Source organism: Malus sylvestris, chromosome 15 (genome assembly GCF_916048215.2).
Source record: "Malus sylvestris chromosome 15, drMalSylv7.2, whole genome shotgun sequence".
NCBI classification, from domain to species: Eukaryota; Viridiplantae; Streptophyta; class Magnoliopsida; order Rosales; family Rosaceae; genus Malus; species Malus sylvestris.
The window spans coordinates 12,839,602-12,904,696 of NC_062274.1; the positions used below are offsets into that span (position 1 = coordinate 12,839,602).

General features: G+C 39.0%; 8 protein-coding genes and 1 long non-coding RNA gene across 14 annotated transcripts; 4 read left to right on the plus strand and 5 right to left on the minus strand.

The window, feature by feature from the left end:
* The first annotated feature begins 5,659 nt into the window (after positions 1-5,659).
* Positions 5,660-14,485, plus strand: LOC126603509 (topless-related protein 4-like). Of its 3 annotated transcripts, none has more exons than XM_050270384.1 (26): positions 5,660-5,803; positions 5,969-6,101; positions 6,258-6,437; positions 6,567-6,680; positions 6,783-6,941; positions 7,045-7,222; positions 7,309-7,432; positions 7,662-7,774; positions 8,239-8,407; positions 8,539-8,648; positions 8,732-8,801; positions 8,917-8,990; positions 9,300-9,395; positions 9,475-9,570; positions 10,115-10,242; positions 10,355-10,589; positions 10,664-10,828; positions 10,893-10,985; positions 11,205-11,351; positions 11,668-11,772; positions 11,878-12,057; positions 12,350-12,478; positions 12,572-12,667; positions 13,089-13,277; positions 13,562-13,728; positions 13,838-14,485. In XM_050270384.1, the coding sequence occupies exons 2-26, from the start codon at positions 6,022-6,024 to the stop codon at positions 14,034-14,036; spliced, it is 3,396 nt and encodes a 1,131-aa protein (XP_050126341.1). In that variant the 5' UTR covers positions 5,660-5,803; positions 5,969-6,021; the 3' UTR covers positions 14,037-14,485. The 3 variants fall into 3 exon arrangements, with proteins under 3 accessions (XP_050126341.1, XP_050126342.1, XP_050126343.1); XM_050270385.1 differs by having other exon boundaries at positions 6,006-6,101; XM_050270386.1 differs by having other exon boundaries at positions 5,678-5,803; positions 5,996-6,101.
* Positions 14,486-14,714: 229 nt separating this feature from the next.
* On the minus strand, positions 14,715-18,221 carry LOC126603511 (BRAP2 RING ZnF UBP domain-containing protein 1-like). Its single transcript, XM_050270387.1, has 11 exons — positions 17,806-18,221; positions 17,370-17,478; positions 17,153-17,267; positions 16,950-17,047; positions 16,338-16,444; positions 15,941-16,193; positions 15,809-15,862; positions 15,512-15,655; positions 15,303-15,367; positions 15,165-15,219; positions 14,715-15,078 (listed from the first exon to the last, which is right to left on the minus strand). Exons 1-11 carry the CDS (start codon positions 18,114-18,116, stop codon positions 14,920-14,922), a joined length of 1,470 nt encoding a protein of 489 aa, XP_050126344.1. The 5' UTR covers positions 18,117-18,221; the 3' UTR covers positions 14,715-14,919.
* Positions 18,222-19,297: 1,076 nt separating this feature from the next.
* LOC126604411 (putative clathrin assembly protein At2g25430) lies at positions 19,298-21,651 on the plus strand. Its single transcript, XM_050271663.1, has one exon. The coding sequence runs from the start codon at positions 19,581-19,583 to the stop codon at positions 21,417-21,419; it is 1,839 nt and encodes a 612-aa protein (XP_050127620.1). The 5' UTR covers positions 19,298-19,580; the 3' UTR covers positions 21,420-21,651.
* A 1,165-nt stretch (positions 21,652-22,816) lies between these two features.
* LOC126603216 (actin-related protein 6-like) lies at positions 22,817-25,556 on the plus strand. Of its 2 annotated transcripts, XM_050269988.1 has the most exons (8): positions 22,817-22,897; positions 22,930-23,623; positions 23,915-24,131; positions 24,221-24,284; positions 24,583-24,667; positions 24,745-24,795; positions 24,894-24,956; positions 25,035-25,556. In XM_050269988.1, exons 2-8 carry the CDS (start codon positions 22,947-22,949, stop codon positions 25,159-25,161), a joined length of 1,284 nt encoding a protein of 427 aa, XP_050125945.1. In that variant the 5' UTR covers positions 22,817-22,897; positions 22,930-22,946; the 3' UTR covers positions 25,162-25,556. The 2 variants fall into 2 exon arrangements, with proteins under 2 accessions (XP_050125945.1, XP_050125944.1); XM_050269987.1 differs by having other exon boundaries at positions 22,854-23,623.
* A 228-nt stretch (positions 25,557-25,784) lies between these two features.
* LOC126603215 (uncharacterized) lies at positions 25,785-33,675 on the minus strand. Of its 3 annotated transcripts, none has more exons than XM_050269985.1 (19): positions 32,567-33,674; positions 31,896-32,370; positions 31,281-31,368; positions 30,982-31,163; positions 30,675-30,811; positions 30,281-30,347; positions 29,890-30,061; positions 29,681-29,789; positions 29,497-29,572; positions 29,220-29,402; positions 28,968-29,128; positions 28,760-28,865; positions 28,208-28,412; positions 27,814-28,100; positions 27,400-27,521; positions 26,969-27,113; positions 26,784-26,876; positions 26,573-26,646; positions 25,785-26,389 (listed from the first exon to the last, which is right to left on the minus strand). In XM_050269985.1, the coding sequence occupies exons 1-19, from the start codon at positions 33,565-33,567 to the stop codon at positions 26,035-26,037; spliced, it is 4,038 nt and encodes a 1,345-aa protein (XP_050125942.1). In that variant the 5' UTR covers positions 33,568-33,674; the 3' UTR covers positions 25,785-26,034. The 3 variants fall into 3 exon arrangements, with proteins under 3 accessions (XP_050125942.1, XP_050125941.1, XP_050125943.1); XM_050269984.1 differs by having other exon boundaries at positions 27,400-27,524; XM_050269986.1 differs by lacking the exons at positions 25,785-26,389; positions 26,573-26,646; positions 26,784-26,876; positions 26,969-27,113; positions 27,400-27,521 and adding an exon at positions 27,579-27,632 and having other exon boundaries at positions 32,567-33,675.
* Positions 33,676-37,389: 3,714 nt separating this feature from the next.
* On the plus strand, positions 37,390-39,986 carry LOC126605331 (uncharacterized). The gene is made up of 4 exons (XM_050272699.1): positions 37,390-37,924; positions 38,014-38,128; positions 38,209-38,323; positions 38,528-39,986. The coding sequence occupies exons 1-4, from the start codon at positions 37,824-37,826 to the stop codon at positions 39,457-39,459; spliced, it is 1,263 nt and encodes a 420-aa protein (XP_050128656.1). The 5' UTR covers positions 37,390-37,823; the 3' UTR covers positions 39,460-39,986.
* Positions 39,987-41,001: 1,015 nt separating this feature from the next.
* LOC126605332 (cucumber peeling cupredoxin-like) lies at positions 41,002-42,078 on the minus strand. The gene is made up of 2 exons (XM_050272701.1): positions 41,751-42,078; positions 41,002-41,520 (listed from the first exon to the last, which is right to left on the minus strand). The coding sequence occupies exons 1-2, from the start codon at positions 41,950-41,952 to the stop codon at positions 41,189-41,191; spliced, it is 534 nt and encodes a 177-aa protein (XP_050128658.1). The 5' UTR covers positions 41,953-42,078; the 3' UTR covers positions 41,002-41,188.
* Positions 42,079-53,089: 11,011 nt separating this feature from the next.
* LOC126604953 (umecyanin-like) lies at positions 53,090-54,020 on the minus strand. Its single transcript, XM_050272283.1, has 2 exons — positions 53,724-54,020; positions 53,090-53,501 (listed from the first exon to the last, which is right to left on the minus strand). Exons 1-2 carry the CDS (start codon positions 53,902-53,904, stop codon positions 53,191-53,193), a joined length of 492 nt encoding a protein of 163 aa, XP_050128240.1. The 5' UTR covers positions 53,905-54,020; the 3' UTR covers positions 53,090-53,190.
* Positions 54,021-57,087: 3,067 nt separating this feature from the next.
* Positions 57,088-58,191, minus strand: LOC126604954 (uncharacterized). Its single transcript, XR_007616792.1, has 2 exons — positions 57,910-58,191; positions 57,088-57,762 (listed from the first exon to the last, which is right to left on the minus strand). It is a non-coding gene; the product is annotated as an uncharacterized LOC126604954 (long non-coding RNA).
* Positions 58,192-65,095: the final 6,904 nt, after the last annotated feature.

The window sequence follows — 65,095 nt, forward strand, 5'->3', positions numbered from 1 at the left end:
AATAGGCCCACAAATATCCCCTTGAATTCTTTGCAGAAATGATGGGGATTCAGCATCAACCTTTAGTTATGATGGTCTAATTACCAACTTCCCTTGAGAACAAGCCTGGCAAGGGTTATCATTTGAGATAACAATGTATCTGCTCAATAATGGATGTCCATTAGAGTTGGTAATGATTCTACGCATCATGGTAGATCCTGGGTGACCCAGACGGTCATGCCAAAACATGTAAACTTTTGAATCAATGAACTTCTGGTTCATGACAGTATGTGATTCAACTGTCTTTATGTATGTATAATACAATCCACTTGTCAAACCATGCAACTTCTCTAAGATACACTTTTGGGTATCATTGGAGGTAATGCATATATACTACATATTTTCTGCACTTTTTGTTTCAATGTGGTATCCATTTAAACGTATGTCTTTAAAACTCAACAAATTTCGAGTAGATCGAGTATCGTATAATGCAATATGTATGGACAATATTGTTCCATTTGGTAACATAATCTGGGCTTTCCCTGAGCCTTCAATTACACCTGATTAGCCTAATATTGTTGTTACCCTTACTTTTGTAAGCATCAATCTTGAGAAATACTTTCGATCTCGAAGTATTGTATGTGTAGTTGCGCTGTCTGCAAGACAAATATCTCTGCCATTTCTCATATTTTGAGAATGACCATAGTTTTTATCCATGTTCTCTGAATAAAGGGAGTCATGGTTAAAAGTAATTTATAACAGGAAATTTAAATGCCACTTTTATTGAATTTGAAATGCTAGTTTTAAACTTCAAGTTCAGTACATCAAACATAAATGATTCAGTCAGACCGGTATACTTCATTCCCTTTTTTCACAATGAAGTCTGAGACATCTAGATAGGTTGTGTTCAACTGCTATGATAAGTCGCACACTGGATCAGATATATCTATTGGTTTAGCTTGGTCGAGAAAATTTGTCTCGACACCCTTCTCCTTGATGGAGGCTTGATATATATCCACCAGATGTTTTGGGGTACGACAAGTACGCGGCCAGTGCCCATCGCCACCACACCTATGGCAGGTTCTTTCAGTGTTTTTGGGAGCATTGTTCATATGAGCTTTGCCTTTGTGGTGATTCACATTTTTGAAGCTCGGGCCTGAATTATGCCTTAGAACCTGGTTGTGAAACTGGACAACATGATTCTTACCTTTCCCGTTCCATCGTCCTCATTTGTGACCACGTCCTCGTTTATGATTATTGCCACTAGAGGATGTGGCGTTCACTTCGAGGGTATCAACATTCACTTTTGAGAATGGTGCATATCCAATAGGTCGAGACTGATGATTTTTCAGCAGGAGCACATATATCAGCTGGTTGTATTCAGTGAAACCTTGCTCTCTATCCTGCTACTACAGGAGCACGTTTGAGGCATGAAATGTGTTGAAAGTCTTTTTTAGTATATCTTCCTCAGTGATGGTTTCCTCACAGAGTTTCATCTAGGAGCTAATTCTGAACATCGCATAATTGTACTCAGCCACTAACTTGAAATCCTAGATCCTTAGGTGAGTCCACTCATAACGAGTTTTTGGAAGAATCACTGTTTTCTGGTGATTGTATCTGTTTCTCAATGCCTTCCAAAGAGTTAACGGATCTTCAACCGTTAGGTACTCGATCTTTAGTCCTTTATCAAGGTGGCGATGGATAAAGATCATGGATTTCGCTCGATCTTGAGAAGATGCATTGTTCTTCTCCTTGATTGTTTCTCCAAGATTCCCTGCCTCCAAATTGATCTTGGCATCCACTACCCAGGTAAGGTAGTTTTTCCCAGTAATGTCTAGGGTAACAAAATCAAGCTTTGCCAAGTTCACCATTTTTTTTTCCTGAAAGAAAACTGAGATGTGTAAGAACTTGCAATAATATGTATGCTGGAGGTATATAGTGTTAGAATTTTTTGTTCTTACAAATTTTTCATTTTGATCTTCATGCCAAAATGATAAACACTTGAAACTTCAGGCTCGAGATTTTCAAGATGAATGAGGAGGGCGATTATACTGCACCATTCTCATAACATAGGATGAGCAATTATTCCGCACCACTCAAGTAGCAGGAAAATTTAAATACGTAGAGCAAGGTGGGCGATTATACCGCACCACCTAAAATTGCAATAAAATTAAACAGCAGGCAAATTTAAATATGCAGGGCAGGGTGGACGATTATACTGTTCCACCTAAAATTTGCAGTAAAATTAGATCTGCAATCCAAGATAGGCAATAATACCGCACCATCTTGGATTGCGGTAAGATTAAATTTGCAGTTCAAGATAGGCGATTGTACCATACCATCTTGTATTGCAATAAAATTAACATAAATAAACACTGGGTTAGTAGTCAGGAGTTACACCAAACAAGAAATCAAAGATATAAGTAGCTGTTAGGTTGAGAACTAGAAGCAGGCATGGCGCAAACAGTTCTTCGCGAGGCTATATCCAGCAGTTGAGGCAGAGGAAAAATAAGAACTGTAAAATCCTTAGAGGAGACATTTTTTTTTTCTTTCGGCAAAGAGAAATGAGATAATGATTAGAGAATCGTGCTGATAACATGTTATAAATAAGTAAAAGTTAGAGAGATAACCTTTACTAGTGATAGGAGCGAAGCATGTGTAAAATGTCACACTGTAACTATAACACAAGGGGATGACAAATAAAAGATAGGCGATAATACTGTACCATCTTGGATTGCGGTAAGATTAAATTTGCAGTTCAAGATAGGCAATTGTACCGTACCATCTTGTATTGCAGTAAAATTTACATAAATAAACACTGGATTAGTAGTCAGGAGTTACACCAAACAAGAAATCAAAGATATAAGTAACTGTTAGGTTGAGAACTAGAAGCAGGCATGGTGCAAACAGTTCTTCGCGAGGGTATATCCAGCAGTTGAGGCAGAGGAAAAAGAAGAACTGTAAAATCCTTAGAGGAGACTTTTTTTTTTCTTTCGGCAAGGAGAAATGAGATAATGATTAGAGAATCGTGCTGATAACATGTTATAAATAAGTAAAAGTTAGAGAGATAACCTTTACTAGTGATAGGAGCGAAGCAGGTGTAAAATGTCACACTGTAACTATAACACAAGAGGATGACAAATAAAAGAGGGAGGGATAGATAATGATGTTATTGATCTTTCTTGTTCTTTTTGTATATCTTGATAGTAATCGGAGCGCTATGTTTATAGAGAAAGTCCAGACAAATGTATTATTACATTTTGAAATTTACAAGACACACATTTTGAATATATGATCTCCTTCATTTCTAAAGTCCACATTACTGTGTGGGTATTGAAAATCTGTGTGGGCATTCATTAATCTGCCAAATATTTTCAACACTACCAATGTTTTCAACAGAAAGTATCACACACCAACCACACATTTATTATTTGACAAAAAAAAACCTCTCTTATTCGTGGTAATCGATACATAAAACGGAGTAATTGGTATTTCATTAAGATAATAATTAATAAAAAATAGGGAATATTTGTCAGATTGTGAACCAATTCACAAAATACAGGATCTATATTTCTTTAGGAAAAAAAAAAATATATATATATATATATATATATATATATAAATTAAAAACATTAACAGATAATATACTTCCTTGGAACGAATCATCAAGAAATATCCCTTTGGGACATATTTATATTTTTTTATTCGGTAAATAGTATTGTTCTACCTCTTTTGCTTTTTTTTTTTTTGGATAATTCTTATTGCTACATATGAAAATAACAAAAATTGCGAATAGCGAACAATGTATTCATATGGCTACGTATGTCCCTTCTTGTATCAAATGTATTCATATGGCTACATCTTCTTTTCTTTTTTGTCGAAAGATGAATATTGTTAAATACGAATCAAAATGTTTACATCAGACGTTAGAGTATTAAACAACCACTCTAACTCAAAACCATCTCATGAATGAACAAGGACACGTGTGACATAAGATGCCACAAGATGCGCAGCCTCACAAGGAGTATAAATAAACTCAATAGAACATAATTGTTGCTTAATAAAGTTAATATCCCATAGAATACCATCCATGCTTGCCTCTGGTTGCAAGCTTCCATGAAGCATGTCGACAAGGACCTTTGAATTAGTTTCCAATTGAACAGATCTGAAGCCCATTTCCACACAAGCAAGCAAAGCCAACCTTGTTGCTTCCACTTTTGCCATGATGCTCGAACCACATGGTACTTTACCCGCACCTCCACCTCCAACATCTTTGAAAATGCCCACAAAATCCCTCGCAACCTACCCAAAACCTCCCACACCAGTACGATTACACCAGGCTCCATCACAATTAATTTGTATTGTTCCAAATGGCGACTTTATCCACCCTTCAGGACTCTCCCTTCTCCCTTGCTGCCCACGGTTTGGGTGCTGCACCAATTCCCCATCACATCCCGCTACTTGCTTATTTCTTTTACCTGTAACGAGAATTTCATCTTATATACATGATTACAATTCAACACGTGTACTAAAATGATATAGAAATGGCTATTTACATGCAAGGAATCAAATAATGATGCTAAGGTTACTCTGAAAAGTGACGCTTATTTTTTTTAGGACTTTCATCAAATTTGAAGGTTTTTATACTCAACTCTTAATACAGACAATCATCCATTTAGTACTACGGTATGTTGGTATTCCTCTTCACTTGTAAGTGAGAGGTCTTAGGTTCGAATATCATGGATGACAAATTCGATACCAAATTAAGTTCTGTGGCTTACCCGAACAAATACAGACAATCAAAAAACAGGTATAGATTTTGTGGCATATTTGTGGCATATCCCCATTATGTGACTAATTATGTTTTTAGAAAAGTCAACGTGGCTGCTATAACTGTTTTTTTTTTTTTTAATTGGGCACATCACTAGTTCTCGATCTTGTTTTTATTTTGATCATTTTCTTGATGTAATAGTTTAAGTTACTTTTTGACAAGTTTGGTAATATGATCCTAGAGGATTTTCTCTATAAATTTTGTTCATCTATCAAGAACGAAAAAATAGTCTCTCTTATCATTTAAGTTACAATAAATTCGATATCTCGACAGTGGCAAGACTATAACATTATTTCCAAATATCATACATGCATGCACCTGCACCAAATTTGGAACGCTCTATCGCCATATAACAGTTTCATCATACACAGTAACATAATATGTTTGAAAGTTGAAACACCTCAAGTTACCATAATACATAGTATTAGTAAGCAGTGTGCCCCCTAAACGAACGATAGGGTCTAAATAACTCGTAAATCAACTATGATTCTATTTCATTCGACAAATGTATATTTCAAAACATGTAATCTTTTACGTTTATTTTTAAAAAAATTATGGTTAAAGAGAAAACTCTCTCCATAAACTATAACAAAAATTTTATTAATAACAATAATAATAATTATTGACAATTTTTTTTGGTAATAATGATTTAGAAATTTTACAACTAAAGGCCGCGCAAATCCAGCCGAATATAATTCCAAATCTAGCGTTGTACATGAATTGCATAAGTCAGAGTACTTATCAGCCATATAAGGTGATACTCCCTCATATTATAAGCGCACTGACTTATCACTCTGCTTATCAGTCTAAATACATCTCATCTCGTTCTCGCAATTTGTCTGCTACCGTTTCTCTCTCCTCCAAATCCCTAATCCTCCTTTCTTCTTCTTCTTCTTCTGCGTATAAATACCTGAGCTCCAAAGCACCAAAACAAAGAAAGTTCGAGAGAGAAAGCTTTCAAACCCTCCGATCTGAGCCATCAATATCATTAAGGTACCTCCTTTTCCTTCTCATTTTTCTCTCTGATTTCGTTATTTTTCCAAATTTTCCAACTTTTATCTTTTGTTGATTGATTTTTCGAAACTGAAAATTATATGTTGAATTATTTGAATTTTGCGCGAGGAAATTTTGAGTTTATGAATTGTTGAATTGGAGCAGGAGGTTTTAGATTTTTTACTAAATTAGGGTTTGGCAGGAGGTCAGGGACGACGATGTCCTCGCTTAGCAGAGAGCTTGTTTTTCTCATACTTCAGTTTCTGGATGAAGAGAAATTCAAAGACAGTGTTCACAAGTATGCTCAAATTATCCACTTCATTAATTTTTTTTATTAATTTTACAGATACTTGTATATAACTGTATGTATCTGCTAATTTGTTAGGTGGTTGTAATTCAGTTTAATTTGTTTCAATTTTCGATTAATTTTGTTGTGATTGTTGTGGGTGTGGAGGTTGGAGCAAGAGTCAGGGTTTTTCTTTAACATGAGGTACTTTGAGGACATGGTGACAACTGGGGAGTGGGAGGAGGTGGAAAAGTATTTGTCCGGTTTCACCAAGGTTGACGATAATCGATACTCTATGAAGATTTTCTTCGAGATTCGCAAGCAGAAGTACCTTGAAGCTTTGGACAAGTAGGTGTTTTGAATTGCTTTTTTTAAATCAATTTGGTATTATGGTTTAATCCTTGTCGATTAATTTATTCCATTTGAAGTTTTTTTCTTTCCCCATATGATTCAAAAGTTAACAAATGATTGTTGTAGGAGGGATCGAGCAAAAGCTGTGGACATTTTAGTTAAGGACTTGAAAGTTTTTGCAGCATTTAATGAGGAACTTTTCAAGGAAATTACACAGCTGTTGACTTTGGAAAACTTTAGGTGAGAACAAATTGTCTTGTGCTGTTGTTGTTATAGGTGGCTGGTTCATGTTTCTGTTATCTGTATGACGTGACGTGTTTTTGGGTATGCATTACTTTTCAGGGATAATGAACAGTTATCTAAATATGGTGATACTAAGTCTGCAAGGGGTATAATGCTTGCTGAATTGAAAAAGTTAATAGAGGCTAACCCATTGTTTCGTGACAAACTTCAATTTCCTACCCTGAAGAACTCGAGACTGCGTACTCTTATTAATCAGAGGTCCTTGAGAAGCTTCTGCCTCGTGTGTCTGAGACACTACATTTTTTCTTACTTTAGCTTTAAGATATCTGGTTTGCTAACTTTTATGTCCTGAAAACTGCAGTTTAAACTGGCAGCATCAGCTTTGTAAGAACCCAAAGCCTAATCCAGACATAAAGACCCTGTTTGTAGACCACAGTTGTGGACAACCAAATGGTACCAGGGCTCCATCCCCCGTCACTAATCACTTAATGGGGGCAGTCCCTAAGACAGGGGGTTTCCCTCCATTGGGTGCTCATGGGGTAAGTAGAACAGAAAATATATTGTTTTCGTAGAAGGTCAGACTGTCTCTAAGTTGAAGATTGACTCTGGGTGTATACATATGTAGCCCTTTCAGCCCACACCAGCTGCTCTTCCAACATCTCTTGCTGGATGGATGGCAAATCCATCACCTGTACCTCATCCCTCAGCTTCTGCTGGGCCTCTTGGGTTGGCTGCAGCTAACAATGCAGGTATTATATCAATATTGAATGTTTCTGGAGCATTTAGCATGGAAGTTTGACATTGTCTTATGGTTAGCTTGTATTGTTCTTTTGTCTGAAATTTTTATATGACATGCTGACTGTATTCTTTTTGTTCTCTTATTTAACATGTGTTCTCTATTGTGGTTATTTTCTTAAATTTGTGCCCAGTTTTTTTTCCCTGTTTTTCTCTTTATGTATATATTTACCATCATGGCAGCCATCTTAAAGCGCCCTAGGACTCCTCCAACCAGTAACCCAACTATGGACTATCAAACAGCTGATTCTGAGCACGTTCTGAAGAGATCAAGACCTTTCGGGATAACAGATGAGGTATAAATCTATCTGTTAATTTTTGCATATTCTGATTTATCTGATGGAAGTCTGAGTTCAATTGCTAAATTTGAAGTTTTCCTTTCTTATGACATATATTCTTTTGACCGTGTAAATATTAAATTATTTCATTTTTACAGAAATAAATTTATTTCATCCTTAATGTATTGTTCCATAAAAGGTAGGTAGCGAAATTGTTCCCTAAAAGGCCAGTAACAAAAGGGTAAGTTTAGATTATGCAAAATACTAGAACATGGCTGATGAGGAAGGATGTTTAACAGAATTAAAAGAATTTTTTTTTTTCTTATAAACATGATGCAAATGGTCCTGCAGTTCCCTTTTTATTTATGAGCAGTGTGCAACTTTGATGCCAAAAGTTTGTATAGCTTTATTTTACAGAAAAATTTCAATTTTCAACTTCTTAGTATATGTAATTGATTCTATATTAACTCAATTTCAAACAGGCCAATAATCTGCCGGTAAATATGCTGCCTGTTGTGTATCCTAATCAGAGCCATGGTCAGAGTTCCTACTCTTCTGATGACTTGCCCAGGTCTGTTGTTATGACTTTATGTCCAGGTTCAACTGTCAAGAGTATGGATTTCCACCCAGTGCTACAAATTTTACTTCTTGGTAAGCTCTAGAGAGCTGACCTCCAATTCCACTCATTGTGAATTATTGTATATGTATGTCTTTTTTATGTCATTGTTTCAAATGTTGGATTATAGCTTCTCTTTTAGTAATAAGCGATTTTATGATTTCAGTTGGAACAAACATGGGCGATGTCATGGTATATGAGCTACCAAGCCTTGAAAAGATTGCTATTAAGAACTTCAAAGTTTGGGACCTTGGAGCATGTTCAGCGGCTCTGCAGGTTTGGCTCTTGGTATTCTGTAGTATCATATGGATTTTTTTTTTATAATCGTCCTTATAATGAAATAACATTGCGTCCTGTAGGCATCTTTGGCCAGTGATTATACAGCATCAATTAACCGTGTGATGTGGAGCCCTGATGGGACATTTTTTGGTAAGTGTCGGTGTCCTTGATTTTGTGAAGTAGACTTATGCTAGTTCATCAAACATTGTCAAGAATTAAGAAATGAATCTTAAACTGGTTATGATGACTCAAAATTCTACTGCAGGTGTTGCATACTCTAAGCACATTGTACACATATATTCCTACCATGGTGGTGATGATTTACGAAATCAACTAGAGGTTTATTCCATCAACCTTTCGCTTCGAAGATAGTCTTCTGTCATTTGCTCGTGTTATTTTATTTTATTTTGTTTTTATTTTGAAAATTGTTATTGGTACCCCAAAATCTAATTGTGCACTCCAAACTTTCTATATTTAGAAAGTATTTTTACTCTTACGAGGAGAATACAATTAGATTTATGGAGTGACAATAATAGTTCCCTTTATTTTTATCTCTTATATGTTTTCCTATTCCTGTTGGACTTCTCAATTTCCTTTCTGGGGGTAACATTGACTTAAGCATTACTGTTCATGTCTTCTTGTTTTCAGATCGAGGCTCATGTTGGCAGCGTTAATGATCTTGCTTTCTCATATCCAAACAAACAGCTGTGCGTTATCACTTGCGGAGAGGATAGGGTCATTAAGGTTTGATCTGTGACTTGACTAATTCTAATTTGATTTTGCAGGTTCAAGTTCATAGTTATGATTGTCCAATATTCTGCAGGTTTGGGATGCAGCCACTGGGACTAAGCAGTATACTTTTGAGGGCCATGAAGCACCTGTATATTCAGTGTGTCCACATCACAAAGAGAAAATCCAGGTACCATCTACTTATTTGATCATGTTGATAACATGGGATGTAAAGTAAAGCTTTTGGTTCTTTTGTTCTTAAACACCTTCCCCCCTCCCGAAAAAGGGTATTATTTTATAAAAACAAAGAGGAAATTAAAACTACAATTTTTTTTCCTATGCACAAATTAAATGGAGAATCTGAACCAGTTCTTACTTTAACTGTATGTAATTCAGTCAAAGATATTAGGACACTACTTTCCCATATTTATTTTTTGGGATGTCACTACATTGCAAAAGGTGCTCAAGACATTTAGAAGTGTGGATAGTTAAGTTCGATTAAAACCTTACTACAGATAGGTGAACTAATCCATATTAGTCTCACTTTCACTAAATGGGGGAATAAAAGACTAACTCATAAAGTAAAAATAGAAAAAAAGAATTGAGGGGCCTACAACAAAATCCTGTTTAGTTTTCGACTTAGTCATTAGTAACTTGATTTGATGTCGCATAGATTGCACAAGTATATAGTACTTTCTGTTGAAGTTCTGATTTCCTATTGTTTCTTGTTCCAGTTTATTTTCTCGACAGCTACTGATGGGAAAATAAAGGCATGGTTGTATGATAATATGGGCTCAAGGGTTGACTATGATGCACCAGGCTATTCATCTACCACTATGGCATATAGTGCAGATGGAGCAAGGTTATTTTATTCACCCTTTACAAAGTCATTGTCTTTTGGTGATGTTGATATTAATATTTCTTTTATCTGTTATATGTCACGGACATCTTCGTATCTTCTCTGAACAACATAGGTTGTTCTCATGTGGGACAAATAAAGAAGGGGATTCATATTTGGTGGAGTGGAATGAAAGTGAAGGAGCTGTAAAGCGGACCTTTCATGGTCTTGCAAAGCATACTGTTGGGGTTGTGCAGTTTGATACCACAAAAAATCGGTTCTTGGCTGCTGGTGATGAGTTCACAGTCAAATTTTGGGACATGGACAATGTTAACCTTTTGATGAGTACTGATGCAGATGGTGGATTGCCGGTAGGCTCACAACTTATTTTTCTGAATAAAACAATTCCTTCCAGATAACTCACCATGATCTTAAAAACCTGCAGGCTTCTCCCGTAATCAGATTTAACAAGGAAGGAATATTGTTAGCTGCCTCAACGAATGACAATGGTATTAAAATTCTGGCAAATTCAGATGGAATTAGGTTGCTAAGAACTGTGGAAAGCCGCACATTTGATGCTTCAAGAGCTGCTTCTGCAGCTGCTGTGAAGGTAAAGTTTCAACTTGGCGTACCATGTTAAAATCTGTTAGCTAAATGCATTGTTTAATATGCAGGCACCCCCGACAGGAACATTTGGGCCTTCCAACATTCCTATTGGAACAAGCATTGGAGATCGAGCTGCTCCTGTGGCAGCCATGGCTGGACTGGTGAGTTCATGATCTCTCTAAAATATTGGAAGCATTGCTATATTGTACGATGTTACTATCATCAATATAACTTATGCTTAATATTATGTCTGATCAAAATGTATGTATTATGCATAGCATATGTGTTTGAAACTAAAAGTTCAATCTTTTCGATGGTAAAAGAAAGGGTGTTTTTGTACAATGGTTTAACCTTGTCCTTCTCTTTGTTGATCTGTGTAGAACAATGACAATAGAAGTTTGGTTGACGTTAAACCTAGAATTGCGGATGAGTCGGTTGAGAAATCCAGGATTTGGAAACTGACTGAAATCAGTGAACAATCACAATGCCGCTCTCTGAGGCTCCCTGATAGTTTAACAGCAATGAGGGTACTAATTCTCTTCCGTCCTATATTGTTAAGTTGTAGCTTTTATTGCATTACCTTTTGTAGTCATTCATGTATTTCCTATGCCTTTGCTATTTAACAATTGTGCCTTGGCTTTTATTGCGACTTGTACTTGAAGCTTTTTTTTTATTTTTTTATTTTATTTTATTTGGAATTTCTGATTCCCTTGAGACATTTCAGTAAGAGTACTGCATAATGAATTTCTGTAATATATTCATTTGCTTTGTGTTTCTTTTAAAACATTTTCATGAGAACTACGCATGTTTTTATTGTGAAGCTCTGATGGGTAATTATTTCAGGTTTCTAGATTAATATATACAAATTCAGGACTTGCGGTGTTGGCTTTATCATCTAATGCTGTACACAAGCTCTGGAAATGGCAAAGAAATGAACGAATACATAAGGTATTAAATTTACTAAAAAGTTAAAACTGATGGTTGCATTTCATTATATATTTTTTTTCTTTGCATCCTTAAGTTTTCCATTTACCAAAATGTTTGTTTGTGTAGGCCACAGCCAGTAGTCCACCGCAAATGTGGCAACCTGCTAGTGGAATATTGATGACTAATGATATAAGTGATACAAACCCTGAGGATGCTGTTCCATGCTTTGCACTGTCAAAGAACGACTCTTATGTTATGTCAGCTTCAGGGGGGAAAATATCCCTTTTCAATATGATGACATTTAAGGTAGATGGTTTCTTCTTAACCTCATACTCATAAGGTACTGGTTGATTATATATGCATGTCTATAAACCTTTTAATACGGCCGTGCACAAGATAATCTCAATTGAAATAGGTGCTTCTGTACCATCCTTTAGAATGCCCTTTCTACAATCTACTTTCCCACACCTATTGAAAGCTAGAAAAAATATATCATGGTATTCACTCTGCCGACCATCATTCCCCGAATACCCTTAAAACGTAATATGACAACATTTATGGTTTTATATTGTTGTGTTTAATGTTATGCCGTCTGCAGACAATGACAACATTCATGCCCCCACCACCAGCTGCAACATATCTGGCATTTCATCCTCAAGACAATAATATCATTGCCATAGGAATGGACGATTCTTCTATCCAAATTTACAATGTTCGGGTTGACGAGGTGAGGTCTTTGTTTACTGAACTTTAATTTGTCAGTTTGTGATGATAGCTGGAATAGGGGATTGCTTACAATCTGGATGCTCCCCTTTCACAGGTTAAAACCAAGCTAAAAGGTCATCAGAAAAGAATAACAGGCCTTGCCTTCTCTCATACTCTTAATGTGCTTGTGTCTTCGGGTGCTGATTCCCAGGTATGAATTAGACGACATGCAAGTCTGTATGCATCCATTTCCCTGTGCTACTAGGCTTTAAGCAATGAACTGGTGACTATCAAAAGTAACTTATCACGAGTAGCCAAGCCAAAAGGATCAATGTAGTTTCCAGATGGTTAAACTTTCAGGTCTTCATGGTAGTTCCCTTTGAAATCATTTTGTTATGTAACCTGTAACTGGTAAATGCATTTTTGAAGTGCGTCTCTTTAGAATTGTGGCTTATCTAGTCCTTACTTGCCTCAGGCATTTACAAAATTCTGTTATTTGACAATCTTGGTCTTTAACCAATAGTGTCTTTCTGTTCCTCTTTTACATCATGCAAGACACGCTTCAATAGTTTTACTGAATGTTGGTACTGGGGTTGTTAAGTCATTGATGCTTTTGTTTCTGTTTGCCGCAGTTATGCGTTTGGAACACAGATGGATGGGAGAAGCAGGCTAGTAAATTTCTTCAGATGCCAAGTGGCCGAGCTGCTGCTCCTCTTGCTGATACCCGAGTTCAGTTTCACTCAGATCAGACACATTTGCTGGCTGTTCATGAAACACAGATAGCCATATACGAAGCACCAAAATTGGAATGCCTTAAGCAGGTACAGTTGCTTTGTGCTTAAATTTATTTTTGAGTATATTTTATCCCATTTTATTACAAAGAATCCAATCAGTTCAGATTATTGCATAGGCTTTGGAATTTGATCATTGCATATATACGCCACTGGCATAAATGCATTGTTTGCATGTGGTACAAGCACAAGCAAAGCATTAAGATGAATTTTGCGGTGATTGTGATGATCTAGTTCGTTTAATCGTTTACTTTTACCTTATTATTTGGGTTTATTTAGTGCTGCTTACATGTTGAACCATGTTCCTCATACAGTGGGTTCCTCGAGAAGCTAGTGGTCCAATCACACATGCTGTATATTCCTGTGATAGCCAGTTAATTTATGTTAGCTTTGAAGATGGAAGTGTGGGGGTTCTCACTGCTCTTACACTTAGATTGAGATGCCGAATACTACCAACTGCTTACTTACCTTCAAATCCAAGGTTTGTTTTCCTGTCAATACGATCCCAAGGCCTTTTCCCATATGATATTTGTGGTCGTTCGGTTTTGTAAATAACATATCTAGGTACTAACAACAAAAGTGTTTAACAGCTTAAGGGTGTATCCTCTCGTTGTTGCCGCACATCCCTCGGAACCCAATCAGTTTGCATTAGGACTTACAGATGGTGGAGTCCATGTACTTGAGCCATTAGAGTCAGAAGGAAAATGGGGCACTAACCCTCCAATCGAAAATGGTGCTGGGCCTAGCACGACTTCTGGGGTAGCTGGTTCAGAACAACCCCAAAGGTAACAATTCCATGTGCATGGCTTCCACCGAAGACCTCGAGTGTATTTATCTCTTCCGTGATGATCCCGTTCCTGGTGTCACCGTATATTATTTTTTGGTGGGAAACTGCGGATTTAGGTGTTATAGTTTTAGGATACTTTAACCCAGTAGAATTCGTTATAGTGGCATTCGAAAACAGATTACGGTGAGGCAATTCCCCTCGTTTAGGATAATTGGACAAGTGAAGAACTACAGTTTAAAGTTTCCAAGAAATGCAGCGCCGGGCGAAAGGTTGAGATAAAGATGGTAGTTGCTTTGGTTGGAGGCCCAGAATGTTTTATCTTTTTTATTTTTTTCTCCTAAGGTTATTGAGTCTTGGAAATTAATTTAGATGTGAACCGGAGATGGTTAGTTATTTTATTTTCTGTACTCTATTTATGGTTCTGGTGATAAATAAGAAAGCAGCTTTTGCATCTATGGGAGTTCGTTTGCTGTATATTTCCTCTACATTTCAACTGAAACAATTTTGCTCGCAAGTGCTTTTATTACAAGTGTTTTTAGCCTTTTACTATATAGAATAAACACGCTGAATCTGTTTACTAAAAATCAAGTGCTTCTACAATAAACATGTTAAATATTTCATTAAAATCCAAAAGTGTTTCCCCTAAGGAAAGCACTTGGAAGTACTTTTTGAAAGAATCGTCAGGCAAATGCATCTTTATAAAGCGCTTTTACTAGCCAAAATGTTCAAACTTTTACGTTAGATGCTATATCAGAGATTCAGAAAATAACCAGAAGAAAAGAAAGAAAAACATAATTGTTGTTATTCACAGCTGAAATCGCTAAACGATTCAAATCTACCGAACATGCATTCAACTGCTATACACGGCTTGTCGATTGCTATCTTCTAGTTCCGTCTTCGGCCAGATTTGGACTGTCTTCTAGAGTTAGCAGGAGAAGATTGCTTCGAAGGTACAGGCAAGACTGTTCCTCCTTTTATGCTGTCCGAGTCCCTCATGTCATTAAGTGTTTTTTGGGCCTGAATGTAGACCGTAAAATCTCTAATCTGCGACAACCATCATTTAAACTAGTTACGAACCCAACACTACTTCAGAACGCTTGCAAACTAGCAGGAACTTGTAATTGCAATACCTGTTCTTCCAAATCGACTATCTTTTCCTCTCTTAACCTCAGTGATGCAGCTTCCCTAAAAGAACACAGAGTTTGAATCACGGAGGATACCAATACGGAAGAATTCACTGCCACTTATTATCGCAAACTAATATGTACCTCTCATCGATTTCCTTCAACTTTCTGCGCCAGGTTTCTTGGTCCTTGATGAGATTACGATTGATCTAAGCACCAAACCCACAAGCAAGCACAACAAAAATAAAATTGACTGTCAGAAATAAAAAAAAAGTGATTTAACTCCACATAACAATACCTGTGGAAACCCAAAGTAAAAGTAACATTCAAGAGAAATACATTTACGAACTCACATCTGCAACATCATTTTTTTCTTCAAGATATTTCCCCAGTTTGGCTTGCAAATCCTGCATCTTCGAATTTACAGCCTTCTCCACTGCTTCTGAAATACTACTTTCCTTTTTACTTTTGGCCTCCATAAGTAGAGATTCATAATACTGAATTTAAAGAAACAAAAACAGACGAGAGGAAAAGATTAAAGCATATGATTGGAACTAAAAACAATTCTAATGAGATCAACAGCCACATTAGGTAGATGCAAAAGTAAAAACACAGAGAACGGGTTAAGTGGCGTTTAGCAACAGCCTTACTTGTCTTTGATTCTCAAGTTGACTGGCAACAAGTCGGTTGTACTCGTCTACAATCTGTTGTAGCACAACATCTAATCAGTTATGCAAATAAGAAAACAAAAAATTACGTATAGCGCTAGCTAGAGTACATACAGTGTCAACTTTGCTACTATAGAGGGCTCCACTAATTCCAGAATCAGCACTACATTCGCAACCGTCACAAGCCTCTTCCAGTGACATACAAAGAGAATCTGTATCATTTATTATTTTTCCATCAACTTTCGATTGGTTCAGGCGGTGAACATAAGCATCACCAACATAATCCCAGATCTGCTGCCTGTCCAACTCAAGAGAATAGCAATGTTGCGTATCCTTCCAGTGCTTAACAGCATGGCCTTCAGTATATCTAAAAAAAGTAACAATCAATAATTTTCTGTGCAGGATAAATTTACCCAAGACAACACCATATCTGATCAAGTAAAGAGCTATGTTGCTTTCTTGCTTTGAAGACAGAAATAACCAAAGAAGAAAGAACAATACACCGGTTTACCTTCCACATCCTACAAAACCACAAATTATGCAAATCCAGGGATTCACCGAAATTCCACAGACAGAGCAAGCTAGTTTTTCATCCTGCTGCTGACAAAGTCGGCAAACCTGGTGGCACACAAATATCAATTCAGGAATCGTTTTTCATAAACCCAAGACCATAACCATATCAAAGTTATGAAGAAGCCAATGGCAATTCAAGCTGATGTTCATAAACCCAAGACCATAATCGTTGGACAGAAATATTTCATTGTAAGCTATCCAATTGTCTACCAAAAAGGGGGTTAGGTTTGGTTCTTCCTGTGTTTATCACTACTACAGTAAAACAAGATGGGATATGAACTAGGGGATTTCAAAAAATCTGAAAAGTATCCATAAGAAAATGGCTACATTGAGTGGGATGGTAACAAAACTGACCCTGTAACCTCCCAACATCACCCTTTGGGTAACCACTAAGTGTTAAACAATCTGTGAAATCTTGAAGGTCAACTGATAAAAGAATAGCAGTACATACAAGTAATAACGAATAGTTATTAGTGCATTCAACAATGCTCTTAACCAAGATCTCTAACTCAACAAGTAAAAAAAAAATTGGAACAAAGAACCAACTCACCTGACAAGATAAATAAGTCCATTTCGAAATGCAGGGACATTGAAATGAATGATCACAAAGGGTACTCACTATTCCGCCAGTGTCTGCATCCAATCTCTCTAACATTCAAACAAAAGTATAAATATCGGCACAAGCACTACACTTCCGGGAAAAAAATTGAAAACAGAACAGCTCCCCACACCCCACGGAAAATGGTGACTCACCAAGACAAACTGGGCAAGTAGGTAACTCAGTAAATTCTTTCTCGGGAGTCCCAGCTATTTCTTCTGATTCTGTGTAGTCCACAGAATCCAAAAACAAGATATGGCACACCTCAGCCTGAAAAAAAAATCAAACAAGGGATATAGAACAGACATAAGCTTAGCTGTATAAGATAGATCATGCACGAAACCAAACCACCATAAAGACAAGCCTCATTACCTCTCCGGGCGAATATTTCCTCCCATTAAAAATGCTATAAAATTCACCAGCTGCGTCCTGACTCTTACATTCAATCAAAACACTGTACCGATCCTCCATTCCGTCGTTCCTAATCCAATGAAGCAAACACTAAATCAGACTTTTTCGATGACTAATCAAACAAAAATACAACATAATTTAAATGTCAAGCAAAGATTTCGTTTCAGTCCAAAGTATTGATCATTTAGATTTGTAGCTCAAATAACAACTCTTCATTTCTTTTCAATTCACTTAACTTATATTCTTGAAATTATCAATGTAAGCAAAATACCATCCACATTTCTTGCAAACAAAACCCAAAGTTTGCCATTTCCTCAATTTCTTCAGAAACCCAATTCAGGGTTTTGATCAAGCAACCAAACCCACAACCCCAAATCGAAAGATTCAAAATTTCTACCTGATGAAGACGAGTTCGAGGACATGGTCGACGTGGGACCCACAGAAGCGGATGAAGTCGTCGAAGGAGAGGTAGTTGGGAACGGCAACGACGAAGAGCATGGGGGATCGAGAGGCAGTGCTCGGCAGCGACGACTGTCTGATTTTCCGAAACAGGTGGACGATGCCTTTTCGCTCGCTGAATTTGGGGGTGGTTTTACGGTTTGATTGAGCCGCAGCGGTGGCCTTGGAAGTTGTGACGGCGGTGAAGTCTGCGCCTTTGAGGCTGAGAGGGTGGTTGGTGTCCACTGAGTGAACTCGGAGGATGAACATTGTGGTTGCGGACTACCTGAGTCGACCCGGTTCGGGAAAAAAAGAAGAGAAAATGCGACTAAATTAACAAGCTGCTGATATTCGCGGGAAGAGGCGGTTTCCTTTTTCCCAGTTTTTTTTTTTTTTTTTTTTTTGGGAGAAAACCCTTTTCCGAGTTATTATTAATATTTTTTATTTATTACGTAACTATTTTTAATATAACGAGTTGTTTACAAGAAAAAAAAAACTTGATCACAAACTTATTAATTATATTTACAATTAAATTTGAATCCCAATAAATTAAAATATTTTTTAATATTACCCAAAAAACTAGTTGTTTTGTGAATTTTATGCAAAATAAAGTAGCTTCGCATTTTGCATAATTTTAATAATGTGATCAATTCCTCATTTGGAGATATTTTCCCTAACTAAAAATTGTTGAATTCTTATAACATCTCACATCGATCAACGGAGAGGGGGTGATGTGCCTTATATGTACATGCTCACCTTCATATGGCATGGGGCATTTTGGGAACTCACTGGTTCGGATTCCATCAGAACTCCGAAGTTAAGCAAGTTCGGGTAAGAACAATCTTATGATGGGTGACCCACTGAGAAGTTCTTGCGTGAGTTCCCAGAAACAAAACCGTAAGGGCGTGGCTGAGGCCCAAAGCAGACAATATCATGTTACGGTGGAGTCGAGACTAGGATGTGACAATTCTTTTTTTTCCTATATACGTATTGACTAAAATGAAATTCCGTCCAAAAGATGGGCTAGACTAAAATGGAATAGCTATAAGTTGATTGTCATGGTGATCAATGTCTTTATGTCCAACCCATTGCACCGTCTATTCAAACTTTTTCCTTTTTCATCCAAACTTTTTCATTTTCCCTTAAGTGTAGATTAATGTAGAATATTGCTTATATAAAAAAATAAAATTAATGCGTGAAAAAATATCATTTAAGACCAAAAAAATAAACATTTAGATGCTTAGCAACATATTATTTACTTTATGATACAAGTAGTTCAATGGGATACGTTGCAAGAAAGTTTCCGTTAGACAAGATGAAGGTTTCTTCCGTCATTAGGGTCCGTTAAATTCCCATCGCATTTGAAGATTCAACGTTGAAGAAAAAGTCGGCAATCCGTCAAATGCCGTCTACAATCGTTTAATATTAACCACGTAATTAAGTAAAGGGTTTAATCTTTTCAGATTACGCGCTTTCGCAGCAAAAAGCGAAAAGAGCGCAACAAAGACTCTTCTGAATCCTGCTCTCTCTCTGCTTTAGCAGCTCAGCTCCGTTGTGCGATTCCGATCGTACGGACTCGATATCCACCGTCTACGGTGGCGACCCAAGTCAAAAGATATCTCCTTTCATCTTCTACACCCTCGATCGGCTCCTCTGCAGCTCTGAACAGAGCAGAGGTAAATTTACTGATATACGCCTTTTCTTGTTGATTATTGGATTCAATCGAATTCATCAATGGCGTCGAGCACGATTCGCAAGGCGATTGGGGCGGTGAAGGACCAGACGAGCATTAGCCTGGCGAAAGTGGCCGGAAGCATAGCGCCGGACATGGAAGTTCTGGTGGTTAAGGCCACCACGCACGACGAGGACCCGGCGGACGAAAAGTACATAAGGGAGATCATAAATCTGACCTCCTACTCGCGCGGATACGTAACGGCGGCGGTGGCGACTGTGTCGAAGCGTTTGAGCAAAACCCACAACTGGATTGTGGCTCTCAAGGCCCTTATGCTTGTTCATAGGGTTTTGGTTGACGGGCACCCTTCTTTTGAGGAGGAGATTGTGTCCGCGAGTCGCAGAGGGTTGAGGGTTTTGAATTTGTCCGGTTTTCGTGACGAGGCTCATTCGGGTTCTTGGGATCATGCGGGGTTTGTGAGGCTTTATGCTACGTATCTTGAGGAGAAGGTGGAATTTGAGGTTTATGAGAGGAAATCGAGAGGTAGGGAGGGTAGTGGTGGATTCGATCAAGAGAGGGAGAGAGCGAATCGAGAGGAAAGGAGGGAATTCGAGTACGAAAATTATCAAAGTGATCGGGCGTTGGAGAGAGAGAAGAGAAGAGAGAGTAAGGATAGTACACCGGTGACGGAAATGCAGCCGGAGAAGGTGTTGGGACGGTTGAATGACTTGTTGAGGGTTCTTGATCGAATTTTGGGTTGTAAGCCTGCAGGTGCTGCGAAGAGTAGTAGGTTGGTGATCGTTGCGCTATATGAGGTTGTGAAGGAGAGTTTTAGGCTGTATGTTGAGATATGTGAGGCATTGAGAGTGTTGTTGGATAAGTTTACTGAGATGGAGTATGCAGATTGCCTCAAGGCTTTTGATGCTTATGTCAATGCAGCAAAGATGATTGATGAGCTTGTGGGGTTTTATGGTTGGTGTAAGGACATGGGGATTGCGCGTTCATCTGAGTATCCTGAGGTTCAGAGAATAACTGATCAGCTTTTGACTTCACTTGAGGGTTTCTTGAAGGGGAAGACAAGTAGGCCAAAGAGTCCTGAGAGAAATAGGGATGAGAATGTTCGGGTTGATGAGGAGGCGAAAGAGGATGTGAATTATGAGGTTAAGGCTCTTCCTCCGCCGGAGAATTACACTGCTCCTCCCCCGCCACCTGAAGCCCGGCCTAAGCCTTCGCAGCCTCAGCCTGTGACGGAGGATTTGGTGAATTTGAGGGATGAAGAAATAACAGCTGATGAGCAAGGAAATAAATTTGCTTTGGCTTTGTTCTCTGGACAGCCTACTAGTATTAATACAAATGGTTCCTGGGAAGCATTCCCATCAAACGGAGAGCCTGAAGTGACGTCGGCTTGGCAGACACCAGCTGCTGAGAGTGGTAGAGCAGACTGGGAATTGGCTTTGGTGGAGACGGCAAGTAATTTGTCGAAACAGAAGGCTGACTTGGCTGGTGGTTTTGATTCTTTGCTATTGAATGGCATGTATGATCAGGGCGCTGTGAGGCAACATGTGAGCACCTCACAGTTGAGTGGTGGGAGTGCAAGTAGCGTGGCAATGCCCGGGGCAGGCAAGGCTGCTAAGCAGGTGCTTGCTCTGCCCGCTCCAGATGGGACTGTCCACGCAGTGGGGCAGCAGGATCCATTTGCTGCCTCCCTCACAGTGCCGCCTCCTTCATATGTGCAGATAGCAGACATGGAGAGGAAGCAACACTTGCTTTCACAGGAACAACTGCTTTGGCAGCAATATGGAAGAGATGGGATGCAAGGGCAATTGGGTTTGGCCAAGATTTCTGGCGGTCCTCGACCGATGATGCCTCAGCCGGGAGGGTACTACTACGCGCCCTATTGACATTGGATGACCCTTGAGCAATTTGCTCCTCCTGTAGTGCAAATACCTATACCAGTATTTACAGTTTTTGGAATAAGCTTGATGCTGCAGATACCTTCTTATGTTACTTTCTTTTGGGAAGATTTTACATCTGTTTTTAGTTCCTAGCCGTTGTGCTTATTCCTGCACTTACATGCAGTGATAACATACATGGTTTGAGATAATATATTGAGAGCAAATTTGGGTCTTCAAATATGCGCGTTTGACTTGGGATACAGTTAGGATGAGCAACGGATATGGCGGACGGATAACTGCGATTATTTACCCATAACCGTTTATGCTCGTACCTGCATAACCGTTAGCTGTTGGGTAATTGCCTAAACGGTTATACCCATGCCCATAACCATTTATAAACGATTAACCATACTCATAACCGTATACATATTTAACCGTAACCGTTTAATACCCGTTTACCCATTTACTTTTTTAATCCTTTATCTTTTTTTTTTTACCATAACCCCTTTTTCACCGTCTACATTTTTTTTACAACTGGAAAATTAAAAAAAAATTGTCATAATTTTCTTTTTTTTTGACAATTAAACACCATTATACTTACATTCATCATACATATCTATATTTTATTTATTTTTAAATCCTTATACTATTATAATAATTGAAATAATAGTTTACAGACAATATTTTTAACTGTTACCAATGAAGGTAATATAATGTTTTTTAAGTATTCTTAGGTTACGAAAATTGTTTAGAATATAGTATTCTTGGGTTATTTAACCCATAATGTAAAGTATCAACATAATATATATAATGAGCTACATTATATTATAATTAGCTATATAAATTATGCACTATAGTCAATAGCATTGATCTAAGTTTTGTCCGATAAAGAACATGATTAGGAGAAGGATTACACTTGCTGACCATGAATCATGTCTTTTTGGCGACAATCAAAAATGCAACTTTCAAATTGAAGAGATGTGATTGTTGGGTGAATAACACAACTTTCCATCCCCTGTCAAACAGCCACATATATAGATATATATATATATATAATTTTATTTTTAAAATATTCAACATTACATATAAAAAATAAATGGATAAACGGTTACCCGTTTATAACCAAGGTTAATACTCATAACCATCCATTTAAATTTTACGGGTAAACGGTTATACCCATAACCGTAACCGTGAAGTTTAAATAGGCGGGTAACTGTACTTATCTATAACCGCGAGTATTTTACCCATCCCTATTTATTACTTTTTCATCGCACCATAAGCTTAAAATTCACGTAGAACACTTGAGTGATGTTTAGACGATTAATATCATGGTCAATTGAATGATTAGTTTGACAAAAATATCTTTAAAATAGTAATCACTCACTGGACAATTTAAAGAAAATATTATTAAAATTTTCACGAAAGAACAAAATAATTAAAAGCCTATAACGCGGGTCGCGCGCACACACCCGCCGAAACCTCAGGCTCGCGCCAAATCACTCACACTCCCACACAGCCTCCCTCCACCTGAACATGCATCAGAATGTCGTCGTCTTAGACAACGGCGGCGGCCTAATCAAAGCCGGGATCGGCGGCGAGCGCGACCCCTCCGCCATTATACCCAACTGCGTCTACCGCCCGCTCTCCTCCAAGAAATGGGTCCACCCCTCCCCCACCGAGCCCATGGATCTCACCTCCGCCGCCGTCCGCCGCCCAATCGACCGCGGTTACCTAATTAACCCGGACCTCCAGCGCGAGATTTGGGCCAACCTCTTCTCCTCCCTCCTCCGGGTCAACCCGGCCCAATCCTCCCTCCTCCTGACGGAGCCCCTCTTCGCCCTCCCCTCCATCCAACGCGCCACCGATGAGCTCGTCTTCGAGGACTTCAACTTCTCGGCGCTCTACGTCGCGAACTCCCCCTCCCTCGCCCACCTCTGCGAGGCCAGCCGCCGCGAAATTAAGGCGCAGTGCAGCCTCGTCGTCGACTGCGGCTTCTCCTTCACGCACGCCGCCCCCGTCTTCCAGAACTTCACCATCAACTACGCCGCCAAGCGAATCGATTTGGGCGGCAAGGCGTTGACCAATTACCTCAAGGAGCTGGTCTCTTACCGCTCCGTCAATGTCATGGACGAAACGTTTCTCATCGATGATGTTAAGGAGAAGCTCTGCTTTGTTTCCATGGACGTTGATCGTGACCTCCAGATTGCAAAGTATGTAGCTTTTCTTAATTTTTTGTTATTTAGTTTGATTTTGGTTGTGGATTTCTTGAAGAATACAAGAATCTCGTGTCAAAAAATAGAACGATGTGAATTGAAGTGTAGCTTTTCTTAATTAGATCGAGGCTTTTGGTGATAAAACACCGTCTCTGTTGTGCTAGTGGGTGGTAATGAGTGATTTGACCCCTAATGGGATAGTGTCGGTGTAATTAGAAGTGGGCCGCTGGTTCGTCTATGCGAAATATTGACAGGGTGGGTTTTTGTTGTTTGGAAATGGGTGTTTAGGAAACATGGGAAGGACAATCTTTTCAGGTGCACCTATGTGTTGCCTGACGGCATTACGCACACAAAAGGATTTGTTAAGAAACCAGATGAGGCGAAGAGATACTTGGCTTTGAGAGACGGTGACACACTTAAAGATGTGGAGAAGAAGATGGATTTGGATAAGATGGAGGTTACAGACAAGTTGGTGGATCGAAAGAAGATTGATTTGAGCAAGAATGTAATTTTTATTTCGTACTTTTGAGCTAATTGGATAGCTGCTTGTGTTTGTTTACTAGTTTTCAGTGTGGTTTGATGGTTTTCGTGTAGGAATTTGACCTGACAAATGAAAGGTTCCTTGTGCCGGAGATGATCTTCCATCCTGCTGATTTGGGTTTGTCTTACATTCCGGTTTCTTGTTTCAATTTCGGCTTTTTGTTTACTTTTTGAAGCATATACGTCGTACGATTTGTTGCTGAATCAAACATTATAATCTCCTCCTTGGGTTCCATGTTGGTTAGCACTTATTACTACCGGTCAACTTTTGCGAATTTTTACTTGATATTTGTAGAGCATAGCATTGGAAATATTTTATTTAGCTGTTTATATACAAAGTGATGTCGTGTGATCAGTCCTTCGAAACTATATGCTTAATGCAAAGGGAAAGCGGTAACTAGGACCTGTTTTTGCAGGGATGAATCAGGCCGGACTAGCAGAGTGCATTGTTCGAGCTGTCAGTTCCTGCCATCCACATCTTCAGCCAGTACTTTATGAAAGGTGACCTTTTAAACTACATTTTTCTTGGGGAAATTCGTTTTTGATACTTACTAATGTGCCTGATTTGTGTTGGGCAGCATTCTCTTAACAGGTGGAAGCACTCTATTTCCTCGACTAGCTGATAGACTGTATGCACTGGTCACAACTTTCCATTTAATTGTGCAACACCGGAAGTAATACAAAACCATTCTTTCAGACTTAAGAAGTCTTTACTGATATTTTGCAGGGAGAGGGAGCTGCGGCCTCTTGTTCCTGATGACTATCCAGTGAAGATAACTCCTCAAGAAGAGTACCGTTCCTCCTTGTACACCGTTCTCTGTTTAGACACCTACTTACATTTTTATTAAAATTTTCCATGTTTCTCCAGTCCCATACTAAGCGTTTGGAGAGGAGGGTCTATTTTAGCATCAAGTCCGGATTTTGAAGAAATGTGTGTCACCAAGGCCGAGTACGAGGAGCTTGGATCTGCTCGATGTCGCAAGAGATTCTTTTAATCTTGAAGGGTAGGCTATCTGAAGACCATCTTCACCTTTCATTGTAATCATCCGTGACGTGCTATTTGGTTGAGAAGATTATTAGCGATGGAGTTATAGTCCAGGCAACTGTGAGACTTTTTGCACTCCACCTTTGGCAAGCAAATAGTCTGCCTCTGCGAGGGAAAATGCAGCTGAGTGCGCTCCTCTCTCCCTTTTTGTTGTCACCAGTCATCGCCCGGTAGTTGTAATGGACTTTACGGGTTAAGAAAAGGAAGGAACAGGCCTGGCAGCCTCGAGTACTAGCAATGGCACGCTCGCAACTAATTTTCTGTAGAACTTGCACATGATTTTGAACAAGAGACGTTAGTCCCTGTCGGGTTAAATGATCAAACATCTATCGTTCAGATGTGTAACTTAAGCGTGTATTTTAATTTTTATATGTGCACTCGAGAAATCCTCCGCTCACAACTAACGCAATCTTTTTGGCCGTCTCAACAATTTTCTTCAGAAATTGCACATGATCTGAACAAAAGCTGTTAGGTCCTATTAGGTTAAATGATCAAACGGCTCTTGTTCAGATGTTTGTAGAGGCTTGACAGATTAGCGTATCCATACGAGAGCTCCGGCCGGCCACCAGCATCTTGAAAAAGTAATAAATTTTCCTGTACTATGAGATGTGTCCTCTGACAAATTGTCTACGTTAACAACATTTTCGAGCAATCTTTCTCGGTGGACTTGTGTACAAGATATTGATTTTTCATGTCCTGAATCCAATAAGAGCTTCATACGACAAGGGATGAAGGGATAACTTCAACCTGCTTTCAATTTAACTTGCGACGAAACGTATGCAACTGTAAAATGTGGACAAGTTCAATGACTAGGGCCAATCCTTCATTCAGAGAATGGTTGCGAGTCCATGCATAGATGCACCAGTTTTCTTTGGTATTGCCCGTAATATTCACCGACTGCCATAACGTCTTCGCTCTCGGGGCCTAACCCAGGCAAGTTGAGCGGTTTGTCCTTGATCGAAGAACTAGATTCATCGTCACAGTTCCCTAAATCAGAGATGAAGTTCGCATGAATTTCTCGGCAAGCAAGGATGAACATAGCGGCCGTGTCAGGTTGTTGGGCCTCACGAAGTGCTGCCAATGCCTCTTGTAGTGCACCAGCTGCAACATACAAAATGAGGGCCCTCCATATGTTGTGCTCAGCACGGAGGACATGCGAAGCCCATCTTAGCAACACCCTGTAAGAACATTAACACGCACAACTCAGCTACCAAAACAATGAAAATCAGGGGATGACTGATGAGTTTATCAAAATATATCTACCGGGAAGGCGAAAATAGCAAGCTAATCAATTATAGTATACAGATGAAACTGGAGATGACAGAGGCGGCCTCAGAAATGGTGAAAAGAAAGTAAATAACCTTGCATAGTCGGATCCTTTCAAGTGCGTAGCAGCTAAAGTCGCAGCATCTGTCCAGCACCCAGCATCTTGTAGCTGCATAAGGGATGACATAGTACTTAGTACATAAAAACAACAGCACGTAAACCATTATTTCGTGCATGATATTAAAAGATATCTCACATCTTAGATAACTGGGGGTTTCAGTAAATTTGTGTAAAGTTGAACTTTACCTGAGAACAAGCTTCTTGATACCTTCCCACAGCACAAAGAAGATGAGTACCAGACAACGACCTGTCATTCCTCACCATGTTGGCTGCAACAACCTAATAATATAAAAGTATCAAAAATTCTGAGACACTTATTCCAGCCACAACATGCAATTTGATGTCATGAGTTGATCCAAATAAGCACACACCTTGACTGCAAGTTCAAGAAGAGACTTTGACACGGCAGAAGAAAGAGCAACAGCGCGTAAAGCATTTGCAGAGAAGTAATTGCTCTCAGGAGGAGTGGAAAGCAATAAACTAACCGCAGCTTCTAAGTTCCCAATTGAGACGAGCCTACATCATCAAGAACATAAAGTAAATCAAGAACCTCCAACAGGGAAAATCTAGCATTCTTTTTTAAACCTTTAGTGTTCAAGTAACTGGGCAATTTGGGCATTTGGCATGTTGCCAGAGACAGAAGACGATAGGAAGGATGGAAGTGGAACTCAGCAAAAAGTAGGCTTCCTGTATAATTTCTCGTGCACATATGCTTATATGCAGCGTCAACTCTTGCTTAAACATAATCAGCAGTTAGGTTGGTAACTACATCTAACAAATAAGAATGATATGAAATACTCACTCATGTACACGATTCTGAATAGCATCTTCTCCCTCCAACTTCTCATGCCAAGGAATACGTTCACTAGCATTTGCCCACAAATCCTCTGGCTCAAAAGCCATTAATCTGAGCTGACCTTCGTTCTGCTAACCATAGAAGTCAATAAAGTACAGAGATGTTACAAAGTTTATATAAAGGAAATATCACACAATAGTTTAGAATTGAGGAGCCATTAATCTGAGCTGACCTTCGTTCTGCTAACCATAGAAGTCAATAAAGTACAGAGATGTTACAAAGTTTATATAAAGGAAATATCACACAATAGTTTAGAATTGAGGAGCACAAGATATAGGAGAAATGTGAGGTAACGTAGCGACCTAGCTTAAACCTTGTACACCAAATTTGAGAAAAATATTATCCTGAAATGCATCTTACCATTGCATCTTTCTTTTCTGTTCCAGACACTGACTTTCCTTTTGATGTTATCCTATTAAGCATTGATGCATCATCAATCTCTGGAACGGATGCTGAAGCAGGGGCTTTTTGTGGAGACTTATTTACCATCTTATTCATCAAATGGTTAAGAGCACGAGGCAGTTGTAGCCAGAAAAGAGCTTCTGAGGATTCGCCAAAGATTGCAGCAGCAAAAGCAAATCTCACAGAAAAACCTTTGTTGACCACCATTGCATATAATTTTGCCCTCTCATCATCCAGTATGCAGCCTGTGGAAATATCACATTTATAATCATAGAAAAGAACATAAAATAGTATGATACTTAAATACAGCTCCTCATGAGTAGAAACATCACAAGAAAGACAGAGGACCCACCTTCTTTACGATAAGGTTCTAAGACTTTAAGCAGTAATTCTGGTACCACAGGGTCACCAACAGGTGGTAAATCGATCAGGTAACTTCGAAGATCATCATTGGACTTAGGAGTTCCTGGAATTTGGTGAGGCCTTTTATCTAAAGTTGTACTGCAAGTATTAAACCAAGAGGGCTTGACACCCAATTGTAAGATCACCCGTAATGCCTGTAATAAATAATTATATAAATTCCAGTTGGTCAAAACTGAATCTCTACTATCTTCTCTTAACAATAAAACATAAAGCAGGCTAAGTGGTTACTGATTCGGGGCTACTCTTAACTTTTCCCAGTAGATTTTGCTATTTTTGGTAAACAATTTGGTTAGCAACTCTCTCGCAATCCCCCAACAAGAACTAGGTCTATAAGGTTGCAGATTAGCATATATGAATGAACATAAAACTCTAATTGTCAAAGGGCACGATTGAATTAATAATCAATAGAACTGGAATAAGATAAAATATTGCCATCTTGAAATAAAATAGAAGGAAAATGGAAATTAAAAATCATAATTACCAAGGCATGTGGTGTTGGAAGCAGTATAGGAGAACATAGAGGCATAGGACGGAACCTTTCTTTTATAGATCTGGGCTGGTGGGCATAACCAAGTTTTTTATCAACTCTGCGTAAGAGTAAGATTATTAAAGCACAGAAATGACTACTTTCCCCCATTCTTAAATAACCTGATCCATAAGGAAATTACTCAATAAAGTTTGAAACATACATATTAATCTCAAGAAGGCGAAAGCTACTATCAGCTCCAGCTATGCACAATAATAGTGGATCGTTTTTGTCAGTCCGCAAGGGCAACCAATCAAGTTCCAACACAAGGGTTCCAGGAAATTGAGGCTGTAAAAGAGAATTGGCTAATGGGTCTGGAGAATCCTGCAATTAGAAAACATGTAGAGAGTTATGGAAAAATGATAAGAAAGATCATTTGAGAAATAAACCATATAAATATTTCTTTTATACTTACAAGGTCAAATACAGAAAATGTATTGTCATAAAATAGTACAGCAACGCGCCCCCTACTGCGGTCTCCAGGCACAACAGGTGAGAATTTAATTCGCCGGATACCTTCTCTATGAGTGTTAAACGAAGAAGAATATCCAGTAGTTACATCCCACCAGCGAATATTTCCTGACCTGTCCCCCATAACCTGAAATAATTTACAGAAATGAAATTTGAAATGATTGAGAATCTGATATAGAATACCAATTGGATGAAAAGAATACAAAAATTGTGATACATACTACATGAGGCAACCGGTAAGCCATGGCAGTAATTAGTCCATCGGATGATACGAACGAAGAAGAAGGCCATTTCGGTCTATAAACCAGCAATAAAGAACCACTATGAGAAAAACTTATCGACATGAAATATTAGTTTAGTTCGTAAGAGGGTAAACAGATGCTAAGATTGAAAGTAGAAATACACCTGAAGTCACGGATCCTTCGCCCATGAATCTCGAAAACACCAAGAGCACCATTTGCTAGTGCAAATGCAAAGCTTTCAGAAGTGTCATCTTGAGATCCATCTGAGCTCTCTGCATTTCAGGGAAGGATAAACTTTATTTTTGTTTATTTAAATAATTAAACAATCCAAATGCAGAAGTAACTCATATAGAGCAAAGGCTAGTAACTCACTGGAATCAGATGATGCCTTTGTTGGAGAGGATGTCCCATCTGATGCCACAGGTGAGTGATCTTTGGGGGATGATGATGATGATGATTGCGTAGCAGGTTTATTTTGAGCAGGTCGTGGGACTGCTGGGAGGGTCCATTCCAAAACCGTAAATGGAAGAGCTAATGATCTAAGCTACATGAGATAGAGAGAGTAATAAATACCAAGATGAGGAATCATAATCTTAACCTCTCCACTGTGGAAAGTTGTGAAATGCATAAAATAAGAAAAGGCATGCTTTTGTGGTCGTTTGATCTTTGAAAACTATGAGTTTCTGTTTAATGTAGTTGAAACAAACAATTTCTGGGAAATATGTCAAGGTGGAATGTGAAATAACCAAAGTATCAAATTTACCATAATAGGACTCTTTGTCATTGCCCAAACCTCTACTGGTGCATCACGAAGCAAAATAAGAAGGTACCTGCCATTTCGTCAACAGCATAAGCAAAATGTTACATTGTGTAGCTAAGGAAGTTATGAAGAACAATAACTGATGCCGATGAAAGCAGGGGGGAAGAAAAAGAGCACTAAACTAGAAACACTTGATCAAAATAGTGCAATTCACCATAAAAAATTATAAATATTGTACCTATAAAAAGACGATGAATTATAGTAAAAAGTGAATACTTCTAGTTTCTTTTTAGTTGAGTATCTTAATAAATTTGATAAAACCAAAAACATGACACAGGACGTAAAGGACTTAACAAATAACCATAAATAAAGAAAAGAATCTAGGTCTGAAGTCAACCTTCCAGAGGAAGAGGCTCTTAAGGCTCTTATGGGTGCACGTTCAGGCTTTTGCAAAACCCGGAATTGCCTATTTAGGCCACTTCTAACACAGGTCACAATGAGCCTGTTGATGAAACCTCCAGATTTTTCACTCACCTAGATCAACAAAGGTAATGCTACATATTATGATCAACACAGATTGATGATTATTTATAGATAGAAAAAAGACAAAAAATATACTAATCAAGGATAATGCTGAGCAAAAATCACTAACTAGTAGATGCAATCAAACAATTGATGTGATGTTTGAATTCACCACAACCTACCTGACTGTATGAAAATGAAACCAGTCTAGAATTTCCAAGCCATCGTAATCCCCTAACAGTACCATTATGAACAGAAAAACTTGCAGCGACAGCATTGGCAGAAACATCAACAATGTCAACTGTCCCACTTTGAGTTCCCAAAGCAACCAATGGAACAGCTACAACAGGATAGTTTCCCCCACCTTCATACATAATCAACTTACATGGTATCATAATTTCTCCCAAATGATGCTAACTCAGAAATATTCTTAAAATATAAAATCAACATATACAGTAGATTAGTGACAAGATTTACTAACGGCCCAGAGTAGCTGTTGAAGAAGGTGAAGGAACAGCCAGCATAGTCACTGCTGAAGAAAGGAGCTGAAGCTGTCCAACTAAGCTAATCTGCATCAGTAAGTTGGCTTTGTAAGCATGCAGGAATTTAATTTCAAATCTTCACTATCAGGGATTGGTTGCATGGCATTTTGGACGAACTGAATTTATAGCTATAACAGAAAGAAAATAGAAAAGAAAAGACAGGTAGTCCAGTCCTGTGATCCTATTTCTACTGAAGCAACAATGCACAGAATGGGAAATAAAAAACATATAGATGAATGGAATTTACGGCAAGGTATAACAAATAGTACACGAAATAAAACCAACTGTGTTCTGAACTACATGCAACCATCAAAAACATATGTTATAGCGTCTGTGTACATTGTAAGGGTGGGGGTGTGTGTCCTTTTGAGGATCTAAACAAAGTCGTATACCAACTAATACCTAGATATTTTTAATAAGACTGGGTGTGGGAATTACATCTAGTGATCCAAGTCACATCCATTGTTAGTTACATTAAATTCTCAAGCCCAAAAACCATCCAGTGATAGGCATTAACCATGAAAAATTAAAAGTTGGAAAAACTACAAACGAACCTTAAGTACCAAGTCTGTATGGCTGACAGTAGAATTTGAAGATCGGCCTCTACCACCGTTGATCTTTTCTATTTGTTTGCCGACTTTCATGTCAAGTCCTCCAGTAGAAGAAACTATAATGTTCGTATTCGTACCAGGAACTGGCACTTCACTAATACCCAAGTTTGTATCATCCTTTCGATTATCTTCAAGCCCTTCAGCGGTCAACAGCCAGTTCCATATTTTTCCATCATCAGAAATGGAGATCAAATGCGTTTTAGAAACAAGAAGAGGCTCATCACAAAAATCAAAAGGATTATCGAAATCCACATCGGGGAAAGGAGAATGAGGTACATCAGAGTAAAGCTTGCCGATGTTCTGGAGGGTCGAATCTGATTGGGAGATGACGAGAGCAAGCACCAAAGGAGATGGGACAGATGTGCCAATTGACGGCATCAGCTCTTCCATTGAACACATTATGTGCACCTGCCCTCCTCTGCACATACATACAATATGCATAATAAGATGAATACACTACTACATTTTGGTTTTTCAATCTAAACATTTTGTAAGCTTTGCCTGAAAATGGTTCAAATGCCTATAAATTCCTATCCAATTTCACATTCTACATCCTACAATTGATCAATTGATATTGAAAAAGCTGCAATCAGTCGATTTTTCGAAAGACTCACTCTTTTCGCCGCCAAGTACTGAGCTTTCCATCGAGATGAGCGCAGTAGAGGAACTCATAATTTGGATCCGGCAGCACATCGAGAAACTTGCCGCAGCCACGAGGCAACGTGGCGGAGAAAAGCGGCGTCTCGTACTGCAAATCGAACACCACCAACTCCCGCGGGAACGTGACGAAAAGAATGTGCCGCCACTGCAGCGAGAACGCGAACCTCACGGCGTAGGTCGGGAACACTGCCGAGGCCGACGACGAGTTCCCGGAGACTCCCCCAGCCATGTCCCTCTCCAGCTTCAGCAACTCGGTAGAGTCAGTCCGAATCTGAAACTCCTTGATGATGACATCGGATTCCGTCTCACCCAACACGGTGACCGAGAGCAGGAATCCTTTGAGTCCGACTACGCAGAAATGGCGCGAATCGAAGGGATCACGGCGGATGCAGGAGAGAACTTCGGGCGCGGCGTCGTATTTCCAGAAGCATCGGCCGGTGGAGCTGTTGTAGAGTGAGAGGGAGGAGAATCCGGAGATGGAGGCAAGGAGGTAGGAGTCGGGTCGGGCCTGGACCCACGCGAGGTCCTGGATGGCGAGTTTGGAGGGGGAGGAGTCGGTGTCGAACCAGAGAATAGGGGACTTCAGGCGGAGATCAAGGAGGGCGATGCGGCCCTGGCGGTCGCCTGCGGCGAGGAGGAGGTGGGAGCTGGAGGGCTCGGTGGAGAGGAGATCGCGGCGGAGAGGGAGCGGGGTCCAGTGGACGGAGGTGACGAAAGGGGAGAGGGAGGATGAGGTGGAGGAAGAAGATTGGGTTGGAGGGGGCATAGGGATGGTGACGATGAGCTGCATTGAGCGAACGTCGAGGACGGAGATGGAGCTGCCGGAGGGGAATGCGAGGAGGCCGGAGAGGCTGAGGTCGGCGGATCCGAAGTTGTTGCGGCTGGGTGGCCCCGGCAGCATGCAGTCCCAGCAGTCCTGGACTGTAGACCCCGTCGAAGCTCTAGGGCTCGACATTCTTCCGTTTTCTGTCCGACTTTCTTCGTCTACCGCTGCGACTGCGGGTATGTCGACATTTCGGACACAGCGAGAGAAGAACGTTCGCCGTTGTTTTTTTTTTTTTTTTTTTTTTATATACATATTTTTTCTTTTTCTTTTTCTTTTCTTTTTTTTTTGTCAAAACACATTTTTCTTCATTTAGTTTTTTTTTTTTTTTTTAATTATCTACCCGCACACAAGACACACCCAACACAAACCCTAATTTAGGGTCTTAAAATGAATCAACTATACACTAATTATTATGAAGATCCAATATTCCGTTGAGGAATGTAAGACGCATACCCACATTAAAAATTTGATAGAACATCACACTTGTCGTATTTTGCAAGTAATTAAGTTAGAGATTTATACCGCGACGATTATAAACTTAATTCTAAAATGTTAAATTTATTTCAGTCATTAGTAGTCATAATCGCTATACATGATGTGTGTTGTTGAAGAATGGACGCACCACTTTGAATAACATGTCGGTATTACAGAAATATCATCAGGTGTAGACCTATCATGCAAAATGAGCTCTAGACAAAGGCAACCAGCCAAAGGACTATCATGAAAAGAAACATGTGTAGTTGTACTTGAAAGTAAGTTGGCAATTCGGACTGCTCAGAAATTTGAAAGATTGGATGTGCACACAGCAGAAGCAGAAGGGTTTCAACCTACTTTGCTTTGGAAAGATATCAAGATTGTACGGCCATTTTCAAGAGATGACTACACATGAGAGAACCGGATTCCCTCCGGACCCAAGGGATTTGAGCCCAAGGTATTGAGGCAAATGCCTCAGCATCAAAAGCTGTTAGTTTGTTATAACAGTAAAATGTTAGCTGAGATGAGTAGTGGTACAACATGTAATTAGTTATAGTTAGCTAAGTGTATTGTTGTTCCGAACCAAGGGTTGCATATACTCTTCAATGTAATAACATTATCAAGTAATGAAAAGTATTTCATCACAATTCTCTCTCTCTACATTTCTCCTTCTTACTCTAACTTATTTCTTACTTGAGAAGATATTGGTTTCTACACAAGAATCAAATGATTCGGGTCATTGAAATTTGATCTAACGGCAATAAACAGGAGGCTCCTTTAAAAGTTATAATAACTGTAGTCGTTGGATCCAATTTCAATTGCCCGTATCATTTGATCCTTGAGCTCAATTCCTTTGGGTCCAGAGGGGATCCGGTTCCCACATGAGAGACATGTAAGTGTGGTTTCATTGCAAATTTGCAGTGTTCACCAAACCACTAAAAGGATGACCTAAGCCAACAAGGTTTTGCGGTGTGCGGGGTTAAGGGAAATGTCTATCGTACGCAACCTTATTCTTGTTTTGTAAATATGTTGTTTCTATAACTCAAACCTATGACCTTTCGGTCATAAAAGAATAACTTTCCGTTATAAACAGTAAAAAGCCTGCTAAAAAATGCCACTCCATTTGAAAATTATAGTATTGGTTCGGTGTATTCTATACTCTGAAACTTTTGTCCGTCAGATTTTGATCATTAAATCTTAATTGAGAATCTAAGAGCACTTCCAGTGTATGAAGCCCCATATGCAATAGACAACTCAATCTCCTACAATGAACAGTAATTGCCCAAGTACTTTACCCTTAAATTGAATAGCCAAACACTTCGTATTAAAATATTAGTATTTTTTATTTTATAAAATAATAAAAGATAACTTTATTTTTAATTTTGGATAATAATGAAAGATTGATTAAAAGTATTTAAAAATATTGAAATGTAATATAAAATGGAAGAATATAGTTAGGTATTTATAGAAAAAAAAATTACAATTTTTATATTTTTAATTAGTCTTTTATAATTTATATAATTTTTTAATAATTTAAATTGTGGTTGACGTGATGACGTCATATAGGCAGGAGCTGGGCTGGGCAATTATTGCCTGACTTTTCCATAGAGCTCGCTTTGGACCCAATTACCCGAGTAGTTTGGAGTATTTTGAAAAGAGGAGGGCGTGAATTGAGTTGTCTATCCTAATAATGTAATAAGCAACGATGAAGTTGTTTGAACGACAAAAGACTTCAAAATATAAGATTCAAAAATTCGAACTGCTTTGTACTGTGCAAGTGAACATAAAGGTGAGGTATTCCTTTGATTTGTGTGCTACATTACAAGGGTGGGTAAGGAGTATTTAATCCCCAAGATGCTCCATAATACCTCTGCACTCTGCAGGTTTTCATAATTATGAATTTATGATCTCACTCATAAAGCTAGGATGTACTCGATATGTGACAGGCTTCTTCGCTGCCCTTGGATCCGTCAACCACACAATGTCCATGTTAACGCTTCCATCTAACGGTCATCCTTGGCACAAATACGTTATAGTAATTTGTGTGGAAATGCTGGGAATATTAACTTTTCAGACCACCTCTGAGGATTGATAGTTAGATTTATTCTTTAACGATTTAAAAAAAGAATTCAATAATTAATTGTCATATTTGTGCTTTACAAAATATATTTTGAGTATATTATCTTTCTAGCATTACTGAATTTTTTTATAGGACTTTTTTTTACAAAGATAAATTATGTCTCATAACTAAGACATTATCGTTGTGTCACTAACATCTTTTAGTGTCACCTAGTACCTATCTATTACCAACTTACTAAAAGGGTTGTGCTATCCACACATGTATTTTTACTTCTTACACATTCCTTTCAATTTTTAATCGTCAGATTGAATGAATTGAAGAAGATTAATGGACAAATTTTAACAAGGGTGTGTGGGAAGTAAAAAGGCCAGGAGGATCCTCAAATCGTGTCCGTTCATCGTATATCGTACGATCAGTTTTCATCAGGTACTATTCATATTTAATTTTAAATAAAAGTATTTAAAACGATTTTTGGCCTCACGATGTATGATTAACGGACACGATTTGAGAATCTCTAAAATCCTCACAAAGAGAATCCCTAGGATCCTCACAAAAAGAATCCGAAAAAAGATCCTCATTTGTAAAAAGAAATGTGTGAATAATACTACCTTGTTCAAACCCTGCGGTGCCTATCTCATTTTCACCTTTTTGACACAAGTGGCAAGCTTGAATTGTATGGTGGTTCCATAGGATTGTGTCTTGGTCAAGACTAAGTTTCTCCCTTTAAGAGAAACCAACTCTTACATTGGAGAGATTTTTTAATCTGACCGTCATACGAGATGGTATACCACGTGTCTCTATATAAATGGTGAGTTATGTGTGTTAAAAGGTTAATAATTTAAAAATTAAAATTTTCCACCACTTGCATAAAAACACGTGATGTGCCATCCATGTTCCTGTCACAACTAAAAATTTCTCCTTACACTGGGTGAGACCCTTGTTAAATCATATGGCTAAAATACAAACAGTGTCATGGTTTTATTGTACGTTACGAATGGTATCAACCAACATTCTTACTTAAGTTTTTCTCCAACTATATAATTAAATTTAAAGTTACTTTTAGTATTTAGTTCATTAAACAATAATTCATGTTTGTCCAAAAATTATCATAAAGCTTATGGAAGCCAAAACTTAGTATTCATCGACATACTAAATGCCAAAAGGACTGATTCTCTTAGTTAAGAAATTATCATAGTATGTTTGATATTTAAGTAATTAAGAATATTTATCTTTGTACTCAAAATTCTGAACTGGGATGATTAGTACAACTATTTGCACACCCACATTGAGATTTGAGAAGGGGGGAAAATGCCATGTTACATGACATGTCTTGTAGAGCATGATGTCCATTTCTCCTTGGTAAGAATAAAGATAGGGTGTCAATTTTCTCCTCAAGTTTGTGTCTGCCCATGCTGGGCAAATTGCTGAATAGTATGGGGGAGGGTCAATTTTACAGGCACAATTTGATGCCCACCCACAAGCCACACTAACCTCTCTCTCTCTCCTTCCTTTTTTTCCCAAGAGGGTGACCCCCAACACACCCAAAGGAAAAGATTGAACATCAAAACTATGGTAAACTTTCTAAATTATTGGGGGAAGACAAAAGCGTGGGAAAGCTACCCATCCTCTCTCCCCATGTACTACCCAGCAAAAAACTGTCCCATCCCATTGCACAATCCAGAGAGAAATGAGAGATTAAAGCACAACTAACCCATCACTCCAGTCCATGTAGGTTTCTAGAGTCCCGGGACTAATTTATCCTCCCACCAAAACCCGCTATTTCTCTTCCTCCTTGGGATTATTTCCCTCCTGCTGCTGCTGCTCTTCACAGATGCCTAGGCCGGGCCCGAGACCGTATGAGTGTGTCCGGCGAGCTTGGCATAGCGATAGGCACCAACCCATGAGAGGTTCCATCATTCAGCAGATTTTCAGGTACTGGGTCGTCTTTGTTTCCATGGATTTCTCGGTAAAGGTCTCTGCTTTTTCACATTTTGCTGATTGCCCACCACCTGTTTGATTAGGGTCGTCAATGAGGTTCACAGCTCCGTAACGAAGAAGAACAAGGAATGGCAGGAGAAGCTGCCTTTGGTGGTTTTCAGAGCAGAGGAAATTATGTATTCAAAAGCCAATTCTGAGGTTTTTCTCTTTTGCATTTCAGGTTTGCATTTGCTTTTTTGGCTGTTCCATTGCTCATTTTTTGCTTTGATTTGTTGAAGGCCGAGTACATGAATCTTGACACGCTATGGGATAGAGCAAATGACGCCGTTAACACAATTATCCGGCGAGATGAGGGCACTGAAACCGGGGAGCTTTTGCCGCCTTGCGTTGAAGGTAACATTGTACTGCTTTCTTTGCATTTTGTTGGATTGAACTGTGAAATTATGCTACTTGGTTGTTCTCATTTCTCAATGTAAATTAATTTAGCTCACTGTTCAAGCTTAGTTTAGTTTGTAAGAAGAGATTATTGTGCAGAGTGACTACACTAGAGGTGTGATTTGTATGTGTGTTTTGGTTCCTCCTCTTTATGTTGTTCAGCTGCCCTTAATCTGGGTTGCACTCCAGTAAGAGCTTCGAGAAGCCAACGGAACAGTAATCCGAGGAGTTACCTCGCTCCAAGAGCACAAGAGCCCGCTCCTACGCCTGCTAGGGTTTTGGATAAAGCTACTGATGAACGGCACCCTCAGTTTTCTCCTCATCACTCTAGCAATCAATTGAACTTTGCAAAAGCCTCAAATGTGAACTCTGCACTTTCGGTCCCAGAATCTTACAGCCGCATGAGCCAGAGTACTAACCTCGCTAGCCCTCGGAATTACCCATTTTCACTTGAGAATGTTCCTGCTGGCCATAACCAGTTAGCAACAATGTCAACCAATAACCCCTCGAACTCGGGTTCAGTATATCCATTATATTACGGAACTCACCATCAACCTGAAGAGTTCCAGGTCGGTCCTCAGGTCCCAGAAAGTACATATTCTAGGACCATACATGTCGGCACACCAATTGTTACATCGGTGATGGAACCTACCAAGCAGAACCTTTTCTCCTCTCAAGGTGCTGAAAATGTGTCACACAGATTCACAGAAGTCATGGACACCCAGGAGAAGCCACGGGAAATTGAATGTGATTTATCGTTGACGTTGGGTCCTGTTGTCCACCCATGCACTCGAAGAAGCTTGGCCAGTGGAATGGAAGATATTGGGTCGAGCAATTCTCAAGACGGGGGAAAGTTAAATGATTTTTCACCATTGAGAAGCAAGGAAATCTGTTTCTTTCCCACAAAGACTGCTTATGATCGCTTTGAGTCCACTTCCAGTATGTGGAATTCAGAGAGCGGTCGGAGTTCTGAGGCAACTGTAAGGAAGCGCAAGGCACCATTTAGTAGCAATGAGGAGGATAGGCAATATTGCTGGCAACCAGATGTCGTTCCCAACAGGTTCACTGGTCGAACTACAGGGCCTGGTTTGTAGACTCTTTCCCTACAGTAGTATATATGCTTCAAAATCCAAGGGGCCAATATATTGTTGAATCCTCTTATGAGAGGCTCTCTTCTTATGTAACTCTGCTTGCAAAATTTCACAAGTTGATGTGAGTTGCTAGTTGCATTAGTGGAAAGATGTGAGTCGTAAATGAAACCCGAGTTTGATTCATATCGTATGAACAATGTCCTGGTATCATGGCTAAAGCATGAAACATCATACTTCCAAATCACTAACGCTACATTGCTTGGACTTGTAGAGTTGAGCGAAAAAGACAGAAATAAGTGTTGTGGGTAGAAGGTATGAGAGCTATGTGGTATTGTGGAACGGGCCTTATCCGGCTCTGTTGTGTTACAGATTTCAAGAGCAATTATGTTCCCTTTGTCTTCGTGTATGATTGATTATAGCCTTGCCTGATCAATGGTTGAACTCTTTGAAGGATCTGTAAAGAAACGCCCTTTCTGGCTGGAACGGTGTGTCGAGGGTTCTTATGATACAATGTCGAATCTGCTTAATTACGAGAGTACCTTTTTTATTTTATGTAGCTATGATTGTCATAATCTGTTGGTGCTTGGAGTGGTAATGTTGTGCTCGAGTGTAATGTACCACTCCGAAGGGAATTGTAATGTACTATGACGATTTGAAACAAAAATCGCGAGTCGATTATAACATAAGTGAAGGTTGAAACTGTGTCGAACTATTACGTAGCACAAGTAGAAGGAGTGAGAATTAACATGTAATTAAGTGAAGAAAGAAATGATTACAAACCAAAATAAAAAGAAGAAAGAATTGACGTATTCCGGAGATCATGACCTCAATTAAAAAGCCAACGGTACTTCTCAGTGAGGAAGCATGGGAGGCCGGTGGAGGAGCGGAAGCAGGAGAGTAGGCGTTGGTTGATCCGACGGTGAGAGTGACCTTTTGGTCCCGCTCGCGGTTCTCACCAACGGAAGAGATGAAGTAGCGAAAACCATTAGAAAGAAGATCTACATACACCGGGCTGCTGGTCATGATTAAATCCGTCTAGTTCACCTAAGCTTTTCACCCGTCGTCTGACTAACGCTTAACGTTTTAGAACATTGGTTGATACACAAAACATTGATAGGTAACATTTCAGTAGCAAAACGTTTTGAAATGTTATTGAAACTCATTGAGGTTGTCTCAATCTGGAATGTCTTCAAAGCAGCTCATATTCATGAGTTGTACATTGACTAGACAAGTAGACATTTCACTTGGACTTTAGACGTACGATGTTGTCTTTTCCTCCTGGTTTTTACTTTTTAACGAGGATAGAGGACCGAAGAAAATATCTGTATTCCGTAGGTGTAGGAGATTTTTTAGTCCTCGTGCGATTACGTTTATTGGCACCTGACTTTTTCGTAAGTTCACCATCATTTTGTTTGTACTCAAGTTTGAACTTTCTTTTCTTTTTTGTTAGTTAAGTTAACTAGATCAACATGTTTCACATCTTTGCATTCAAATTCGAGTTTTTTTCTTTATGTAACTTAAAAATAATTTAGTATAGACTACTACTTGGAAGAAAAAAATTATTGTTATTTATCTCCAAATTTTGGATCAAAAGAATTGTCCACTATAAGGTTTGATTACATTTTATCATAAAAAAATTATTGAATAAATGAACATTTATTGTAATATAGCTTATTTTTATAAATAAAATAGAGGATTAAACGATATTAATTCTCGGAAATGACTGCTAAGCTTAAGCGACGAAGGAAGCTACTGCTACTAGTGCGGAGATGAGCCCAACGAAAGAACCAAGAGTGGTGGTAGTGAGAGATGAAGCATGGGAGGATGATGGTGGAGGAGCCAACAGAGAAGAGGTGGTGGTTGGTGATCCAACGGTGATGATGACTTTTTGGCCTTGCTCGCAGTGGTTACCAACGGTGCAGATGAAGAAGCGAGAACCGGTAGATTTGAGTTCCGTGCTCACCCCTGGTCCCAGTACGATCCCAGGGTCACTGCAGTTGTCATATTCTTCTTTTGATGCTACTTCCCCCACATTATGTTCCCACGTTTCAGTCCAGTTGAACACTGTAATGCCAAAAATTCACAATAATAAGTTAACAACAAAGATATATGCACATTCATGAACTCGGACGCAAGAGCCGTGAATAGTCAATTGGCCTAATTCACGTATGTTTAGATTAATAAGAAAGATATACAAATATTCCTATGAACCTGGACGCGAGAGCTGGGAACAATGCCTTCGTCAGCTAATCTAACTCGTGTATGCTTGTTACTGGGAATGAAAGCGCACTTACCAACTGTATCTCCTATTTGGAATGTCTTTGAGGCGGCCCAGTCGGAGTAAAAGGAGGTGTTTGGGGGAACAGTCCAGCCCAAGCTGTCACCTACTACGTACTCTACTGCTGTTGCACCCTTCAAATTCAACAAAGAAGGGCAAGCCACCGCCATAACCACCAAGCAAGCAATCATCATATTCATATCTTTGCGGCCGCCCATTTCCCTACGCCTGATGAAGATTTCGATCGACGTACGTGTTTTCTGCAAGTACTTTTCTTCAATATGAATTATGTAGACAAGTGTGTTTTGTGTTGTGTTGGAACGAGTTGGAGCTCATCAAATAAAGTTGGGTTGATATTTATAGGCGATGGAGGCTGAAGAGTGAAGCCAAAACACGAACTCTTCATCAAAACACGCATGCGTACGATTTATGAACTCAATTTTGTAATAAAATTAAGCATCTATGTTGTGTGCGTGGCGGGAAACCTTCAAAACTTTGAACAAGTTGAATTCAACCCTGCATTGCCTGGTGATTTTGATGCATTCTAAAAGATAAAGAAGAAAGAAATTACCAAGTTTTACCAGTCCTCATCGTCCCAGCGTCAAAGACGTACGGTTTGATTACGTGACGCCCTTGGAGTCCCACACACGACCTGGTCTATGAATCGATGATTTCTTCTTTTTAACTTCTAGTTCTCAAAAACAATAGTATCCTTACTCTGTCGTGCGACGCTACATGCCACATTCCGCCCGGTCCCCACCACATCCGAGTTCGATTCCGTCGTAGTGCGATATTGTCCATTTTAGGACCCAACCACGCCCTCACGGTTTTGTTTCTAGGAACTCTCACGAGAACTTCCCAGTGGGTCACCCATCATGAGATGGCTCTCGCGCGAACTCGCTTAACTTTGAAATTCCAATAGAACCCGAAGCCAGTGAGCTCTCAAAAAACCTCGTGTTAGGTAGAGATTGGAATATACATATAAGGCTTACAAGATCCACTCTCTTGGACGATATGAGATGTTACAATCCACCCCCTTAGGGGCCCAACGTCCTCGTTGGCACACTTCCGACCAGGGATTGTCTCTAATACCAAATTATCACATCCTGGTCCGGGCTCCCACCACATCCCGGACTCGACTCCGCCGTAGCACAATATTGTTCGTTTTGGGCCCAGACCACGCCCGACCCAAATTGAGGTGTGCTGGCCGTCATGTGAGGATGACGTAGCCATATGCGCGCCTCAATTTGGGTCGGGATGTATCACTACATGCTTGCTATACTTTGAATTATAACCTTGATGTTTACTTATATTATAACACGCAACTCTAACCCCAATCCCGCTCAACTGAAAGTTATCTGGAAGAGAAGGAAGCAAAATAAAAAGAGAAAACAGGTTACATGAACAATTGTGAAAGATGTGTAAGACGAAAAAGCCAAAATAGCCAATTCGAGAACAAGTCAAAGAAAAACATTTCCCATGCTGCAAGCTGTTTCCATAACCTGCGATTGGTATTCAGACATGTCCTGGTCTAAAAAAACGACTCTAATTAAGCTGACTGCTGAGTTCAAGTGAGGTACGCAAAAGAGAATGTTCTTCCACCTTCAAATGTTTACATTACCCTTGTCCCAAACTGGTGACAAAGCTACCTTACCGACTTTTTGTTGGAGCAATATTAGAAAATATGAAAAATAACAATATAATTTCAACGATAATAATCATAAAGAAGTTCACAACATCAATTATATATGAGATTAATATAAACAACTATAGAGAAAGTTATAAAAAACTGACAAACTTGGAGATTGAGGCTTGCATAAATGCAATATCCTAAAGACAGAATTTTGCCCCTACTCTTATACTTGTAGTTCGGTAGGTGTCTGTCTCCCAGGATTCAACAATCTATAATCCGAAGTCAAAGCACTTCAATCTTCAGACTCTGGCGAACTTCATATATTCCGTACTCTCAAGACATGACTCAGAATTTTACCAAGACATTGGAGAAAACTACTCTCTTCGGTCCATTAGATATGTGAGATGTTTGAGTTTATATAGAACTCAAGCCACCCCTTTTGATATATTGTGACTATTGCCTAAAGTTCCAACGATGAATTTGAATTCAATTATGACACATGTAGATCCCATTTCTTACCTTTTTTTTATAGAGAATAATAATTATAGAGCAATCCTACACTTACCATATATTTTTATCATTATTTATATCATCTCACTAATAGAGGCAGAACCCAAAAACACATGTAGATCCCATTTCTATTAGATAAATGGTACAAATAGATGGTAAGAATAACATTTTTGATATATTTATATGTATATGAGAGTTTTAGGTAATATTTTGGTGGGATAGGTAGAGACTTAAAAAGAGAAACAAAGATAATATATATATAACGTTTTTTTTAGAAAAGGATAATATCACGTTAAAAAAATAAAAACAAAGGGTAATAAATGTTAGCAAAAGTGAAGTTGGTTTAAAGAGAGAGAAAAAAATAAGATAGAGAAAACAAAAACTCAGCCAAAAAAAAAAAAAAAACCACTCATGCAAACAACGTTGTTTTCTTCTTCTTCATTGTGCCGCTAGCTCTACATTAAAAAAAAAAACTTAGATTTCAACTTAGTTCGCCGCATAAGCCCGTGCGCCTAGCCCCGCCTAATCTTGCCTAGACCCGCTTAGACCTGCCTAACCCTACCTAAATCCATCTAGTCATGCCCAACCGTCTGTCTCATAAGCTTTTTAATTTGTGGCCAATTAGGATGAATTGCAGCTAGATGGCAACCTAGATCGCTTTTTAACATTGGTCTGACACTATCACCATTGCCGCCACCAAACTCCACTTCAACTTTACCACCTATTGCCACCACTTTTTTTAATTGTCATCTCCACCATAGTCATGTCTTTCTTCTTTAGTACTTACATCTAAATATTAACTCTAAATCTACCTCCAGGCGTATATATATACATACACACACACACACACACACACACATATATATAACATGTGTGTTTTTTTGTGTATTTTTTCATATCAATAATAATATTTGTATCACATATATATAAAATCTATGACCACCTCTATTAGAAGGTGATCAACAATAACACATGGTGATGTGTGATTAGTTTAAAATATAGAAAAGTAGATTCGCTTATTTGGACATAAACATAATTTAGTTAAGGGAAATTTTATGTGAACCCGTATAACCTCTTTCTACACCTAACTTAAACTTTAATTTTAATTGTCTTTTTTACTCTATTGCATAATTACTATCAAGTGCGAAATGAAATTAACAATAAAACTAAAATTTATCAATAAACCCACTCTATAATTAAACTCTACCATCAGCCTTTATTTCATCCAAATAATCCATGTAATGGTTTCATCCGGTCTTCTAGTGCAAACATGGTTCATTCGTTTGATTAAATCACTGCAGATACAGTACCAAGGGTGAGACATGATTCATTCAAGCCATGAAACTAGTTACCACTGAAACTTCATCTACTTCTGGTATGGATAGATTATATGAAACTTCCTCTGAGAAGCCCTTTAATAATTGATAAAGCCATTTCAGATGTGAAAGAGTAACAATACCTAATTACTGAACTAAAGTTAATAAACGAATGGGAGACAGAGAGCTAGAGAATGAGAGAGATTTTAAACCATGGAGAAAATGGCCATGCTACAGTAGGTGGTTTGATTTCAACTTTGATGAGCTCTCTCCAAAAAAAAAACCCAGTGCATGGTTTTTATAGTTTCACAATTTATTTTGGTGAAACAAAAAAAGAAATATTATTAATTGGTAACCCTATTATAATATGATTGCAAGGACGATCATATTGCATAGATTATATGAATTTGTTCATTTTTTCATAGTCATTTGAAATGGACTTCTGTTTGCAAATTTGGGATTTGTATTTTCTAAATGGGTGTAGAGATAAATTTATAAATTGAATTGGGTTTGTGAGGGTAGTTTAGGTAGTAAATTTGGGTTTAAAGAGATATGATAGTTTAATTAAAAGTAATGTGGGTGAAAAGAGTATGTTGGGTGTAGAAAGAGGTTACCTGGGTTCAAATAAAATTTCTAAATGAAAGGGAATGTTTAATTCCACAAAAGAAGTATTTTATTTTTTTATGATGACACACCCCGACCCGGAATGTCCACTTGGACTCCGAATCGAGCTATGATGGCCAACACCTGGAAGGTGATGAAGCCATAAAGTGTAGTGTGGTGGAATATGTGAATAAATTTAAACCTAAAAGTACCTAAATATAAGAGTGCGCTGTGAGCAGGAATGAGCTCATTTCATAAGTGATGTCAGAGCATAAGTACAGTACAATAAGATAGGGTGAGAATTATACCATCGAAGGTAATCGTCTACACCAATATTTATCAAGAATCCTTGTCGATAAGAAAGCTCAGCTACTAAAACTTGGAAAGGCGAAAAACAAGGGTGAGTGGGCCTGAAAATAAAGTTTTAATAAAAACCTTTGAAAATGTTATAACCCCTCGCCGTAAAACATGTATAGTTTCCAAGATATACATACTACAAATAATATGAAAATACTCACCGTAGCTTGCAAAATATTAAGATATCAATACGGCATAATAGTTCATATATAAGTGCATGACGTCAGTAATCGTATACTTTCACATAAGCAAACATATTAAACAAGTGCTCATCGACACATGCTGACACACGAGTTCATGCAGAGTTATTCTAACATGAACAGGAATGGGTGTACTAATGATATACGCTATAATGTTACAATCACGTGAAGACTGACGTTATTCGCTGTCACATACGAGTTAGAGTTGCCTATTACAACCTGTACGACAGGACTGGCACCTACTTGGATCTAAGGCGAGCGTGCGGTGTGGATGTGAACATACACGTGAAAGATTGGCCCTGGCCCCTCACGAGCACTAACATCGGGTGCAGCAAACAATGAGTATAAAACATAAATATAGTCATGCCATAGTGGTTCAATAGTTCTAATCAACATAATATCATTCATAGCCGTAGGTATAATGATAACATCAATAAACATACGCATATTTGTGCATCCTGTAAGATGTAGTATATTTAGTAATTTCCATCAACATGCTAAAACTTATAAGCATTCTGCTAAACTAGGTGTTTTGTAGGGAACTCTTTATGACATGCATAAATGGAAACTAACAGTTATATATATATATATATATATAAAAGAAAAGACCCACTCACCTGAAGTCCCCACTACAACTCCCTACCACGAATATCGAGGCATTACGAACGATTGTCGCCTAGAACAAATATCAAATTACGTCTTAGAATTCTTATCAATAGAATACATAACTTACATAAAACGCATCCCCAAGGACGTTCTAGAGTGATTTGAAACCCATTAAACAAAAGTCAACAGTCAAGGTTGACAGTAGGGTACACAACTCTACGTAACTCAATCTAGAATATCTACACCATGGATTTCCAATTCGTAACTTCCCAAGGGTTTCAATAAGCTTCTAGAACAACATCCTAAAGTTTCGGAACGATCCAACAGTCGGATCTTCGCCAATTGCTAAAATTAAGTAGCGGCCGACGTTTTGATTTACAAACTTAGAAAACCCATCCGGGAAGATCCATACGTCAGATTCCCAATCCATTAGTTCATAATATCCTTAAATATTATGTACTATTACGTATTAAAGTGTGGTGACGATCCAATGGTCAGATCGTCGAATCATATAATAACCAAGTGGCGGCCCTTAACGGAAATATAACCAAACAACGGAATTCGGTCAATCGGATGCCTAAAATGGAATCGGGGCACCCATTTTAGCCTAGGGAGGTCAAGTGGTGTCTCTGCCTGCGCACCGCCCCTACTCGCTGGAAAATTCAACTATTTCAAAAAATTCTCAAATTTTACAGAAATGAAGATCTCAATGAGGAGGGAAATTTTTATACCTGTGGCCAAATCCAATTTGGCAGGGAAAAGCTCCAATTTCTCTCGAACTCGCCGAAAACCCTAGAAATGGGTGGCTTCGATCCGTCACCTCCGGTGCTCTGTCGTCCCCAGACCTATTTGGGCTTTGTTCCTGACCTTTAGAGGAGTGTTTTGGTGGTGTTAATTGATTGAAATCGTTTCACAAATGGTGGATTTCGGGCAAAGTTTCCGACGGCACCCACAGTGGGTTTTTCACCAAACTACAACTAAATTTCTTTTGATTTTGGGTGGAAATGGTAAAAGGGAGGTTGGGTAGGTGTTTGGTAGGGATGGTAGGCCATGAATCACTGGAAAAATAGTGAAAGTTGGGCGGAATTACACCGGTCGAAATCGGGTTGGGGGTATGGGTGTACGGGTTCGGTTTGGGTGTTCTGCACCTCTCTCCTTTCCCCTCCTTTCCTTCTTTTCTGATTCATTCCTCACTTCTTTCTCTCCTCCTCATTGGCCGCCCATTTCCCCTCCTTTCTCTCCTAATTGGGCGAACCGTCCACCCCCATCTCTTTTTTCCTTCTTCCTCTCATCCGCCCCTCACCCTCATTTCTAATATTAAAATAATAATATAATAATTATGAGAAATATATAAAATAATAAATAGTAATCTTTACAAAAGTACTTTTCGGATTTGTAGTTCCGTAAAATTTTAATTGTAACTCCAAATTCGCTTCCTCTTGTGCCTACGCGTCTGTATCGTCGCGTACTTCAAGAATACAATAAAATAATAGCCCATACGCTTCACGAAATGACGGTTAACTGAAGTCAACGATCTCGCCTCTAAGGGCATTTTTCGTCAATTTACTCATTTAAAATTTATAAAAGCATAAAATTAGGGCCGGGTTATCACATACGAGGTACAACTATAAATTCCTATTTATTTGTTGCTGAATCGACCATAGACCAATTCCCTTTTTACTTGGGAGTACTAAATACGCCCATAATTTTGAGTTTCATGTTACTCATACCAAGAGACATGTCATATCACTCAATTCTATTTTGAGATGGGTAATGCTAGAGAGACTAAATTTGTAGAGTAAATTTTGTAAACTAAATGACATGAAAGTTGATGATTGGATTATTACTTAAGTGTTGATTAACGGGCTTATTACTTATTGGTGACTCGTCATTTAGTTTGCAAATTTAGTTTACAAATTTAATTTTTCTAGCGTTACCTTTTGAGATTAATACACATCGACATCGACCCTTCCTATGTTCTTTGTGGCAGCCTCATGGAAACAACTTCCCATTTCATGAACGACTGCTACTTTGCTCGGTGCCTTCACCAGGCATATCTTCCTAGTCCTCGTGCTCTCCCATCATGGATTAAGTGACCATCGCCCGTAGATTCTTGCCTAATGCAGACTTTAATTGCTTCCTGGCACTGGCGGAGGCACGTAAGGACTACAATAGTCCTAGGCCTACCCTAACTTTAAAAAATAAGATTAGTATTACACATATTTTTATTGCTTTTCATCCCTCCTCAACAACTAAAAGAAATTCAATCATTATCTATTTTTCATCCAATAGTTCCTATAAAAAAATTAAGTATATATTTTAAATGGTCATTTATCATAGATGGTGGTGCTATCCATATACCATTTTTTTACTTTCTTGTTTGGACCCGATTTTACACTATCGGCTCGAGTAATCGACGTCCATCGAATGACAAGGTAGTTGAAATGATTTTCAATTATTATTGAGAAATAACGTTGTGATTTTAATCATGATATTATCTCTTAATAATATATTAAATTGTTTAAACCTGATATTTGTCTATATCCCAATTGATTTGAACGCATGAAATATTGGGATATGCGGTAGCAGATAAATATGGTGCCAAATGGTATATGCTTTTGGATGTGGCCACATGAATGTGCTTGTTGGGATTTTATCCCATGTAACTTTGCATGCATAAGCACCACCTGGATCAACATGGTGGAAATATAGAAGGAAAACATTGATGTGAAGGCACGGTTTCCTAACTGAACTAGGAGATAGTCTGAGGGCACGGTTTCTTTTGAGGCATGCAAAGGATAAGGAAGAAAAAAAACAAATGTTTTTTTGAATAATTGTGACGTAGAGTCAGATGATGATGACGGCTAAAGGATAGGCTCTTGCCTATCTTGAGAAGTCTTTGACTGAAGTATTGGCTGATGAGTTTGAATTGAAATCAAATTCTACAAGTCTAGACCGTGCCGAGTGAAGCACATCTACTATAAATATAGAGGCAGTGGTAACGGAAAAAGCCCCTTCCAATTCAACACACAAACTGTCTTGCGCAAACCCTCGCTCTACGCGAAACCTCTCAACAACCTTGAGATTTTTGTTTTCCTTTTTCGCCAACACATCTTCAGTTTGGATAAACAGCACTGTGAAGGCAACCGGCGAACATCTTCAGTTTGGATAAACAACACTGTTACCGTAGAATCAGCCGACTGTGAAGCACCTTCAGTTTGGATAAACAGCATTGCGACAGGGCCGACTGGTTATCTATCCAAGTCTCAGTCAAGAAGGATTTTCGAATCCTTATTGGCAAATGTTATCTCATTAGCCTTCTCGGTGAAGTGAGGTGTTACAAGTTACTAAATTCGGCACATTGAAAGCCGAATTTGATATTGAATTTCGCAGAACTAGCAGCTTTGTCTTCAGGCTTTAGAACTCGAAGGCCGAGACGTGTTCCTTCCTCAGCCGCAGTCGCAGAATCAAGAAGTCAGCAATGCACCCAATGCAACATCAACAAATTTTACTCCTCAGCCGAGCTTGGCACACCCCGCATATATTTTAAATGGTCATTTATCATAGATGGTGGTGCTATCCATATACCATTTTTTTTACTTTCCACACACCTTCTGTTAATTTATGTTATATGATTTTCTTTAATTCATTCGATTCGAATGCAAAAAATTGAGAGGATTGTGCGGAAGGTAAAAAGAAGTGCATGGATAACATCACCCTATCACAAATTAATAACATTTAAATTAAAACCCATCATTTGCTTTTAATTACAAAAATCATATTTCACTTATGAAGGGGCAAAGTTATTCCCTATTTTTATTGAATTTCATATATTTAGCCAATCCAAAGCTCAAGTTTATTGAATAAAGAACAAAAAGGTTTGTAATACTCTATTATTCAATACAAAACATTTGTTTCTATTCTATCCCACCTCTTACTCGAGTTTTAGGGTTTGCAAAATTTTATGTAACTCTCTTTATTGAGTTTAATAATTCTTTCAATAGTATAGATGACATCATGCAACGGTTTCAAAATATAAAATTCGTTGAGGATACTTATGATTACTATGAATAGATAAAATTATCTATGCATATGTTAAATTTGAGTACTTAATTATTTGGATATATATTATGATGTTTTGCATTAGTAATTTTATAACCACTATTCGTTTTTTCTTCTTCTATGCTTGTGTGAGGCTTATCCTCACAAGAAATCCTGGCTGTGCCATTGCTGGTTCTCATCTGGGCTATTTGAGGAGCTAGAAACTGATTCTCCCAACCTAGTCGCTGCCAGAGCCATTAATTGGTGGCAAGAATTTGTTAAAAACTTCTCCCACTTGGCGACTCCTTCCTATGCTGGCACTTACCAATGTTTGTCTAAACCAGTACGATCCCTTAAGCTTAACATTGACTATACGTGGCATGAGGATATCAAGCTAGGAGTTGTTGTAGCTGTCTTTCGTAATTTAGATGGCATGTTCGTTTATGCAACGTCAGGTTTCTTTGACGATATGTTCTCGCCTCTTCAGGCGGAAGTCTTGGCGGCTAAAGAAGGTATTACCTTCGCGGCTGCGAGGGGTTATCAAAACTTTATCCTTGAGAGCGATTCGCTCCAGATTGTCTCTGCCTTGCGAGATCGATCTATCAACCTCTTGTCCATTGTTAGGACTTGAAGGCAATGCTAGACCAGATCATTGGAGTCTCAGTTACCCATATCCGCTGCCATGGGCAAAGCTTCATGGGAACAAGAAGGGGCGGCCACCACTTCGGTCGTCGGAAATCACCATTGAAAGTGAAGATTTCGCCCCTTTGGTCCTCTAAACTGCCGTCGAAGTCTGTTGCCCTACTTCGTTGTTTATGTGTTTTATGCTCCTGTACTTCTTTTGTTTTTTATTTTATTTTTAAATACCCAGGCCAAAACGACGTTGTTTTAGTTCTAGGATAAAAAAAAAAGAACTTAGAACGGTGTTGTTAAGGAGGGATACAGTAAGATTGTCATTATTCAAGAGTTTGTTAAGTTGTTTGATAGTATGAAGGAATTGGGTGTGTAGAGAAGTTTCAAACCATATGAGGCTCTATTTAAGGCCATTATGCGCCACAATTGGTATAATTGCCAAGAGGTATTTTAATGCAACGTTGAGTGAGGGAATAAAACCTAGTAGGCATACTTATAAATTATATGAATCACAAGGTCATGCCTACAAGGAGCTACTGTAGAGAGAATCGATAAAAAGATACATTGCATCTCTTCCATAACATGATATCTGACTATCTGAGTCAAAAGATAATGATGAAAAGCCTGATAATTTCACCATTCCCACTGCTCTGAAGGTGTGTGCGGGGTTAAAACACTCACAAATGAGAAAATAATACAAGGGTTTGTGAAGAAACATGACAAGGTTGAAATGAATATGTTTGTGGGTTATGCGTTGATCTAATTGTATTCCAAATGCGGAGAAATAGGCGAGATTGTGAAAGTTTTTGATGAATTTTCGAATCCGAATGTGGTTTTATAGAGCGCGACAAAAAGAAGGTAGAAGTTTCTACCCTTTTATAGCCCGACAATTCATGGCCTTGCCACCGGCCACCAAAGGAAACGAAGTGCACACCGACTTGCTCGAGCTGCTCTCACATCAGGTGCTCTCCATAATTGTAACTGGTTTGTGGAATTACCATATGTTGTTACTTGATCTCTTGTTTGACGGATCATTTTGTAACCAGTCTTGTGACTTTCTGGCTTTAATAAAATCTCTGCCTCTTGTTTTCAAATCCATTTGACTATCTTCTTATGTTAAAAGGGTAATGTTAGGGAGATCATATTTTTAAACTAAATTTGTAAAACAAATGATGTATCATCAATAAAAAACAATGACATTAATTGATACTTAGTTAATAATCGAATCATTTACAATCATATTATTTGGTTTAAAAATTTGATACCCTTTAGCATTTCTCATAGAAGTAATACGCGTTAATCATAGCAAAAGGTCGGTATATAGATTGACCGAGTCAGAGTTTATTGCCGGGTTGACTAAAGTTTGAACTGAGCACGACCAAACCCATCTTAATGGAGAGCTGGCCTTAATTAATTCATTCAAAAATTTGCTAATAAAATAAAAAACTTCCAACCCTGAACGGAAAAATCATTGTTTTATTAATAATGAAAACTATCAATCAAAAGGATGAACATAATTTCGATAATACATGAATAAATACGAGGTATTAAGTACACTTAATTAAAGCTATAGAAGAAGATGGCCATCGCAGTGGAGAGGATTAGGGCACCAATATTAACGGTGAGAGAAGAAGAGGCGTTGTGGTCCCACCAGCGATCATCATCTTCAGAAATCTTGATAGTCACCTTCTGCCCTAAATCACTGCAGTGATTACCTACGGTGCAGATGAAGTAACGGGTCACGTTGGAAGTCAGTGTAATACTTGCAGGGCTGGAATCATAAAAAGCAAGATGGTTCGAATTTGAGCAGTTATCGTAATCAGCCTTCGATACTTCAGCTACTGTGTGTGATCCACTCCACTTGAATACTGCAAAAAGATATAAATAAATAAACAGATGTTCATCAATCAAAAGGAGAAATTTACTTTGCAGAAAGTCATTTTAAAGGGTCGATCTAGGTTCTACGTTGAAGAAATAGAGATTAATTTTCTCGATGCGTTGTCTGGAAAAACATTACGTCTTGCACAGAGCTGAACTGAATAAGAAAGAACTAACACTAACGAAGATTTAGAGGACGAAATTTTAATTACCTATTGTATCATTATTCTGAAATCTTTTTGTGTTAGCCCAGGTGGTGTAGGCAATAGAGCCGGCTGGAGGAATAGTCCATTCCAAATCGTCTCCGACTGTGTAAGTATCAGCTGTGGCACCGTTGAACAAGGCCACTGCAACAAGAAGAAAGCACCCAACCAATCCCATACGACTCACCATTTCTCTGCTGTGTGTTCTTCTTTACGTCGTCCCTGGCTAAAACCCCTAATCTCTTCTTTTTCTCTTTGGAAATTATGTTTTTTGGTGGATGATGAATCAATCATTTTAACGTCTACTACTTATACAAAAGGGAAGGATGACCAAAGGCTATAGAATTGATTGTGTTTAACTTATCGAAGGCGAGTTTCCTTGCTTTCAAATAAGGCGACTGAAGACCAAAAGCTATATTGTGTTTAACAATCTTTTTTGAAAATGGACTACGATATTCATTAATAACGGAGGAATACATACAAACAAAGGAAATGATGCATATAAAGGGCTTTGATAAAAACCTTGCCAGAGATTTCAATTCAGTTTGAGGAAAAAAGAGCATATCGCACCAACATACTAATTAGAATTACTATCCTCAAACAAAATATCTAAGATAATATCTTGTGGTTCCTCAAACCACACAACGAGATTGGTTACATTCAAGCTAAATCTTGCCAAACCATGTGCAACCTTATTAGTCTCGTGCTTGCTAAAGGAGACCATCCCTCGGGGAAAATTCATCATCAGACTTCGGGCATCATCCAACACATGACCAAATTGACCAACATCTGTTGGACATTCTAAAAATAGTTGACGTGTTCTTTCTGGAAACAAAAGACCAAAAATATCTGTTGTGGAATATTGTACAATTTAGGAAAAGTCACCAATTTTGGGTTTATACGAAATAGGAGAAATTTTTTCTATGTAAGAATATTACGCGGCACACTAAATATTATAATACAAGTGATTGGATATTTTAATATAAAAAAATTCAACCATAAATATTTTGACAGTTTGGTTAACCAGACATTATTTACGATGCACTAAAAAATCCCTCATGAAATACAATCTTTTTGCTTTTTTATTTTTTGGTTTTCTGAGTGCAATTGAACAAAGCAACTATATAAGTTGTTCATCGTTATCTTGTTTTTCTACATTTAGTAATTAGAATACATAGTAAACTCCATACGTTTCTACTTTCTAGTATATCGCCAAGAGACTAAATTGTAATGAGGCCAAATGGAAAGGTATGGGCAGGCATCATGGCCCAAGTCATATACTTTGACTTGATGAGGTGCGTTTGTTTTGTTGCGACACATTGTTATATTGCTTGGTCCAAGATGGATGTTAAAATGAGAACGCATAATATGACGGACGAAGAGTGACAAGCAAAAGCGATCAAAAGGTAACCAAGAACGTATAGAAGTTTGTAAACCGCCAGAATGATCGGATTAACCTCAGATTTTGTTTGATTGATGATGTGAAGATAACAACCGTATTAGCAAAGCTAAAGTTGCTTTTATAGCCATTTTCCATTGTGTTTTGGTATGGGAAGAAAGTATGATACATTTTTTGAAGTGTCAATAACAGTTAGTCATGTAAATCTGAACAATTTTAGTACAGACCGTTATTTTTATGTATGGATTAATGAGTATTTTTCAATGCTTTACGAGCTACAAACTAGATGTGAGCGATTAAAGAAGTAGAAAAGATTGATCAACGATTAAACAAGACTTGGTAGAAATGCTAAAAACGAAGTTTTATGGTCATTTAAAATTCCATTTAATTTTGATATTTGTTTTGTAGCTCTCTGGTCCATCTTGGGTTACAAGGACACGAAACCAAGTTGGTGTTTCTGCTTTTTGCCACCGTCTTTTCATATTTGTTAGACGTCTCTTTCTATTGATTTAATAATGCATGAACTGGATTTGTTCTCACTTTTGACAACCAAGTCTGAAAGTAGGAAATATCTTACAAGATAAGGGGCACTTGGCACCGTCTCAAACCCTAATATGTCAATTTTTTATCTTATGGCAAACCAAACAAATTAAGTCGTTGAAAGAGTCGGTAGAAAATTTAAGTTTGAAGAATAAGATTGTAATATAACTGAGTTTTTAGTTCAATTTGTTAGAAATATTCACCTCTGCATCCGAGATTTTGTTTTCAACACTTTATATATATAAATATATTTCTTGTTAAAAGAAACAAACAACCTATTTTATTGTATTCAATCTCTCGAATTTAAATCTTATTGACAAAAATTGTTAAAAAAATTCAACATTAAGTGAATTTATGTTTTAAAAAGCGAAGGGCATGGGCGAAGCGTTTCATGAATACTAGTTCGGTATGGGATACCAGACCGAAACCCTTGTCCCGATTCCCAAACTAAAGTTTTCGGGAATTCCAATTTTAAGACCGATCTTAAACCAAATTTTCGAAAATCCCAAATTTCGGGAATCTCAAAATAGTTTCGGGACAAATCGGGAATCCCGAAATAATTTGGGCTTTTGGAAGAAACAAGTAGATGACTCATATACCTTTCTGTTCCAGGTTTAGTAGCCATAGAATTGTAAATCAAATGGTAGGCCTATTAAACATGCATGCTGGAGGACATTGCCATCTCACATTCTGGGCTTACGAAACATTACCTGTTTTCGACCATGGAGCAAATTCTGCAGCTACCAATATGATATTCATGACATTATGCCCAGCCAAAGGAGGGGGCTTTACGTCCTTACTCATAAAACCAGTTGCCCCATCATTGACCTCCTCTACACTTAGTTCTTTCAAATCAACAAGCGACTCATCTTTTAGCATAGACGACTCAGGGTTAGTAGGAAAAGATGGCAAACCATCAGACCACTCTGTCTTGGAACTATCCTTACTCACATGCTTACTGGACTCTAGTTCACTGGGAGACTTATTAAACGGCAAGGCATCTCCATGATCCCTTTCTATTTCATTAAGCCCTCCATTAAGAGCAGAAGGCATAGTCTCAAAATCCCTTTCTTCAGTTGAATGCTCATAGCTGCTCGAAACAATGCTGCCAATTTGGTCAACACTATTATCAGCACTACTTGAAGAACTTTCCACATTTTTCCACATTCGAAAATGATTCATTCCCTTGTTCAAAAGAAACTTCCTCTTCTTCTTGGCTTATACACTACTTTGTATAGAAGATACCAATTTCCTATTTCCTTCTTTCAGCAATCTGCAAAACCCAAATTTGCTAATTCTACGCTTTCGACTCTCCTTAATTACTAAAAACACAAAAGATGGTGAATGTCCATTCTTCTGTCAAAGTATGCTTAAGAAAGTACAGTAATACGACACATAACACAATAAATGCCTAATAAGAAATAGCTTGATATCTAGTGAAAAATGACATGCCTTGATTCATAAATTTTACTTCATCTAATAGGATACAGCTTACTCATGGGCATGAACATCTCACTGACATGACTCACAAAAATCCCAAGAGCTCGGAGAGCTTATTTTAGGACGACACATGCATCATATTATTGAAACATTGTATTCATCCAAGGGAATGTTTCCCACACGTTTCAAGCAGTGGCCTTCATTAAAAGAGATTACACGGCAGTACCTGAATTTTACATCTTAAAACTAATCCTGTGTCCAAGATATAGGCACAATCCTAACATACTGCATAATTCTTTACCAATATTGATGCCAATACTTCCACCAAAAACTGCATAACACCTATCCATGTATTAAAGCAAATGGAGTTATATATTATATGCCCCTAAACATATAAACTAACAACTATGACACCATCCAACTAAAAATCACTACCTCGACTGCAGAAACTTAACAAGAACCCCCCAGAGAAACGTTGCAAGGGAAGTAAGGATAAGACATCTACTTGTTTCTTGTTAGGAATGGGTAGAGAGAAAAACCAGTCTCGCCATATTATAAAATGGAAAGAAAGAGAAATAAAAAAGGATAAACCTGCAAATTCTTGATAATTATGGTCACAGCTGCTTCAGATGCTCGCTTACAATCCTGGAATGAGGAGTCTCCATATGCCTAATTGTGGAGAGCCCAACCACAAAGAAACAAGGCACAATGTAAATAAAACTCCATATCCGTTCCAAGTGCTAAATTTCACAAACCCTAATCTAGAATTCGAACCCTAAACTAAATTTCAAACCCTAAATTAATTCCAAAATTTACCTGATTTGAGAGAGAGCTCAGAGAGGTGAGTCACTTGTGATGTGGGTGTGGCCGGAATCGAAGAAGGAAAGAGAAATCGGCGAGGAGGGTGGTGACGGTGAGGTTGTCTGAGGTGAGGTGAGATCGAGCCGAGACTCGAGAGACAGAGAGAGACAGGGACTGAGTTCTCCGAGGGTTTGAACTTTGATTTGTATTCAACGGTTAAGATTAAATCTCAACCAAATCTGACGGACGTTACAATGCCAAATATATATTTAAAATTAAATAATAATGTGTGTATATATATATGTTGTAAACATTCTTAGAATAAGTATGATTGTATAAATCCTAGATTAGATTTGATTCTAGTTATCATTTCCTATTACAACTTGTATTACTTGGAGGAGAAGGAATATCTTCTCTCCCTTTACTACTATAAATAAAGGCACAATGTAGGAGGGATTACAACACACACATTCCCCTACAATTCTACAAACACACATCTCTCTCCTCTCTCCCACTGCTGCCGGCCCTCTCTATTTTGTCAGATAAAAATAGACCACAACATGTTATCAGCACGCTCCTACCGCTGCGCTTAGGAATCTGACGTTGGAGATTTTTTTTCTGCATTAAACCAGTTCATCCATATCATCACGCAATCAGGTTCTTTCCAAACAACGGATTTTAACTTGATATTTTGCAAGCCCTGATAGCATGAACATTCACCATGATGCATGACCCAACTTTACGTTTAACGTATTTTAGATTCTACATAAATTGTGTATGCTTCATCACCAAAATTGCTACAATTATGTGAATTTGATATTTGCCATGAATTGAATCTTACATATGTACATGCATTGAAACTATTATTTGCATATGCATCAACGTAAATATGTGATTCATTAGAATTATACATGCATATAATATAATTGAATTAAAAAATAAAAAAAAATTTGCGATTGGGGAATTAGGGTTCTTTGAACCCGTGCCTTTGCATCACGCAAGGCTACAACGCAACCAGGCCCGCAGCTTGCGATGGCTAGCCCATCTTCTTGCAAGGCTTGCAGCCTGCATCCCCATGCTTTCCCGAGCCGAGAGCCGGACGCCCATCGCGTCCCCAACAAACCAACCCCGACACTTTTCATGGTGTCCATTGGCCACGGCATGGCCTGCAGCCATTGCTTTGAACCTCTGGTTCACGTCGCCGACGACTAGAAGTCGTCCCACATTTCAAATTGAACTGAGATTCACCGGAATCTCGTCGGATTTTTTTAATTCATTTCAATTTTTTTAGGGTTTTCTAGTTGTTGATACGTTGAGATTTCCTTATCTCCGTGGTTGTCCACGACAACCGTGACTCACTCTGAGCTCCAACAACCTCGACACGACCACCTGTAGTGGCTCCGTCCACCTTTTTCCGGTTTTCTTCCCTTGCCAAGCACACCCAGCACGGCTGGGATTTTTTTTAGACCTTTCCCCGAGCCCTATCCGGGCTCTGTCTCTCAGCCCCATATGGAAAAAACAAATTTTTGCTGGGCTCGCTTGCAGCAGCCCAGCCCGCAAAGACAAATTTTTTGGTTTGTTTGTTTATTTTTTGGGCCAACCTGAAGTGGCCCGCGCGCGGAAAGGAATTTTTTTTTGGGGGGTCTGCCTGCAGCAGCCCATTCCCTTCTCACCCCGTGGGTCTGCAGCCTACACCCGGGGATTATCGGCCTATATTTTTAGGCCCCGCGATTTTATTATTTACTATTTTTAAATAATATGGGTTTTTATATTTTCACCCACACTTTAATTTTGCCCCGAAGACCAAATAAATTAATTCAATTATAATTATACAATATTTTTTGCATATACTTGTTGCATATTTGTTTGCATATATATTTGTGTTTGCCTGTAGGAATATATGAACCTGAAGTTCATAATTACTTTGAAACCCGAAGTTTCTTATAAACATGCCTTGTTTGAAAACCTGAAGTTTTCTCTTAAACATATCACCCATGAAAACCCGAAGTTTTTCATGCAAAATTAAACCAATACATGTCTATTAGAACCTGTATGTTCTACTCCTATGTGAATGGATTGATTTTTCTCCATTACACTAACCACATCTTGTCCATCTATTTGTGATCGGAACATGTCGAATTTGAACAAACTCGACTTCACCGCTTTGGAGGTCTCTGGAAGGAACTACCTCAAGTGGGTTCAAGATGTGAAGCTCCACCTCACTGCCAAAAACTTGCGTCCTGCTATTGAAGAAGCAACAACTGAACCTGTTGGCGAAGCTAAAAAAGCCACTGTTATGATCTTCATCCGAAGACATATTCATGACGCTCTGCAAACTGAGTACCTTGATGAGGAGGATCCACGTGCATTATGGGTCGCTTTGGCTGATCGTTTCGATCACCAAAATGACATATTCTTGCCTGAAGCAAGACACGACTGGCAGCACTTGCGCTTCCAAGACTTTAAGTCTGTGAATGAATATAATTCTGAAGTTTGTCGAATCCGATCACTTCTCAAGTTTTGCAATGAAACTTTGACTGAAGAGGATCTCCTAGAGAAGACCTACTCGACCTTCTCTGCTTCTAATATTGTCCTGCAGCAACAATATAGAGCTCAGAAGTTCACTAAGTTCTCGGATTTGATCTCTGTTTTACTTCTTGCTGAAAAGCAGAACCAGCTGTTTATGAAGAATCATCAAGCTCGACCTACTGGGGCTACTGTTGTGCCTGAAGCACATTATAGCACTAATCAGCACCCAAAACACCAAAAGAGGCGTGGTAAGGGCGGCCAGAAGCCATCCCACCAAGGTCAACAGAGTCAAGGCTTATCCAAGGGAGGATACAAAGCCCAGAAGCGTCCAAACCTCGCTCCCAAGGCCCCGAACTTCAAGAATAAGGGCAAAGCACTTGCCACAATGAATGACGATATGCGCTATCGTTGTGGTTCAAAGGACCATTGGTCCCGTATTTGCCGTGCTCCCAAGAAGGTTGTAGATGAATATCATTCTCGTCGTAAGAAGTTTGAATCAAACTTCATGCAAGTGGACGAACCGGAGACTACAAAGATGGAGGTTTCTGACTTTCAGGAGGATACCACTCCTATGGAAGATTAGAATCTTAGACATAGACTTCTTTTTTAGTTGAAATAAGACAATTGGGGCCGAATTCCACCTAGTGGCCGCACCCCACCTTGTTTTTGGTTGATTTTGAACAATTTTCCTTTATGTTTTTGGATTATTAGTTGGCGATTTATTTTGGATATTCAATTTTAATCCTTGAATAAATGAAATTATTTTGAATTGATACTTGTTTTTATAAACTTTTATGCATGTGACCAATTCAAATTAATTTTTCATTCTAGGTATGACTAGTGGGAAAGTTAGTTGTCTGGCAGATAGTGCAACCACGCATACTGTTTTGCGTGAACGCATCTATTTCACTAACTTCGTACCTAAGAATGCACCTCTGACAACCCTCTCAGGCCCATCCAACCTGATAGAAGGATACGGTAAGGCACATATAATGTTGTCCAATGGTACAATCTTGACCATTGCTGAGGCACTCTATTCTCCACGTTCCGGAAGAACGTTACTAAGTTTCAAGGACATTAGAGATAACAATTACCACGCTGAAACCTACGTAGAAAAAGAAGTTGAATTTCTGTGCGTAACTTCCTACGAATATGACCAGAAGCGTATTCTAGAGAAGATTGAGCGTAACCCGAATGGTCTGTATACTACGACCATACGCCCCATCGAATACCACTATGTGGCCGGCCCTACCACAGGGACCGTGCATGAAATTACACTTTGGCATGATCGTTTGGGACATCCTGGACGAATAGCGATGCGCCGTATCCTCAAAACTTCACACCGGCATCCACTAACCCAAAGCTTAGGTTCGATCCATGAAATCGCATGTCAAACATGTTCTATGGGAAAACTTATTACTAAGCCTTCTTATGACAAGATTCGTTCGAATCCTCCCATTTTTCTACAACAGATTCAGGGGGACATTTGTGGACCGATTCAACCTCCCTGCGGACCATTTAGATATTTTATGGTTTTGGTTGACGCTTCTACACGTTGGTCACACGTGTGCTTATTGTCCACAAGGAACGCTGCATTCTCCAAACTGTTGGCTCAGGTTATCAAGCTTAGGGCTCACCACTCTGATTATCCGATCAAATCTATTCGATTGGATAATGCTGGAGAATTCACATCTAAAACTTTTGATGACTATTGCATGTCGGTTGGGGTTGAAGTTGAACATCTTGTACCCCATGTTCACACCCAGAACGGCCTGGCAGAGGCTTTCATTAAGCGTTTACAAATGATTGCTCGATCATTGGTCATACGTACCAAGCTCCCGATCGCTGCTTGGGGCCATGCAATATTGCACGCAGCAAAGTTGGTCCGCCTGAGACATGTTGCGACACAACCATTTAGTGCCCTTCAGTTGGTCACCGGATGAGAACCCGACATATCGCATCTGCGCGTTTTTGGTTGTGCGGTCTATGTGCCGATTTCGCCGCCCTTACGTACAAAAATGGGGCCTCAACGAAGGATGGGAATCTATGTCAGATATGATTCTCCTTCGATTATTCTTTACTTAGAACCTTTGACAGACGATCTGTTTACCGCTCGTTTCGCAGATTGTCACTTCTATGAGACAGTCTTCCCGCCGTTAGGGGGAGATAAGAACGTCAACGTTCCTAATGAACGACGTGAATTATCGTGGACGACTCCCACTTTGTCTCATTTAGATCCCCGCACCGCTCAGTTTGAAGCTGAAGTGCAGCGCATATTAGATCTCCAGAGCATAGCTCAGAGCATGCCAGATGCTTTCACCGATCTAGCACGAGTGATAAGATCACATATTCCAGCTGCGAATACGCCTGCAAAGATAGATGTACCAAATGTACGACGGACTACCCTCCTGGAAGCCTGGGACGCCAATTCTGGTGATCCACGTACATTAGCGGTTAGCCAATCATCTGCCCCTACACAAAAACGTGGCAGACCCCTTGGTTCAAAGGATTCACACCCCCAGAAGAGGAAAACCACGGCACAAGGTCCTGAAGAGCCTACTGTGAATCCGACTATCGCTTACTCATTTTACCCAACTCATGAGGAAATTCTAGATTATGGAAGCGTCCTTGAAGAGATGAATCCTCCTCCCGAGAATCGTGAGATTTCGGTCTATTATGCTAGCTTAGATGATGTGTGGCGTAGAAATGAGATGATTGTCGACGATGCATTAGCATTTGCAGTAGCTACTGAGATCATGTTGAGCGATGACATTGAACCGCGTTTCGTTGATGAATGTCGACGTAGAGCTGATTGGTCAAACTAGAAACAAGCAATCCAAGTCGAACTTGATTCACTTGCGAAACGTAAGGTGTTTGGACCTGTAGTTCTTACCCCTCCACATGTGAAGCCCGTTGGCTACAAGTGGGTTTTCGTTCGGAAGCGTAATGAGAAGAACGAAATTGTGCGTTACAAAGCTCGTCTTGTAGCACAAGTTTTCTCACAACGCCCCGGGATTGACTATGACGAAACTTACTCACCCGTTATGGATGTGATTACTTTTCGATACCTTATCAGTTTGGTAGTTTCCGAAAAACTGGATATGCAGCTGATAGACGTAGTAACCGCGTATCTCTATAGGGATCTTGGTACGAAAATTTATATGAAAGTTCCCGAATGACTTACATTGACTGGTTCAAATATTTCCAAACCCCGGAACACGCTCTCAATTCGGCTGAGGCGTTCACTATACGGTTTGAAACAATCCGGAAGAATGTGGTATAACCGTCTGAGTGAGTATTTGACTAGTCAGGGATATGTGAACAACGAACTATGCCCTTGTGTGTTCATTAAGAAGTCACATTCTGGATTTGCGATTGTTGCAGTATATGTCGATGACATGAATCTCATCGGAACTCCTGAAGAGCTCGCGAGAACTGTTTCGCACCTGAAGTCGGAATTTGAGATGAAAGATCTAGGAAAGACTCGATGCTGTCTCGGTCTCGAGATAGAGCATTGTTCGGATGGAATCTTAGTACATCAATCGAACTACACCCAGAAGGTGTTGCGCCGTTTTAATAAGGATAAAGCGAAGTCTTCGAGTACTCCTATGGTCGTTCGTACGCTAGATGCAAAGCGAGATCCCTTCCGTCCAAAGGAAGATGATGAAGAGATTTTGGAGCCTGAAGTTCCTTATCTAAGTGCGATAGGCGCTTTATTGTACTTAGCTCAATGCACTAGACCCGACATCTCATTCGCTGTTAATCTTTTGGCAAGATACAACAATGCACCAACACGCAGACATTGGACTGGCGTGAAAGACATCTTCCGTTACCTTAAGGGTACTACGAATTTGGGCTTATTCTATCACTACGAATCCTCGAGTGATACCGCACCCTATGCTCATCGGGTTGATTCTCGCCTTGTTGGTTATACCGACGCTGGATACTTATCTGATCCGCACAAGGCGCGTTCTCAAACGGGTTATGTCTTTACCGTTGGAGGCACCGTAATATCTTGGAGGTCAACTAAACAGACCTTAGTTGCCACTTCGTCTAACCATGCTGAAATTCTCGCCTTACATGAAGCAACTCGGGAATGCTTTTGGTTGAGAGCAGTAATGGGCCATATTCGAAGCTCCTGTGATCTTCATCCCGCCGTTAATGCCCCGACGACGATTTTTGAAGACAACGCAGCTTGCATCGAACAGCTCAAGAAGGGTTACATCAAAGGAGACAACACCAAGCATATTGTGCCGAAGTTCTTCTTTACACATCAACAACAAGAGCATCAGAAGATTGAAGTCACGCAAATCTGATCACAAGACAATCTGGCCGACCTCTTCACCAAATCACTACCGAAGGCGACGTTTCATAAGCTTGTTCATGGAATTGGTATTTGTAAACTTTCTGAGTTGTAACTTTGCTATTTCTCTTTGGAATTATGTCAAACTCAGGGGGAGTATCTTCTGGATACTTGCTTGATCTTAATGTACTCTTTTTCCATACGATTAGGAGCATTTTTCCCACTGGATTTTTGCTACCTAACTAGGTTTTAACGAGGCACCCACCTTGGGCTGGTCATATCCCTGATGACGTCCTGTAGACGTTTCTTTTGACTTTGCATTTCTCACGCATTTTTCCTTAGACTATGGATTTTGTCCCTACTTGGGTT

Bases quoted from the DNA above. Each gene is read 5' to 3' on its own strand.
- LOC126603215 (XM_050269984.1), bottom strand. From the start codon at position 33,567: ATGTCGAGCCCTAGAGCTTCGACGGGGTCTACAGTCCAGGACTGCTGG. The intron at 31,369-31,895 runs GTTCGTTTGTAG...TTACTGATGCAG, and splicing joins ATACAGACTTGGTACTTAAG to ATTAGCTTAGTTGGACAGCT. The intron at 28,866-28,967 runs GTATGTTTCAAA...ACTCTTACGCAG, and splicing joins CGCCTTCTTGAGATTAATAT to AGTTGATAAAAAACTTGGTT.
- LOC126603511 (XM_050270387.1), bottom strand. From the start codon at position 18,116: ATGTTCATCCTCCGAGTTCACTCAGTGGACACCAACCACCCTCTCAGC. The intron at 15,656-15,808 runs GTAAGGCTGTTG...CTTTAAATTCAG, and splicing joins AACTTGAGAATCAAAGACAA to TATTATGAATCTCTACTTAT. The intron at 15,368-15,511 runs GTGAGTTCGTAA...TTTGGTGCTTAG, and splicing joins AAAAAAATGATGTTGCAGAT to ATCAATCGTAATCTCATCAA.
- LOC126604953 (XM_050272283.1), bottom strand. From the start codon at position 53,904: ATGGTGAGTCGTATGGGATTGGTTGGGTGCTTTCTTCTTGTTGCAGTG. The intron at 53,502-53,723 runs GTAATTAAAATT...ATCTTTTTGCAG, and splicing joins TCAGAATAATGATACAATAG to TATTCAAGTGGAGTGGATCA.
- LOC126603509 (XM_050270384.1), top strand. From the start codon at position 6,022: ATGTCCTCGCTTAGCAGAGAGCTTGTTTTTCTCATACTTCAGTTTCTG. The intron at 9,571-10,114 runs GTACCATCTACT...TTCTTGTTCCAG, and splicing joins ATCACAAAGAGAAAATCCAG to TTTATTTTCTCGACAGCTAC. The intron at 11,773-11,877 runs GTATTAAATTTA...TTGTTTGTGTAG, and splicing joins GAAATGAACGAATACATAAG to GCCACAGCCAGTAGTCCACC.
- LOC126603216 (XM_050269988.1), top strand. From the start codon at position 22,947: ATGCATCAGAATGTCGTCGTCTTAGACAACGGCGGCGGCCTAATCAAA. The intron at 24,668-24,744 runs GTGACCTTTTAA...TGTGTTGGGCAG, and splicing joins CAGCCAGTACTTTATGAAAG to CATTCTCTTAACAGGTGGAA. The intron at 24,957-25,034 runs GTACCGTTCCTC...ATGTTTCTCCAG, and splicing joins AAGATAACTCCTCAAGAAGA to TCCCATACTAAGCGTTTGGA.
- LOC126605331 (XM_050272699.1), top strand. From the start codon at position 37,824: ATGCCTAGGCCGGGCCCGAGACCGTATGAGTGTGTCCGGCGAGCTTGG. The intron at 37,925-38,013 runs GTACTGGGTCGT...CTGTTTGATTAG, and splicing joins ATCATTCAGCAGATTTTCAG to GGTCGTCAATGAGGTTCACA. The intron at 38,129-38,208 runs GTTTTTCTCTTT...GATTTGTTGAAG, and splicing joins ATTCAAAAGCCAATTCTGAG to GCCGAGTACATGAATCTTGA.
- LOC126605332 (XM_050272701.1), bottom strand. From the start codon at position 41,952: ATGGGCGGCCGCAAAGATATGAATATGATGATTGCTTGCTTGGTGGTT. The intron at 41,521-41,750 runs GTAAGTGCGCTT...TTGGCATTACAG, and splicing joins CCAAATAGGAGATACAGTTG to TGTTCAACTGGACTGAAACG.
- LOC126604411 (XM_050271663.1), top strand. From the start codon at position 19,581: ATGGCGTCGAGCACGATTCGCAAGGCGATTGGGGCGGTGAAGGACCAG.